Source organism: Macaca fascicularis, chromosome 1 (assembly GCF_037993035.2).
Source record: "Macaca fascicularis isolate 582-1 chromosome 1, T2T-MFA8v1.1".
In the NCBI taxonomy this organism is placed as follows: domain Eukaryota; kingdom Metazoa; phylum Chordata; class Mammalia; order Primates; family Cercopithecidae; genus Macaca; species Macaca fascicularis.
This window is the reverse complement of record NC_088375.1, coordinates 102772445-102843102: the sequence shown is the minus strand read 5'-3', so window position 1 is coordinate 102843102 and position 70658 is coordinate 102772445. Positions and strand designations below refer to the sequence as shown.

At 40.1% G+C, this 70658-nt stretch overlaps 4 protein-coding genes and 1 long non-coding RNA gene across 14 annotated transcripts in view; 2 read left to right on the top strand and 3 right to left on the bottom strand.

Moving 5' to 3' along the window:
* Window positions 1-7886: 7886 nt before the first annotated feature.
* On the bottom strand, window positions 7887-10218 carry LOC141410311 (uncharacterized). The gene is made up of 2 exons (XR_012434920.1): window positions 9700-10218; window positions 7887-9167 (listed from the first exon to the last, which is right to left on the bottom strand). It is a non-coding gene; the product is annotated as an uncharacterized lncRNA (long non-coding RNA).
* A 5399-nt stretch (window positions 10219-15617) lies between these two features.
* Window positions 15618-20588, top strand: CD1C (CD1c molecule). 6 transcript variants are annotated; one of them, XM_065544096.2, is made up of 6 exons: window positions 15618-15964; window positions 17003-17234; window positions 17898-18179; window positions 18406-18684; window positions 19022-19112; window positions 19265-20588. In XM_065544096.2, exons 1-6 carry the CDS (start codon window positions 15956-15958, stop codon window positions 19284-19286), a joined length of 915 nt encoding a protein of 304 aa, XP_065400168.1. In that variant the 5' UTR covers window positions 15618-15955; the 3' UTR covers window positions 19287-20588. The 6 variants fall into 6 exon arrangements, with proteins under 6 accessions (XP_065400168.1, XP_005595603.3, XP_005595602.3 ...); XM_005595546.5 differs by having other exon boundaries at window positions 16971-17234; XM_005595545.5 differs by having other exon boundaries at window positions 16968-17234.
* LOC123566808 (T-cell surface glycoprotein CD1a-like) lies at window positions 18618-62970 on the bottom strand. 3 transcript variants are annotated; one of them, XM_065544106.2, is made up of 7 exons: window positions 62719-62970; window positions 61455-61585; window positions 45809-45974; window positions 44856-45134; window positions 44061-44339; window positions 43615-43705; window positions 42869-43445 (listed from the first exon to the last, which is right to left on the bottom strand). In XM_065544106.2, the coding sequence occupies exons 2-7, from the start codon at window positions 61461-61463 to the stop codon at window positions 43436-43438; spliced, it is 834 nt and encodes a 277-aa protein (XP_065400178.1). In that variant the 5' UTR covers window positions 61464-61585; window positions 62719-62970; the 3' UTR covers window positions 42869-43435. The 3 variants fall into 3 exon arrangements, with proteins under 3 accessions (XP_045255665.2, XP_065400178.1, XP_045255662.2); XM_045399727.3 differs by lacking the exons at window positions 61455-61585; window positions 62719-62970 and adding an exon at window positions 46433-46603 and having other exon boundaries at window positions 45809-46075; XM_045399730.2 differs by lacking the exons at window positions 42869-43445; window positions 43615-43705; window positions 61455-61585; window positions 62719-62970 and adding exons at window positions 18618-18726; window positions 46433-46603 and having other exon boundaries at window positions 45809-46075.
* On the bottom strand, window positions 61474-67305 carry CD1B (CD1b molecule). 3 transcript variants are annotated; one of them, XM_045399683.2, is made up of 6 exons: window positions 67138-67305; window positions 66576-66842; window positions 65751-66029; window positions 65272-65550; window positions 64819-64912; window positions 61474-61585 (listed from the first exon to the last, which is right to left on the bottom strand). In XM_045399683.2, the coding sequence occupies exons 1-6, from the start codon at window positions 67196-67198 to the stop codon at window positions 61543-61545; spliced, it is 1023 nt and encodes a 340-aa protein (XP_045255618.2). In that variant the 5' UTR covers window positions 67199-67305; the 3' UTR covers window positions 61474-61542. The 3 variants fall into 3 exon arrangements, with proteins under 3 accessions (XP_045255618.2, XP_005541398.3, XP_073896079.1); XM_005541341.5 differs by lacking the exon at window positions 61474-61585 and adding an exon at window positions 63959-64134; XM_074039978.1 differs by lacking the exons at window positions 61474-61585; window positions 65272-65550 and adding an exon at window positions 63959-64134.
* Window positions 67306-69016: 1711 nt separating this feature from the next.
* Window positions 69017-70658, top strand: part of LOC102139678 (T-cell surface glycoprotein CD1e, membrane-associated) — a 14218-nt gene continuing 12576 nt past the window's right edge. The window contains exon 1 of the mRNA XM_045399657.3: window positions 69017-69232. The gene's annotated coding sequence lies outside the window, so the exon portion shown is untranslated. The remainder of the gene's footprint in view (window positions 69233-70658) is intronic.

Sequence of the window (70658 nt, the reverse complement as noted above, 5' to 3'; positions counted from 1 at the left end):
CGAGATACCACCTTGCTCCTGCAAGGATGGCCATAATTAAAAAGTAAAAAACCAAAAGATGTTGGCATGGATGTGGTAAAAAGGGAACACTTATCTACTGTGGTTGGGGATGTAAATTAGTACAACCACTATGGAAAACAGTATGGAGATTCATGAAAGAACTCAAAGTAGAACTACCATTCAATCCAGCAATCCCACTACTGGGTATCTACCCAAAGGAAATGAGGTCATTACATGAAAAAGACACATACACATGCATGTTTATAGCAGCACAATTCGCAATTGCAAAGATATGGAACCAACCTAAGTGCCCATTGACCAATGAGTGGATAAAGAAAGTGTGGTATATATTTACCATGGAATACTACTCAGCCACAAAACAGAACAAAATAATGTCTTTTGCAGCAACTTGGGTGGAGCTGGAAGCCATTTGTCTAAGTGAAGTGATTCAAGAATGAAAAATCAAATATCATATGTCTCACTTATAAGTGGGAGCTAAGCTATGAGGACACAAAGGCATAAAAGTGATATAATGGACTTTGGATACTTGTCAGGGAGAAGATTGGGAGGGGGTGAGGGATAAAAGACTACATATTGGATAATGTGTACACTGCTGGGTGACAGGTGTCCTAAAATCTCAGAAATCACCAGTAAATAAGTTATCCATGTAACCAAAAACCACCTGCATCCCAAGAACTATTGGACAACAAATAAAGTTTTGTATTCTACCACTAGATGACAGTAGAGATTAAAATGCCATTTCTGCACGCTTGTTATTAAAAATTTTGTCTTATGGCTCCCCCTAAATCATGCAGCAGCTCAGAAACCTTCCCTTAAATTCACAATAACTTTTTGGCTCTAAAATATTAAAAATACATTGATAACAATACAGGAATAGAATCCAGGGAAATACATGGCACAATAAAATAAGATGAAGCCACGAATGGAGTAAATTTTTAAAAAGTGCCTTGATACCCTATACTCTGGTTAGATGTGGGTCACACATTGTTAGAGGACCATCATGGTTAAGAAAGAATCAGTTACGTACTCGCAGTGCCTAGAAGATAGACAATGGGTTGTTTGGGAGAATTACAGCTATTCCTGGTCCTGAGGCCACAGGGAGATTTGTCCATCAGAGGAGAAACTGCTTAACGCAGTGAACAATGTTCTCAAGAAAGTTCTTTCAGTAAATTTTACAAGGCCCATAGGTCTTTTTGTGATTAATTCTCTTAAAGTAAGATCATTATGTCAGCCTATGACAAAGACTGGGAAAAGTAATTCTACACAGAATAACAGGATCTAGTCCAGACATGCAGTTTTCTGATGTTCTAGCAAACCCAAGGGTAGATTTTATTATCTGTAGAAACGAATAGACTCCACATCTCTCAAAGATACTGTTTATATTGAACAGATTTAAATTATTTTTGAAGCAGCAGCAACTTTTAAATTATGTATTCTAACATATACCAGATGTAAAACTATGTTCTATCATCTGTTAAATACAGAACAGTAGCTTTAACAATAGGTTGACTTACAAGTGGAATTGGAATTGGAAATTTCTTGTGGCTTCTGCAAATCTACTCAAGAACTTCTGCTTGAATCTTAGGCTTGCTCCCAGGAGGCTGATAGCACCCATAGAGAGCATCAAGATTCTTCTTGTGATATAATTTTTTCCCAAATACAAAGGCACTAGTTGACATAACTACAACCCCCTTCATCCCAATGCACAACCAACTCTACTTCATAAGAGAATGCCAGATATGGCTTTATACAGGAAACCATTTGAAACAGACATGAATCTTAATATGGGTATAAAGTGAGAAAAAAGAATAATACGGCTGTGAAGTAAGAAAAGCAGCCATGGGTCGTTGAGCTATTTCCAGATTGCCCATTCAAGTAAAACTTGTTACTAACTATACACCTACATAGCTAAATAAATAAATGGCTTGCCAAATGGGTTATATGGCAGAGAACACTGGTTGTCTCCCAGGATATGTTTGTCACTTCCTCTAGAATAACTGAAACCTGCTGAATTAGCTGGGCAGAATAAAAGCTATGTTTCTTGGCACCCTTTGAGCTGATTGTGGTCATGTGATTACAACCTGACAAATGTTGATGTATAACTTCTGCAGAAAGCAGCTCTGAAATCATGGGAAGTGGATGTGCTCATTTCTTCCCTTCCTTTTATTGGCTGGATGAAAGGTGAATTTGATGGAAAGACCTCTGGCAGTCACCTCAGAGTATGGGATGACCACTGGAATGAGGACTAACTGTGGGTAAAGATCCAAACAAAACAAAAAAATAAAAACTCTCCCACAACAAAAAAGGAAACTGGGAACTGAGTTCCTGACACCATGGAATGTCACATCAACCTTGCATTGCCTTCTCCTGTCTTTTTATAAGAGAGAGAGAGAGAGAGAGAGAGAAATGTGGTTGCATTATTTCATCTTGTTGAGACGGAAGCTTGCACTCTCACCCAGGCTGGAGTGCAATGGCGTGATTTTGGCTCACTGCAACCTCTGCCTCCTGGGTTCAAGCAAGTCTCCTGCCTCAGCCTCCTGAGTAGCTGGGACTATAGCACGTGCCACCATGCCCAGCTAATTTTTGTATTTTTAGTGGAGATGGGGTTTCCCCATATTGGCCAGGCTGGTCTCGAACTCCTGAGCTCAAGTGATCCACCCACCTTGGCCTCCCAAAGTGCTGGGATTAAAGGCATGAACTACTGTGCCTGGCTACATCTTTTAAAAGATACTGTCAGTTTGAATTTTCTGTCACTCACAACCAAACTTAACTGATTCAGGATGTCAGTTGAGTATCAATTAATCATCAATGGCATTGGTCTATGAAATGCTTATTTGAGGCTCTTTATTTTTCTCATTGTGATGACCTATGTGGATTACTTAATTTTTATTAAGGCAAAATCAAATTTTGATAATAGCATCCAAGTTATTTGTATTTACGTTCACTTTCACTTTTGTCTTTATATTTTCTAAAGCAAGGGAGAAAAATGCAACTAGTCATTCCAAAATTTATATGAAAATAAACTTGCTAGAAATCAGAGAGAACTTCTGGGAAAATGATAGAGTGAAATATTTCATAACCCATTTCACTGAGGTAAATCCCAAGTAGAGGAAGAAACATCATCTATATTGAATCTAGTAAAGAACTATAGCTGAAAACAAAAGCCAAGGAGTAACTATTTTTTATGTTTTCACCCTTTCTACTTTGTCAGAAACACTGAATAGAGTTTTGTCTTTTCTAATCCTTGTTAGACTTCTGATTTAAAGAGAGGAAGAGAGAAAAAATGCCAACTTGGTAGACACCTTCAGAATTTAGTTTTATCATAAAAACTGTTTGAATAATTAGACCTTTACATTCCTGAAGATAAAATAAACATGTAATCTTTTATCTTATTTTGTTCAACAAAATTGTTCAGAAAATCAAAGTGGTAAAGACAATGTAAAATTTAACATTTTAATACTGATGTTGTACACTGTTTTACTTAACATTTTGGAGAGTAATTGCCTTGCTCTTCAACTCTGGAAAACACTTTTTTTGTGGCTAATGTAATTGGTTTCTGTAACAACATCAGCAAATAAAATGATGCTTATTATTGAAAAGAAAGTTATAATAAAAGTTGGTATAAATTTTTAGCACACATTTTTCTAATTTTGAGTATGATGAAAGGTTAATATCTACAGTTTAATAGAAAAAGTTCAATTCAAGAGAGCGTAAACAAATCTACTAGGACCTTTGTTAGAAGACGACTATAGGGAATAAAGTATTATGGAAATGGAGAATAAAATTATTTGGGAAGAATCTTTTGGTGGAGCCAATGTAAGTGGCCTTTGGTTTTAGAAAACAAGCTGTGGCCATGAGTCTTTGACCTTGTTGGTATGCAGTGGCCTATGTGGTTGAACATGACTGACTTTTATATGCTGTACGACTGCCTCCTTACTGCTGTGGTCTGAATAGGCAGTTGTAGGACTTTGTTTCTAGGGGCCATTTGAGGTTTTTATCGTGGTAAGTTGTGGCTGTTTAAGATGGGTTTGCTTAAGATGCGTGTTTAGTGGCTCTATGTAGATAAGTGTCTCAGGTCAGTTGCTGAGGAAACACTCAGATGAGCCTTGGCCTGCAGAATGCTTACTGGCGAGAGTTCTATGAAACAGAACTACCAAAAGAGAGACGGAAGCAGGACTGAGCAGAGAGACACGGAACCGTGATGCAGTTGTAACAGAGGATCTAACAACCTCATAGAGAGTTCTGGAGCTAAGGTGGACCTTCAGAGGTTTTCTAAAATGAAGTAACGGGCTCATACCTTTGTACTTCCATATTTGATGTGAGCTTTCCCTAGGGAAAGAATGCCCCCTTAGGCAAAGTGGCTCTCTTCTACATAAAGCAATTTTTAGAAGGACTCATCTGTGAGTGGTCAGCAGCCAACACTCCTTGAAGCTGAGGAATAAGCAAATTTGTCCTGAAGAGGGTGTATTGCTGGCTGACTACAGCACCCACTAGAGCAAGGGTATGTCCTTATGGAAGTAGGGATTTACTTGCTGGACCTTAAATAAATGCCCAGGCCTCATAAACGGTGTCAATATTATAAACAAAGGCCAAGGCCAGAACAAATCTTAGGAAATATGCATGGGATTCTACAAGCAGTAACGTTAACTAGGCTACCTCGGCATGATGACCAAGGCAAAAATTCTATTAATGGAACCAGAGACCTCTTAGACATCAGTTCTTCTTCCTCTTATTCTTCCTCTTTTTTTTTTTTTTTTTTAAACGAAGTCTCGCTCTGTCGCCCAAGCTGGAGTGCAGTGGTGTGACCTCGGCTCACTGCAATCTCCGCCTCCTGGGTTCAAGCGATTCCCCTGCCTCAGCCTCCCGAGTAGCTGGGACTACGGGCACACACCATCATGCCTGGCTAATTTTTTGTATTTTGTAGAGACAGGGTTTCACCTCGTTGACCACGATGGTCTCGATCTCCTGACCTCGTGATCTGCCCACCTCAGCCTCCCAAAGTGCTGGGGTTACAGGTGTGAGCCACCGTGCTCAGCTGACATTGGTTCTTCTAAAACACCAGGCAGCAAAATAATTAGTGCCAACTTTTGCCTTAATTTTCAGTCCAGACTGAAAGGTCTGCAGTCTAGATGAGATACCTCAAATTTGGTTTATCTCCAATATTATTTTAAACTGGTTTCAGGGTCAAGAAGGAGTCCCATGAAAGAACTCACCTTGACTTTATGTGGCTTGTACAGAGGCCCAGGAATCATCCCACACTTCATAGGCTCAATTTGCCTATACCTGTTATTGCTTAGATTTTTGAGACACAAATTGTGGCTTCACACATATAAGGATGGTAAATTCTATTAATAAACAACTAAAAAGGAAACAGAAAGACTCCTTTTTTTAAAAATTATACTTTAAGTTCTAGGGTACATGTGCACAACATGCAGGTTTGTTACGTATGTATACACATGCCGTGTTGGTGTGCTGCACCCATTAACTCATCATTTACATTAGGTATTTCTCCTAATGCTATCCTTCCCTGATCCCTCCACCCCATGACAGGCCCCAGTGTGTGATGTTCCCCGCCCCGTGTCCAGCTGTTCTCATTGTTCAGTTCCCACCTATGAGTGAGAACATGCGTTGCTTGGTTTTCTGTCCTTGTGATAGTTTGCTCAGAATGATGGGGAAACAGAAGGATTTCTGTTTCTAGAAATGTTATACTACGTAATTTAGACCAACTCTCTTATCGAGGATGTCTAGAAAAAAACAATAAAAATATGAAATAAAATCTGCCTCAAGGCATCAAATAACCAACAAAGGGGAGATGAATTACTGGGTCAATATCCAGGAGAAGAGACAAGCTCATAGTGATGAACCCTGTATTTGGGGTTGCTTTTCTCCCCTGAGGCATCTACTGATTCCATGAGAGGCGCCAATGAGACTGAGAAGCTAAGCTTTTAACAGACTTGTAAATCTTCAAATATATAATTGAAGCTCACATTTTAAATTGGGAACTTAAGGGGCTAATTCTAGGAGTAAGTATAAAACAGAAGGAGAATAACCTGTGCAGGGATTACAACACAGTTCCAAATTATCTTAATCTCTGAAATTAATAAGGCAATTTAGATCCAATCCCCTTAAATAAATATAGAGCAAGATAACATCATCCTGTGTCCCAAATTATTTCTACATTTTTAAAGTAAATGAACTATATGAAAATATTGACATATGTGAATGACATATGATATGAGTGATTCAGTTTTTGGCAGGACAAAGTTAGAAATTCAGAGCATCATCTAAGAAAATGTATTACTATTGTCTTCACTTGCAAATATCACAGGAAATTATAACATTATGGTGGAACATTTGTATAGAAGACTAACATTACCACCAAATAATATAGCATATTACTTAGGGTATAAAATACAAAACCAAACAATTAGGATTATGGTAGATATGATGAATCAAATAAATTTAAATAAGGTAAGAAATTCTATATATTATCCACTAAGGTTTGATGACATATCCTCAAATATAAGTTAGGTGAAGCAGATTATTATTATTAATTTGTGTATTTCCAAGTGCTTATAATTCCATATAAAACACTTTTGGTGTGTTGAACAAATTTCTCAGTGTATGGAATTACTAGAAAAATTATATGCGACATTAATAGGCAAGTTACAAAAGTTAAATATAAACAAAATAATTTGAAGATTCAGGATATGACAATGCCACCATGCATGGTAAATATAATTGGCAACATCTAAAAATATGTGAAAAAATTCAATGTCATTCTATATTCTTTGATCTAATAACAGTCTTTTTTTTTTCCTCTCCTAAACAAATGACACGTTTGTAGTATGTTAAAAGGGAAGAAAAATTCAGAAAAAAGCCCCAAGACTTTCATATGGTCTTTATTAGCCTGCTGCAAACATTAAGTGCTTTCTTTTTTCTCTTTTTTAAATTATATTTTAAGTTCTGGAATACATGTGCAGAACGTACAAGTTTGTTACATAGATATACACATGCCATGGTGGTTTGCTGCACCCACCAACTCATCATCTACATTAGGTATTTCTCCTAATGCTATCTGTCCCTTAATCCCTCATCCCCTGACAGGCCCCAGTGTGTGATGTTCTCTGCCCTGTGTCTATGTGTTCTTTTTGTTCAACTCCCATTTATGAGTGAGAACATGTGTGTTTGGTTTTCTGTTCCTGTGTTAATTTGCTGAGAATGATAGTTTCCAGCTTCATCCGTGTCCCTGCAAAGGACATGAACTCATCCTTTTTTATGGCTGCATAATATTCCATGGTGTACATGTGCCACATTTTCTTGATCCAGTCTATCATTGATGGGCATTTGGGTTGGTTCCAAGTGTTTGCTATTGTGAATAGTGCCACAATAAACATACAGGTGCATGTGTCTTTATAGTAGAATGATTTATAATCCTTTGGGTATAAATCCAATAATGGGATCACTGGGCCAAATGGTATTTCTAGTTTTAGATCCTTGAGGAATTGCCACACTGTCTTCCACAATGGTTGAACTAATTTACACTAACTTACCATCAACTAATTTACCATCAACGGTGTAAAAGCATTCCTATTTCTCCACATCCTCTCCAGCATCTGTTGTTTCCTGACTTTTTAATGATCACCATCTTTGTGGTGTTTGCTGTATTTCCCAAATTTGAATGTTGGCCAATCTTGTCAGGTTGGGGAAGTTCTCCTGGATAATATCCCGAAGAGTGTTTTCAAACTTGGTTTCATTTTCCCCGTCACTTTCAAATACACCAATCAAATGTAGGTTTGGTCTTTTCGCATAGACCAATATTTCTTGGAGGCTCTGTTCATTCCTTTTCATTCTTTTTTCTCTAATCTTGTCTTCATGCTTTATTTCATTAAGTTGATCTTCAATCTCTGATATCCTTTTTTCCACTTGATCAATTTGGCTATTGATACTTGTGTGTGCTTCATGAAGTTCTCGTGCCGTGTTTTTCAGCTCCATCATGCCATTTATGTTCTTCTCTAAACTGCTTATTTTAGTTAGCAATTCCTGTAACCTTTTTTCAAGGCTCTTAGCTTCCTTGCTTTGGGTTAGAATATGCTTCTTTAGCTTGGAGGAGTTTGTTATTACCACCTTCTGAAGCCTACTTTTGTCAAATTGTTAAACTCATTCTCCATCCAGTTTTGTTTCCTTGCTGGAGATGAGCTGTGTTCCTTTGGAGGAGAAGAGGCATACTGGTTTTCGGAATTTTCAGCCTTTTTGCTCTGGTTTTTCCTCATCTTCCTGGATTTATCTACCTTTGGTCTTTCATGTTGGTGACCTTTGGATGAGGTTTTTGTGTGGACATCCTTTTTGTTGATGTTGATGCTTTTTCCTTTCTGTTTGTTAGTTTTCCTCCTAATAGTCTGGCCCCTCTGCTGCAGGTCTGCTGGAGTTTGCTGGAGGTCCATTCCAGACCCTGTTTGCCTGCGTATCACCAGCGGAGGCTGCAGAACAGCAAATATTGCTGCCTGTTCCTTCTTCTGGAAGATTTGTCCCAGAGGGGCACCTGCCAGATGCCAGCAGGAGCTCTCCTGTATGAAGTGTCTGTCGACACCTGCTGGGAGGTGTCTCACAGTCAGGAGGCACAGGGCTCAGGGAACCACTTGAGAAGGCAGACTACCCCTTAGAAGAGCTTGAGCACTGTGCTGGGAGATCTGGTGCTCTCTCCAGGGCCAGCAGGAAGGAATGTTTAAGTCTCCCCAAGTTGTGCCCACAGCTTCCGCTTCCCCCAGGTACTCTGTCCCAGGGAGATAGGACTTTTATCTATAAGCCCCTGACTTGGGCTGCTGCCTTTCTTTTGGAGATGCCCTTCCCAGAGAGGAAGAATCTAGATAGGTTCATTCACAGTGTTTTTAAAACTTTTGTACTAAAAGATATAGTAAAAGTTTATCTCTAAATAGTTTAAAAAGATCATACAAGAGTAGTATTATCTTTCAGTCTTGACAAAACATTGGATTGCTTTGCTAATAGAAATAAATATAAAATTATAACCATGGTTGATTATATGATGAGGAAGTTGAGCTGACACCATTGTATTTCTAGGGATTCAATTAGTGGTAGTCTGCAATACTTCTTTAGAAACTTTGAAGGTATTAATGAAATGATGGATTCTAGAAAACAAGCCAAAAGTATAAGTACTTCCAAAAATACTTTGAAATTGATGTGTTTAGTACCAGTTTGGCATGATATTTAAGTAAAATTAACACCATAAGCAGAATGATATTAAAATCCCAATAATTCCTTGCAAACTTCAAAGGATTATGACATTTTTAAATGAAAAAATTAACTGATAGTATTCATAAGAACATATCATCGATACTTAACAAACCTGCAGTTTTTAAACACTTTGACTCCAAATTCTGTAATATAAAGTCAGTCTTTACTTTGCATATTAATGCAGGACTGTAAAAATTGATCATGCAAGCTGAAACCATGTGAAAGGATCTCAATAATCAAGGAAGAGAATTACGATCATCCTGGTACACTGAAACATCTTTGTCAAAATATTCAAAGCCCACTTACTATTGGTTATAAATATATAGGGAAGTGAAAAACAGTACAACTATAATTTACTTAGCACACTATACTTTAAAACTTAAAACATTCAGAATTAAAGTGTTTTTTTCCCTTGTATTAACTTACCAAGAATGTTTTGAACAATGTTTGCCTTCATCTTCTGTAACTTAAAGATATAGAGTATCTTTTTATTCCTTGGTGAATTTTCAAACTCCTTTTAATGTTTGGATCAGCTTCCAATATTTTATACTTAGCACTTTCCCTTTTGGGGAATATCTCTGAGAGTTCCTTTCATGGGAAGTTTTCTGCCAGTGTCACTTCTTTTAAAACACCTTCATTCTTTTCACAACAATCACTTTCCGCACAGGTTAAGTTTGCCTTCTCTCGGTTCCTCTAGCTTCACCTCTATAGTCTCTCAAACAGTAGCATTCTCAGCATTCCCATGGTCAGCTATTTCTTCTACAGCTTCTTTTATATTTAATTCAAATCTCACTTCTGGCTTTGTCCCTTTTCTTCCTTACACATTCATCTCTGTTGTCTAATTTCCTCTTTCTATTATTCACTCATGTCAGATGTCGTATGGGTTTATTACTGAGACACAATGAAACTACAGGACTACACGCCTACACGCTTTGCTGTTTTTGCACAGAACAGAATAATAGTCAAACTGACAAACTTTGACATATGTAAAACAATTGGTCACTGATTATGATGTGGATTTGTTACTTCTACGGCAACTCATGTACTGAAGTCCTAGTGGTAGTTTATGCTTCGTGCAGTTACTAAGAGTAAATATACTGTGGCGACTGAAATTTGTGGCACACATTTCAAATTTGTTGTTGGGGAATTTGTGTTATTTAAGTAAAACCTTGCTGACTGAAATTTGCGCATTTTGAAACAGGGCAAAACAAAGACTGCCTATATCAGAAAAATGAAGAAGACTGTGTTGATTGTGTTGAATATTTTTGTGTTTGCTTTGAAATGATATACTACTAGAAATAAGTTTTGTGTTTGCTTCTGAGTGATATAGTATTACTACAAGCTTGGAACTATTTTGTATTGTTAATTTCTTCGATCAGACATTTTAAGACAAATAGAATACTTTTAATCTCTAAACTCCTGTGAGAGCAAATCTGTGATTAAAAATTTTTGTAAGAACAACAATAACAACAAAAATCTAGCCAGAGCCTAAGGTCACCTCAAGGTTCCTTCTTGTCTTTTGGTTCAGTTGGCCTTTTTTTCCCCTACCAATTTTATTGAGGATACAGTAGAAGATTTCTTGCACTTTTATTTGGTGCTCTCAACATGATCTCGTGACCTATGTGGATACTGTGGGCAAAGCCCTCAGGAACCCACTCTTGTCAATGTCTTGGGAAGCTCAAGCATTAGCTTCTATTTCTTTATTTAGTTTTTAATTTTTAATTTTTTGCAGACTTTCTTATCTTGTGAGTTCAATGCACGCATGTATATGTAATTTTTAAAATTATAGCTTACCCAGTATATCTATGTGTTTTGCAGTTTGTTTCTTGTTTTTTTTTTTTTGGCTGGAGTGCAGTGGTGCAATCTCGGCTCACTGCACCCTCCACCTCTCAGGTTCAAGCGATTCTCCTGCCTCAGCCTCCTGAGTAGCTGGGATTACAGTCACACACCACCACACCTGGCTAATTTTTGTATTTTTAGTAGAGACGGGGTTTCACCATGTTGGTCAGGCTAGTCTCAAACTCCTGACCTCATGATCCACCTGCCTCAGCCTCTGAAAGTGCTGGGATTACAGGCATGAGCCACCACACACACAGAAACCTAAGGACCAAGTGAAAGGCAATACTTTAGGCTTCAAAATTTAGCCAGGGTGGTGCTTAGAATGAATGGGTAGGGAGTTTAGGTAGAATTGGTGATAAGATAGAGAGGATACCCAGGGTATTCAAACAAAGGATAAGTAGAAAGCAATATGAGATCATAGAAAAGTTAGACATTAGGGCAAAGAAGCCCAGAAGAGAAAGAAAATTCTATGTAAACAGAAATGAACAGAAGCACAGGACAAGTCAAAGAATATTAAAGTTGAAATGGAATTAGAAAATATTAAGTTCTTCCAATTCTGTCATTTTACAGTGGGGGATTAGTGCTTCTAGTAAGTGGTCCATCTAGGAGTTTTCATAGCTCTCAGACGAGGACCTTTTTTTTGCTGTTGTAGTGGGGAGAGGGTGGAGGATTTAGGCTAGCCACAGGAACTATGCTTGGAGCCCAGAATGAAGGAGTGAATCACTTCAATAAGAGTTGAGGAGGAAATGAAAGAACTTGTAAGAGTCACGTGGTTGTGGGAGGCTTGCAGGGTTTCTGTAATGGGGAAGTAGGCAGAGGGCAAGGTTTCTGCTGGAGAGGAAGGGGATGACAGAACTGTGTGGGGTGGGAACATGACACCAGAGTTCTGAGGAAACCTCTCTCTCTCTCTGTCTCTCTCTCTTGGGGTGCAAAAGTCACCCACTAGAGTGGTCTTAGGGAAGTGACAGGCAGGAAGAGCCCAGGCAAAGGCAAACACAACAACATCTGTGGTCTAAGCGAAAGGACAAGAAAAGGGAAGTTGGGGAAGGACAGGAAGAGCACAGGGCTCCCTCGGGAGAGCCCAGCCCAGCCCCTCTGCTCAAGTGGGGTTCTAATCATAGGGCGTCCCACCCACTTCAGGTTATTCTTTTAGGGTTTTGTATGTTCAGAGAGCTTAATAACCACTTACTCCTCTCCCCATTGCATTTTATATCAATTTCAGATTCTTGCATGTATATTTACAAGTATTCACCAGTATGAAGAGTCTGCCAGTTTCCCTTCTTACACTACCTCCACCCTTCCTTTTTAGGGATTGATGCACATAAACACTTGTGTATAAAATTGTCATGCCTAGGAGTCTGGATTATGTTTCATGAAAGCAATTGGAATATTTTAGGCTGGTAGACGTTCTCAGGATCACATTTCCCATGGCAGCTCTGGGGCAGAGCGCTGCATGGACATGGAGGGATATGGACTGTGACAGACAGGCAGGGACTGTGGCTGTGATCTCTGTCCCACATGATGAAAGCAGGACTACATAACAGTCAGGTCAGAGAGGAAAAACCAGATGGAGGGAGAGAAATGACATGCGGACTGTGCGAAGCAAAGGAGAGGGAAGTTTCTGGAGAACTCACATTTCTAGGTGTCTATTTGAATGGGTATTGCCATGAAGGGGTGAGGGTGTTACTCACTCTTCTAGGTACCCTGAGGGGGAATTTCCCCTAAATACTTTTTGTTTTTTTTCCTCACCCCTTAACGTTTCCTCTGAAAACAGACTGATTTATCTCACTGATCAATTCAGGAGGAAAACTGGGCAAGTATACATCAGCACCTCCTCCTGCCCTTTACCTCTGTGGGCAAGTTGCTCCCCAGAGGCTCAGTCTCGCTCTCCTCCTCCAGGCCCTAGCTCTCACGGGAATAGCTGCTCAGGTGGGGAGCTTAGGGTTTATCAGCATTGCCTGAACTAAGTGAGTGTATTAGTCTTCTTGGGCTGCCCTAACCCAAGGCAATAAGCTGGGTGGCTTAAACACCAGAAAGTTATCTTCTCACATCTCTAGAAGCTAGAAGCTCAAAATCTCCATCTGGAAGATCTCCATCAGTTTCTAGTGAAGGCTCTCTTCCTGGTTTATACAGACAACTGCCTTCTCACTATGAGCTCATATGGCTTTTCCATGGTGGGTGCACACACACACACACACACACACACACACACAGAGAGAGAGAGAGAGAGAGAGAGAGAGAGAAGGAAAGTGGAAGGGCACTCCAGTGTCTTTTCTTATAAAGACACACTGAGAGTTAGGGCTTCAACATGTGATTTTTTTTTCCCTTGGGAGGGTGCACAAACTTTCAGTCCACAACAATGAGGAGGCCACTCCATTTAGGGTCCAGTATGAGCTAGATCACTTGGATTACACACTTAAAGCAAATTATCTAATGGCACTATCAGAAGTCAAGATTGACCATTAGATCCATCTATCTCATGTTATTTTCAACTTGTTTGCTTCTGAATTCAAGAGGGCAAAAAGGATGATACTTACTGGGTTTTATAATATTATCCAGTATAGCTAGGTTATGTTGTAGTTATAAATAAACTTTAGAAATTGGAGACTCAACACACGAAATTTATTTCTAATGTAGTTAAACTGCATGTAGATCAGGCTGCTTTTCTCCGTCTCATAGCCTTGCCATTTAGAAATTTGACCGCCAAGCTGGTACTGCAGGGTAAGATGATCAGATGTGATATTTTCAGTGGTCAGGACTGGAGCTGGCTAATGCTTCCAGCACCACACATTCCATTGCCCAGAAGTCAGTCCAAGACCTTAACCCAACTATTAGGAAAATATGAGGGTTGCCTCTTTCCTGTAGGACCATGTAAAAAAATGTGAATAAACACATAGTGTGGTATCTGCTATTGTTTTCTAAAACCACAAACCAAGCATTTGCCATTAACAGCACAAGATGGACAAAGATAACACCTGGTGTTTATGAATGATTTGGGTAGGGCTTGAACTGGGTATTGCTCTCAGATATTGTAGCTCATAGAAATTGCCACATATCTGTGGCCATCAGAGGAAGAGCTCATTGAGAATGACTTCCAGCCTCACTGTTAACACTGACAAACCTAAGTAAGAAATAGTGTATATATCAAAGTACCATGTTGTACACAGTAAATATGTAGAATAAAAATAAATTTAAAACAGAAACAATGTTACAAATGGGATTTTTCTTTCTTGACTTTCAGGGCTCAAAAGATCCTCCTGCCTCTGCCTCCCATGTAGCTGGGACTATAGGCATGTGCCGCCACATTTGGCTAACTTTGTTGCCCATGCTAGTCTCAAACTCCTGGGCTCAAGTGATCTTCCCACCTTGGCCTCCCAAAGTGCTGGGATTATAGGCATGAGTCACTGTGCCCAGCACAAATTCATGCCCAGATTTGAAGTGACTGCTCCAATGCGTTCAGTGAATAATTAATACGATTTAAGAAACACTATAATAATAAATGTATTTCTTGGATCTCAAAAAGACTTTATGTTCATGTATTTACATATATTAACCAGCTAGGGTCACTGATAAGTCACTGAATACTTCATATAAACTACTTAAATCAAACATTGACAAATGCTGCCCTTTTTATGCAATGTATTTTGAACAGATCTCAAAACAACTTAAATTTGGATTTTTATGGTCTCCTCATGTATGAGTTCTCCTGAAAAGCTGCGTGTTCTGACTATCACAATCCTATACAATTCCACACTGTACAGAATTTTCAGTCCTTAGCTGAAATGCATGCTGTTCTTCCAGGACTTCAAATTATGGACTTCCCAGGGGGTTAGCCAGTCAAAATGCTTCTCTAGAGAATATAGTTCTAAGTAGATTTGTATTGGGATTCTATACATTGAAATTAAAATCACAATGCATTTTAATTTTTTGTTTAAACATCTTCTGCAGTTTAAAACTCTTTGATAGAAGAGATTACATTGTTAATCTCTGTGTGTTTACATGCCTAGTAAGACACTGGTACCAACCATGTACTGTGTAATTTTTTAGTGAATGACTATACAGATTAAATGCAGTAGAAGGGCTTCTTTATATTTGTTATGGTTTTATTCATTCTGAATGGCTGCAATTTAATCTCTAAGGATACTGTAGAGTAGACTGTAGCTTATACAATTGTGCAGGGAAATCCAGGAAGATGTAAAAAACAAAGTATCCAATTTATAAAAGAATCAGTGAGAATGAGGAAATAAGAAAGATGGATGAAAGGGGTGAAACTGGAAAGAGAAAACTTTGAGGACATTCAAAAGGGGGAAAGAAAGAGTGGAGTGATGAGAAGAGGGGACACTATGGAGAGTGGAGGCAAATTTAAGTGGAGAAACTGGAAGAATTGTGATCTATTAAAACAAGCAGGAACCAGAAAAAATGATGTGGTTTCTCCTTTTTATCTTACAAATGACATGCAAAAATCCAGAAGGACGAAGTGACTTTTCAATGCCGCACACCACTTTGTCTAAGGCAGTTGAGGAAGGGAAGTAGATATGTTGGAGCTCAGCCTAGTGGCAGAGCAGCTGGAATCCTGAGAGAAGAGAGTAACTTTAGATCAGGGCAGGTGGGGAAATGAGAGATTGAGTAGGAGGCCCAAGGTTGAGGGAAGCAGATCTTCTTAGTTGCTATCAGTGGCTGATGGGGAAGATTGTTGGTATAAGGAAGTCAGAATATAGATACAGAAGGATAAGTTTGCTAAGAACAGAGATCAGCAAACAACTTTTCTGAGAGAAAGAAACATCTGCAAATGACATGCTGTTTCTGCAGTTTCTGTTGCTAGCTGTTCTCAGTGGTGGTGACAATGCAGACGGTAAGAACATCACTGTTAGCCACAAGGTTACATGTATCTGGGTAGAGTGTGGTGGGCTTTCCCAAGATGGATCAGTGGAGATGCCAGAATGCTTGCCATCTGAGCGTACCTGTCTCCAGGTCCAGTTTACTCTTTTGGAGGATGGTGGCAGAGCATGGGCTCTGTGTAAGGAAAATGTTATAGTAGTGCTAAAGTAGTCATTAACATTTTTCTGTGGTAACTGGTTCACTTTCCATTTCCTCTCCATTTTCCGTTAAAACAAGCAGGGCCCAGGAAAATGATGTGGTTTCTCCTTTTTATGCTACAAGTAACAAGCAAAGTCTAGAGGGATGAAGCAAGCTTTCAATGCCACACATCACTTTGTCTAAGGCAGTTGACGAAGGGAAGTAGATATGTTGGAGCTTAGTGGGAAAGCAGCTAAAATCCTGAGAGAAGAGAATAACTTTAGTTCAGAGCAGGTGGGGAAATGAGAGATTGAGTAGGAGGCCGAAGGTTGAGCGAAGCAGATCTTCTTAGTTGCTATCAGTGGCTGGTGGGGAAGATTGTCTGTTGGTAGAAGGAAGTCAGAATACAGATACAGAGGATAAGTTTGCTAAGAACAGCAACAACTTTTCTGAGAGAAAGAAACATCTGCAAAGGACATGCTGTTTCTGCAGTTTCCGCTGCTAGCTGTTCTCCCAGGTGGTGACAATGCAGGTAGTATGAACATCTCTGTCAGCTGCAAGGTTACATGTATCTGGGTAGAGTGTGGTGGGCTTTCCCAACATGGATCAATGAAGATGTCAGAATGCTTGCCATCTGAGCATACCTGTCTCCAGGTCTAGTTTACTCTTTCAGAGGATGATGGCAGAGCATGGGGCTCTGTGTAAGGAAAATGTTATAGCTACAGTAGTCATTAACGTTTCTCTGTGGTAACTGGTTTACCTTGCATTTCGTATCCATTTTCCTTGCCTCTCTCTTTTTTTTGTTTTCCTTACACTACTTGCCCTCCTTCCACCAAAAGCAGCCCAGGAACACGTCTCATTCTATACTACCCAGATCTTATCATTTGCCAACCAATCCTGGGCACAAAGTCAGGGTTCAGGATGGCTGGATGAGTTGCAGACTCATGGCTGGGAGAGTGAATCAGGCAGAATAATTTTCCTGCACACCTGGTCCAAGAGCAACTTCAGCAAGGAAGAGTTGTCAGACCTAGAGTTGTTATTTCGTGTCTACTTCTTTGGATTAACTCGGGAGATTCAAGACCATGCCAGTCAAGATTACTCAAAATGTAAGTTCAATCAACTAAATTATGGGAGTTCTTTAGAATGTTCTATTTATAGGAAATATTCTCCACTAATTTCTGGGCCATTTCCCATTATCCCATCCTACCATAAAATTCTGCATACATGAACCTTTTAAAGGATATTTCTGATGTTGACTCCCTCAAATTTCCTAGGCTCTTGCTATTTTTGGAATTTTTTTTTTCTTGTGCTTTGTTATCTTCCCCCTGTGGTCTCCCTCTGTATCCTACAATCCAGAGGCACACAGCTGTCCCACTCTGTGCTTGACTTTTAAAATAAAATCTATTCCCCCATTCAATTTCTTCAAAGATCTATGTCCACAGTTCAACGACCATTATGACCAATTTCATGCATCATGGAATGCTATCCTCCCACCTCCCTCACACAGGCTCCCACTTCACCCTCTATCCTATATTATGTGGCTCACCTATCATTTTTCTACATCTTCCTCAGCCACTTTTTCTTGTTAATTCAAGGCATTTATCTCTTATTGTCCCCCTTCCCTATCCCCAGCAAATTTTCTCTCTTGTTTCTAATTAAATATGTCTTTGGCTTACTCTCACATCCACATAAAGCTTTTTTGCAGGTTTTTATACTGTTGTTTTCACTTTTTTGTTTGAAGTCTTTTTCTCATTCTTCCCTTCCTCCAGATCCCTTTGAAGTACAGGTGAAAGCAGGCTGTGAACTGCATTCTGGAAAGAGCCCAGAAGGCTTCTTTCGGGTAGCTTTCAACGGATTAGATTTACTGAGTTTCCAAAATACAACATGGGTGCCATCTCCAGATGGCGGGAGTTTGGCTCCAGGTGTCTGTCATCTACTCAATCATCAGTATGAAGGCGTCACAGAAACAGTGTATAATCTCATAAGAAGCACTTGCCCCCGATTTCTGTTGGGTCTCCTGGATGCAGGGAAGATGTATCTGCACAGGCAAGGTCAGTAGTTTCAGCCCCTTCCTCTAAGATTTTTCTATTCAAGTCCTGCCCCTTCTGTTCCCACCCTTCAAACTCAGGACAAGAAAGAGGACAAGAAGCAGAGGGGTTGCTGGGTAATCATTTCTTAGAGGCAAGAAAAAGATAACTGTGCATATTCATGTGAATGTGTGCATGTGGATGTAAGCTGTAAGTTTCTTCATCAGAATACTTTTTCTGCTGTCTGCAGTGAGGCCAGAGGCCTGGCTGTCCAGTCGCCGCAGCCTTGGGTCTGGCCGTCTGTTGCTGGTTTGTCATGCCTCCGGCTTCTACCCAAAGCCTGTTTGGGTGACATGGATGCGGAATGAACAGGAGCAACTGGGCACTAAACACGGTGATGTTCTTCCTAATGCTGATGGGACATGGTATCTTCAGGTGATCTTGGAGGTGGCAGCTGAGGAGACTGCTGGCCTGTCTTGTCGAGTGAGACACAGCAGTCTAGGAGGCCAGGACATCATCCTCTACTGGGGTAAGATTGGAGGTTGGAAGTGTAGGTAGGTGATTCTTGAGCCTAGAGGGTAAGGGAGAGGAAATTTTGAGGATGGCAGACCTAGATGAGGGATTGTAGGAAGAAATGTAGAGAGTAATTTAAAGAACAGTGGAGTAAGACCTGAGGGATATATGGATACTAGAGATTTAAGGGGAAATGAGGAATCCTTCCTTGAGTAAGTTTGGGAATAGAGTGACTGAAATAGGAAAACTGATGCAACTCATCCAATGCACATGTTAAGTAAGAAAATCAATAGATGGAGTAGAATCAACGGTGAGTTTAAAATGGCATCCATGTATCTTTCCAATATGTGCAGGACACCACTTTTCCATGAATTGGATTGCCTTGATAGTGCTGGTGTCCTTGGTGATTCTAATAGTCCTTGTGTTACGGTTTAAGAAGCACTGGTGAGTTTTTTGTATTTCCTCCTCTCCTCCCAGTTTCTTATTTCACATTCTATTTTTAACTCTCTTAGCTTTTCTCTGTTGACTACTCCACCTTATCCTCAGTCACCACCTCCAACTTATTCAGGGTTTCTCCCATTCCTGTTCCTTCACAGCTCATATCAAGACATCCTGTGAGACTCTTCCCCCGACTCCACCATTGTAATAAGAACCCAGCAACCCAGGAGCCTAGTACAACATAGTGATGCCATCCTGTCGACTCTCCATTTAAATGGTTTCTCTTTCTGCCTGATAAACATTTTTAAAATATAAATCAAATTATAATTTAGAATGGTTTTCTTGGAATGTCCACTTTTTTAAATAGCACTCAACCTTCAAAGCCCATTTCTAAGGTCATTTCCTCCAGCGATCTTCCTTGACCCATAATGAACCAAGAGAGCCCCTCAACTGCTATGTGCATACAATACTTCCTACCCTGTGTTGCAGCTACTTGGGTCTTTCACTTCACATTTTTAAGCTTTTTGGAGGGCAAGGATCATGATAAATGTGCCTTTCCTGCATATGATGTGCTCAGTGAAACACAAAACAAAACACCACATCTAAGTTGGATTAACTGTCATCTTGGCAATTTTTCTCATTATATTCCTTCCCAATGCTGTTGTAGCATTTGAAATACTTATGCTTCTCTTTTTGTTTAAATGCTTCATACCTAGCAGATAAGTTCCACTCTCCTTTAGCTCCCTCATTTTCTCCTTAAACATTTAAGGAAAAGTGCAGCCTTGTGCCTGGATACACTTATTTTCTAAACACAGACAATTACAAATGCAAATAGAGAGACAGAGAGTGCAAGTTATGTGTGATGATGAGTGGTTTGCAGTTACGTCACAGAATACTTAAGAAAGAGGAACAAGAGCCTTGGTCCTCAGGGTTGGAGTGGGATCAAGGCAACTGTTGTGCTGTATATGCAAGACAAATTTCCTAAAGCACTGTGCTATCGGAGATAGCCTTGGCTAAACTTTAGTCTCTTTACGTTTCATTCACTAATTCAACAAATATTTTTTGGGTACTGAGTTGAGACAGGCACATACAGCTTCTAAACTGGTGGCAGATAAAACAAATGAGATTGTGTCCACTCTCCTGAAGTTGCAATGTTTGCTTCCTCAATCTGTCCATGTTTCTTTTTTATTGTTTTCATTTTTTTATTTCTTTCAAGAATTTTAAATATATTTTATTGATGCATAATTTATAGTAAAATTTGAGTCTTTAAGTATACAGTTCCATTTATTTTGATAATTACATAAGCCCATGTAAACAAAATCACAATTAAGATATTAAATGTCATAACCCCTCATACCTGTTTGTAGTCAAGCATACCACCAACCTGGCATTCTTGCAACTACTGATACACTTTATGTCACTTAAGCTTAAACTTGTATTTTCTATGATTTTATTAAGATAGAAATAAACATACCTACTTGGTATTGGCTTTTTTTCTTCAATTTAGCATATGGTTGTAAGTAATCCATGCTGCTCAGTGTATTAGTAACCATTCTTTCTATTGCTGCATAGAATTCCACGTATGGATATTTTTGGAGGAGGAAGTGCCTTCCCAGATCTGGCAGGGCCTTTGTCTCCTTGTGCCCACTCACCCAGCTTGGGTCCTGCTTCCATTGCTCATTTCCTTGGCTCCAGGAGACCCTAGGTGACTCTGCTGCACCCTTAGTCACCTTGTGACCTACAGGTACTGAGAGATCAATAGAGAGGATGCTAGGACACCCAGGAAACTGGGATATAAAGCCAAAAGTATATAAAATTAAACTTAGTTTTGAGAGAAGAGACAAGATGGATGACTAGATGCAGCCAGGAAGAGCTTCTCCCACCAAGAGACAAGATCATCAAGAAGAACAGTATACTCTGAGAAGATCATTGGAAAGAAGGCATTGAGAGTGGATAGAGGGAGAATGCAGACCCTGGGCTGAAGAGGGGAAGAAGCTGCGAACCCTATACAGGGTTGCCAAACACTAGGACTTGTTCCTGGTCCTCAGTGGCTTCTAGGGAAGGGGTTAGTTAAATAGGCATGAAGTGGTCCACTCTAACCATGAACCTCTGGATTCCTAACTGCAGGAGACCCCCACGACCCACACAGACACTTGAGTTGGCAGGGAGAGCTACTTGCAGAGTTGGCAGGGACAGGACTCCAGCTTCTGTGGAACCCAGAGGGTTTGGTGTGAGAACAGCTACAGTGGAGCATGGTTAGGGATGTCCATTCCCCAAGGCTTGCCATACTCCTCTAGGTGGCTTTGACCCCTTTGTTGACCATCAGACCTGGACAGAACGGGGCTACCATGCTATTTGGATGGGGCTAGACTGATCTAAGTCCCCTAAAACCCCCATGTCTGCTGGCCTCTCCCAGTATCCCTGCCTGTCTGTACCTGCTTGCAGCACAGCCTCAGATGCTCAACTGAGGCAGTTCTCAGAGACCACTGCCATAGGTCTTTCACTGGCTGACTCTGCCAGACCACCAGAGAGCTTCTGCCACCGGCCTCTCATCAGCATGCACCTGCTTTCAGCACCCGCAACTGCTTTGCTGGCATGCACACATAGACATCACTGCCTTGCTACCACTTCTGTGCACACATACATGGAGATCTCATCACTGCTGCCCTGTCCCCACTAGCCCACATGCGCGCATGTACCCTGCCACACTACCATCCCTGGTGTATATGTGCATGGACCTTGCCACCTTGCTGCCTCACCACCACCAGCATGTGCGTGAGTGTGGACCCCAACATGCCACTGCCCCACTGCTGCCAGTACATGCATGTGAGAACAGATCCCCACTGCCACTGCTCTTATGAAATACTTTTGCTGGGACCTCCCTGCCCCGTTCCGCCATAGGAGTGTTGTTGCTAGTGGACTGGGAACACCTTGGACCCTCCAGTGAAGCAGGTGCTCAGTCTCAAGGGGCCAAAGAACAAGGTTCTGGGCCTGGTCCCAGGCCCTCAGGCTTAGAGCACATAGCCCAGGAGTGCTGAGCTGAGCCATGGTCCCCTGAAATTGTCAAGAAATGAAGCTAGCTCACTGAACCAAACTTATACCATAGTCAAACCCTCAAGTGCATCAAAGAATATAAAAGCCTAAAGCCCCATTAAAAGGACAGCAACTGTAAAAGTTAAAGGAACATCAGCCCACATAGATGAGAAAGAACCAGTGGAAGAACTCAGACAGCTCTAAAAGTCAGAGTGTCTTCTTACTTCCAAATGAACACACTAGCTCCCCAACAATCATTCCTAACCAGACTGAAATGGCTGAGATAATAAACATATATTTTAGAATCTCGATGGCAATGAAAATCATGAGATTCGGGAGAAAGTTGAAATGGAATCTAAAGAATTAAAGGAATCTGGTAAAATAATACAATAACTGAAAGACAAAATAGCCACTTTAAGAAAGAACTAAACTGATTTGATGGAGCTAAAATTTCGCTAAATAATTTTATAATACAATTGGAAGTACTAAAGGCAGAATAGACCACACTGAAGGAAGAATCTCAGAACTTAAAGACCAGTTCTTCTAATTAACTCAGTCACACAAATAAAGAAAAAATAATACAGAAGGATAAACAAAATTTCAGAAAAATATGACATTATGTAAAGAGACCAAACATATACTCACTGATGTCCCTGAAAGACAGAGAGAGAGAGTGTGTGCAAACAATTGAAAACATATTTGAGGATATTGTCCATGACAATGTTCTCAACTTCACGATAGAGGTCAACATTCAAATTCAAGAAATTCAGAGAACTCCTTAGAGATACTATACTAGACAACCATCCCCAATTACACATAATAATCAGATTATCCAAGGTCAATGTGAAAGAAAAAAATACTAAAGGCAAGCAAAGAGGAGGAGTAGGTCACCTACAAAGGGACCCCAATCAAGCTAACAGCATATCTTTCAGCAGAAACCTTAGAAGCCAGAAGACATTGAAGGCCTATATTCAGCATCCTTAAAGAAAGAAATTCTGACCCAAAATTTAATATCCAGCCCAAATAAGATTTCTATGTGAAAGAGAAATAAAATTCTTTTCAGCCAAGCAAATGCTAAGGAAATTTATTACCACCAGACCTGCCTTACAAGAAATCATTAAGGGAGTGCTAAATATGGAAATAAAAAGACCCTTACCAGTCACCACATAAATGCACTTAAGTAAACAGACCAGTGACACTATAAAGGAACTGCACAATCAAGTCTACACAGCAACTAGCTAACAACGATGACAAAATCAACTTCTCACTTATCAATATTTACCTTGAAGGTAAATGAGCTAAACACCCCACTTACAAGGCACAGAGTGGCAAGTTGGATAAAGAAACAAGACCTGGCCTCATGCCTGTAACCCTAACACTTTGAGGCTAAGGCAGGCAGATTGCTTGATCCTGTGAGTTTGAGACCAACCTAGGCAACATGGCAAAACCCTATCTCTACACACACACACACACAAATACAAGAAAATTAGCTAAGAATGGTGGCACATGCCTGTAGTCCCAGCTACTTAGGAGGCTGAGGTAGGAGGATCACCTGAGCCTGGGGAAGTGGAGGCTGCAGTAAGTTGTGATCATCCCATTGCACTTCAGCCTAAGTGACAGAGCAAGATCCTGTCTCAAAAAAAAAAAAAAAAAAAAAAAAAAAAAAAAAAAAAATTGGCCGAGCGCGGTGGCTCAGGCCTGTAATCTCAGCACTTTGGAAGGCCGAGATGGGCGGATCACGAGGTCTGGAGATCCAGACCATCCTGGCTAACATGGTGAAACCCCGCCTCTACTAAAAATACAAAAAACAAAACAAAACAAAACAAACAAACAAAAAAACCTAGCCGGGCGTAGTGGCGGGCGCCTGTAGTCCCAGCTACTCGGGAGGCTGAGGCAGGAGAATGGCGTGAACCCGGCAGGCGGAGCTTGCAGTGAGCCGAGATCGCCCCACCGCACTCCAGCCTGGATGACAGAAGGAGACTCCATCTCAAAAAAGAAAAAAAAGAAAAGAAATAAAAAAAGAAAAAAAGAAAAGAAAAGATAAAAGAAACAAGATCTACCTGTTGTCTTCAAGAGACCCATCTCACATGCAAGAACATCCATAGGCCAAAACTAAAGGGATGGTGAAAAATCTGTCAAGCATACAGGAAAGAAAAAACAGCAGGGGTTGCTATTTTTATTTCAGACAAAATAAACTTTAAACCAGCAACTATCAAAAAGGACAAAGAAAAACTATTTAATGATAGAGGGTTGAATTTAATAAGACTTAGCTATCCTCAATGTATATGCACCCAACACAGGAGCACACAGGTTCATAAGACAAGTACTTAGAGACCTAAAAAGAAGCTTTGGTTACCATAGAATAATGGTGGTAGACTTCAACACCCAGCTGACAGCATTAGATAGATCATCAAGGCAGAACACTGATAAAGGTATTTGGAACTTAAACTTGACACTTGACCAAAAGGACCTAATAAACATTGACAGAACACTCCACCCAAAACCAAAAGAATATACATTCTTCCCTTCTGCATATGTTGCATACTATAAGATTGGCCACATGCGGAGCCATAAAGTAATTTTTAAAAATTATACTTTAAGTTCTAGGGTACATGTGCACAATGTGCAGGTTTGTTCCATAGGTATACATGTACCACGTTGGTTTGCTGTGCCCATCAACTCATCATTTACATTAGGTATTTCTCCTAATGCTATCCCTCACCCAGCCCTCCAGCCCCTGAGAGGCCCTGGTGGGTGACGTTCCCTGCCCTGTGTCCAAGTGTTCTCATTGTTCAATTCCCACCTATGAGTAAGAACATGCAGTGTTTGGTTTTCTGTCCTTGTGATAGTTTGCTCAGAATGATGGTTTCCAGATTCATCCATGTCCTTGCAAAGGCATGAACTCATCCTTTTTTTATGACTGCATAGTATTTCATGGTGTATAGATGCCACATTTTCTTAATCCAGTCTATCATTGATGGACATTTGGGTTAGTTCCAATCTTTGCTATTGTGAATAGTGCCGCAATAAACATATGTGTGCATGTGTATTTATAGTAGGATGATTTATAATCCTTTGGGTATATACCCAATAATAGGATCACTGGGTCAAATGGTATTTCTAGTTTTAGATCCTTAAGGAATTGCCACACTGTCTTCCACAATGGTTGAACTAATTTACACTCCAACCAACAGTGTAAAAGTGTTCCTATTTCTTCACATCCTCTCCAGCATTTGTTTTTTCCTGACTTTTCAATGATCACCATTCTAACTGGTGTGAGATAGTATCTCATTGTGATTTTGATTTGCATTTCTCTGATGACCAGTGATTATGAGCATTTTTTCATGTGTCTATTGGCTGCATAGATGTCTTCTTTTGAGAAGTGTCTGTTCATATCGTTTTCCCACTTTTTGATGGGTTTTTTTTTTCTTGTAAATTTGTTTGAGTTCTGTATACATTCTGGATATTAGCCCTTTGTCAGATGGGTAGATTACAAAAATCTCCTCCCATTCTGTAGGTTGCCTGTTCACTCTTGTGGTAGTTTCTTTTGCCATGCAAAAGCTCTTTAGCTTAATTAGATCCCATTTGTCAATTTTGGCTTTTGTTGCCATTGCTATTGGTGTTTCAGACATGAAGTCCTTGCCCATGCCTATGTCCTGAATGGTATTGCCTAGGTTTTCTTCTACAGTTTTTATGGTTATAGGTCTAACATTTAAGTCTTTAATCCATCTTGAATTAATTTTTGTATAAGGAGTAAGGAAAGGATCCAGTTTCAGCTTTCCACATATAGCTAGCCAATTTTCCCAGCACCATTTATTAAATAGGGAGTCCTTTCCCTATTTCTTGTTTTTGTCAGGTTTGTCAAAGATCAGATGGCTGTAGATGTGTGGTGTTATTTCTGAGGACTGTTCTTTTCCACTGGTCTATAAATCTGTTTTGGTACCAGTACCATGCTCTTCTGGTTACTGTAGTTTCATAGTATAGTTTGAAGTCAGGTAGCATGATGCCTCCAGCTTTGTTCTTTATGCTTAGGATTGTCTTGGCTATGCGGGCTCTTTTTTGGTTCCATATGAACTTTAAAGTAGTTTTTTCCAATTCTGTGAAGAAAGTCATTGGTAGCTTAATGGGGATGGCATTGAATCAGTAAATTACCTTGGGCAGTATGGCCATTTTCACGATATTGATTCTTCCTATCCATGTGCATGGAATGTTCTTCCATTTGTTTGTGTCCTCTTTTACTTCATTGAGCAGTGGTTTGTAGTTCTCCTGGAAGATGTCCTTCACATCCCTCATAAAGTGGATTTCTTTTATTCTCTTTGTAGCAATTGTGAATGTGAGTTCACTCACAATTTGACTGTTTATCTGTTACTGGTGTATAGGAATGCTTGTGTTTTTGTACATTGATTTTGTATCCTGAGACTTTGCTGAAGTTGCTTATCAGCTTAAGGAGATTTTGGGCTGAGATGATGGGGTTCTCTAAATATACAGTCACATCATCTGTAAACAGGGACAATTTGACTTCCTCTTTTCCTAATTGAATACCCTTTATTTCTTTCTCTTGCCTGATTTCCCTGGCCAGAACTTCCAGCTCTATGTTGAATAGGAGTGGTGAAAAAGCGCATCCTTGTCTTGTGCCGGCTTTCAAAGAGAATGCTTCCAGTTTTGCCCATTAAGTATTATATTGGCTGTGTGTTTGTCATAAATAGCTCTTAGTATTTTGAGATACGTTCCATCAATACGCAGTGTATTGGGAGTTTTTAGCATGAAGGGCTGTTGAATTTTGTCGAAGGCCTTTTCTGCATCTATTGAGATAATCATTTTTTTTGTTGTTGTTGTTAGTTTTGTTTTTGTGATGAATTACGTTTATTAATTTGCATATGTTGAACCAGCCTTACATCTCAGGGATGAAGCCGACTTGATCATGGTGGATAAGATTTTTGCTGTGCTGCTAGATTTGGTTTGCCAGTATTTTACTGAAGATTTTTGCATCAATGTTCATCAGGGACATTGGTCTAAAATTCTCTTTCTTTGTGTGTGTCTCTCTGCCAGGCTTTTATCAGGATTATGCTGGCCTTAAAAAATGAGTTAGGGAGGATTCCCTCTTTTTCTCTTGATTGAAATTGTTTCAGAAGGAATGGTACCAGTTCCTCTTTGTACCTCTGGTTAGAATTCTGCTGTGAATCCGTCTGGTCCTGGACTGTTTTTGGTTGGTAGACTATTAATTATTGCCTCAATTTCAGAACCTCTTATTGGTCTATTCAGAGATTCAACTTCTTCCTGGTTTAGTCTTGGGAGGGTGTATGTGTCCAGAAATTTATCCATTTCTTCTAGATTTTCTAGTTCCTTTGTGTAGAGATGTTTATAATAATCTCTGATGGTAGTTTGCATTTTTGTGGGATTGGTGGTGATATCCCCTTTATTATTTTTTATTGCATCTATTTGATTCTTCTCTCTTTTCTTCTTTATTAGTCTTGCTAGCAGTCTATGAATTTTGATGATCTTTTCAAAAAACCAACTCCTGGATTCATTGATTTTTTGAAGGTCTTTTTGTGTGTGTGTGTCTCTATCTCATTCAGGTCTGCTCTGATTTCAGTTATTTCTTGCGTTCTGCTGGGTTTTGAATGTGTTTGCTCTTGCTTCTCTAGTTCTTTTAGTTGTGAGGTTAGGGTGTCGATTTTAGATCTTTCCTGCTTTATCTCGTGAGCATTCCGTGCTATACATTTCCCCCTACACACTGCTTTAAGTGTGTCCTGAAGATTCTGGTACATTGTTTCTTTGTTCTCGTTGGTTTCAAAGAATATCTTTATTTCTGCCTTCATTTTATTATTTACCCAGTAGTCATTCAGGAGCAGGTTGTTCAGTTTCCATGTAGTTGTGTGGCTTTGATTGAATTTCTTTTTTTAAAAATTTTTTTATTATACTTTAAGTTCTAGGGTACATGTGCATAACGTGCAGGTTTGTTACATATGTACACTTGTGCCATGTTGGGGTGCTGCACCCATCAACTCGTCAGCACCCATCCACTCGTCATTTACATCAAGTATAACTCCCAATGCAATCTCTCCCCCCTCCCCCCTCCCCATGATAGGCCCCGGTGTATGATGTTCCCCTTCCCGAGTCCAAGTGATCTCATTGTTCAGTTCCCACCTATGAGTGAGAACATGCGGTGTTTGGTTTTCTGTTCTTGTGATAGTTTGCTGAGAATGATGGTTTCCAGCTGCATCCATGTCCCTACAAAGGACACAAACTCATCCTTTTTTATGGCTGCATATATTCCATGGTGTATACGTGCCACGTTTTCTTAATCCAGTCTGTCACTGATGGACATTTGGGTTGATTCCAAGTCTTTGCTATTGTGAATAGTGCCACAATAAACATACATGTGCATGTGTCTCTATAGCAGCATGATTCATAATCCTTTGAGTATATACCTAATAATGGGATGGCTGGGTCATATGGTACTTCTAGTTCTAGATCCTTGAGGAATCGCCATACTGTTTTCCATAATGGTTGAACTAGTTTACAATCCCACCAACAGTGTAAAAGTGTTCGTATTTCTCCACATCCTCTCCAGCACCTGTTGTTTCCTGACTTTTTAATGATCGCCATTCTAACTGGTGTGAGATGGTATCTCATTGTGGTTTTGATTTGCATTTCTCTGATGGCCAGTGATGATGAGCATTTTTTCATGTGTCTGTTGGCTGTATAAATGTCTTCTTTTGAGAAATGTCTGTTCATATCCTTTGCCCACTTGTTGATGGGGTTGTTTGTTTTTTTCTTGTAAATTTGTTTGAGTTCTTTGTAGGTTCTTGATATTAGCCCTTTGTCAGATGAGTAGATTGCAAAAATGTTCTCCCATTCTGTAGGTTGCCTGTTCACTCTAATGGAAGTTTCTCTTGCTGTGCAGAAGCTCTTTAGTTTAATTAGATCCCATTTGTCAATTTTGGCATTTGTTGCCATTGCTTTTGGTGTTTTAGACATGAAGTCCTTGCCCATGCCTATGTTCTGAATGGTATTACCTAGGTTTTGTTCTAGGGCTTTTATGGTATTAGGTCTAACATTTAAGTCTCTAATCCATCTTGAATTAATTTTCATCTAAGGAGTAAGGAGAGGATCCAGTTTCAGCTTTCTACTTATGGCTAGCCAATTTTCCCAGCACCATTTATTAAATAGGGAATCCTTTCCCCATTTCTTGTTTCTCTCAGGTTTGTCAAAGATCAAATGGCTGTAGATGTGTGGTATTATTTCTGAGGACTCTGTTCTTTTCCATTGGTCTATACCTCTGTTTTGGTACCAGTACCATGCTGTTTTGGTTACTGTAGCCTTGTAGTATAGTTTGAAGTCAGGTAGCGTGATGCCTCCAGCTTTGTTCTTTTGACTTAGGATTGTCTTGGAGATGCAGGCTCTTTTTTGGTTCCATATGAACTTTAAATCAGTTTTTTCCAATTCTGTGAAGAAACTCATTGGTAGCTTGATGGTGATGGCATTGAATCTATAAATTACCCTGGGCAGTATGGCCATTTTCACGATATTGATTCTTCCTATCCATGAGCATGGTATGTTCTTCCATTTGTTTGTGTCCTCTTTTATTTCACTGAGCAGTGGTTTGTAGTTCTCCTTGAAGAGGTCCTTTACATCCCTTGTAAGTTGGATTCCTAGGTATTTTATTCTCTTTGAAGCAATTGTGAATGGAAGTTCATTCCTGATTTGGCTCTCTGTTTGTCTGTTACTGGTGTATAAGAATGCTTGTGATTTTTGCACATTAATTTTGTATGCTGAGATTTTGCTGAAGTTTCTTATCAGCTTAAGGAGATTTTGGGCTGAGACAATGGGGTTTTCTAAATATACAATCATGTCATCTGCAAACAGGGACAATTTGACTTCTTCTTTTCCTGACTGAATACCCTTGATTTCTTTCTCTTGCCTGATTGCCCTAGCCAGAACTTCCAACACTATGTTGAATAGGAGTGGTGAGAGAGGGCATCCCTGTCTTGTGCCAGTTTTAAAAGGGAATTTTTCCAGTTTTTGCCCATTCAGTATGATATTGGCTGTGGGTTTGTCATAAATAGCTCTTATTATTTTGAGGTACGTTCCATCAATACCGAATTTATTGAGCGTTTTTAGCATGAAGCGCTGTTGAATTTTGTCAAAGGGCTTTTCTGCATCTATTGAGATAATCATGTGGTTTTTGTCTTTGGTTCTGTTTATATGCTGGATTACTTTTATTGATTTGCATATGTTGAACCAGCCTTGCATCCCAAGGATGAAGCCCACTTGATCATGGTGAATAAGCTTTTTGATGTGTTGCTGAATCCGGTTTGCCAGTATTTTATCGAGGATTTTTGCATCGATGTTCATCAGCGATATTGGTCTAAAATTCTCTTTTTTTGTTGTGTCTCTGCCAGGGTTTGGTGTCAGGATGATGTTGGCCTCATAAAATGAGTTAGGGAGGATTCCTGCTTTTTCTATTGATTGGAATAATTTCAGAAGGAATGGTACCAGCTCCTCCTTGTACCTCTGGTAGAATTCAGCTGTGAATCCATCTGGTCCTGGACTTTTTTTGGTTGGTAGACTATTAATTATTGCCTCAATTTCAGAGGCTGCTATTGGTCTATTCAGGGATTCAGCTTCTTCCTGGTTTAGTCTTGGGAGAATGGAAGTGTCCAGGAAATTATCCATTTCTTCTAGATTTTCTAGTTTATTTGCATAGAGGTGTTTATAGTATTCTCTGATGGTAGTTTGTATTTCTGTGGGGTCGGTGGTGATATCCCCTTTATCATTTTTTATTGCATCTACTTAATTCTTGTCTCTTTTCTTCTTTATTAGTCTTGCTAGCAGTCTATCAATTTTGTTGATCTTTTCAAAAAACCAACTCCTGGATTCATTGGTTTTTTGGAGGGTTTTTGTGTCTCTATCTCCTTCAGTTCTGCTCTGATCTTAGTTATTTCTTGCCTTCTGCTAGCTTTTGAATGTGTTTGCTCTTGCTTCTCTAGTTCTTTTACTTGTGATGTTAGAGTGTCAATTTTAGATCTTTCCAGCTTTCTCTTGTGGGCATTTAGTGCTATAAATTTCCCTCTACACACTGCTTTAAATGTGTCCCAGAGATTCTGGTATGTTGTATCTTTGTTCTCATTGGTTTCAAAGAACATCTTTATTTCTGCCTTCATTTCGTTGCATACCCAGTAGTCATTAAGGAGCAGGTTATTCAGTTTCCATGTAGTTGAGTGGTTTTGATTGAGTTTCTTAGTCCTGAGTTCTAGTTTGATTGCACTGTGGTCTGAGAGACAGTTTGTTATAATTTCTGTTCTTGTACATTTGCTGAGGAGTGCTTTACTTGCAATTATGTGGTCAATTTTGGAATAAGTGTGATGTGGCGCTGAGAAGAATGTATATTCTGTTGATTTGGGGTGGAGAGTTCTGTAGATGTCTATTAGGTCTGCTTACTTCAGAGATGAGTTCAATTCCTGGATATCCTTGTTAACTTTCTGTCTCGTTGATCTGTCTAATGTTGACAGTGGGGTGTGGAAGTCTCCCATTATTATTGTATGGGAGTCTAAGTCTCTTTGTAAGTCTCTAAGGACTTGTTTTATGAATCTGGGTGTTCCTGTATTGGGTGCATATATATTTAGGACAGTTAGCTCTTCCTGTTGAATTGATCCCTTTACCATTATGTAATGGCCTTCTTTGTCTCTTTTGATCTTTGATGGTTTAAAGTCTGTTTTATCAGAGACTAATATTACAATCCCTGCTTTTTTTTGTTCTCCATTTGCTTGGTAAATCTTCCTCCATCCCTTTATTTTGAGTCTATGTATGTCTCTGCATGTGAGATGGGTCTCCTGAATACAGCAGACTGATGGGTCTTGACTCTGTATCCAGTTGCCAGTCTGTGTCTTTTAATTGGAGCATTTAGTCCATTTACATTTAAGGTTAATATTGTTATGTGTGAACTTGATCCTGCCATTATGATATTAACTGGTTATTTTGCTCGTTAGTTGATGCAGTTTCTTCCTAGCCTCAATGGTCTTTACATTTTGGCATGTTTTTGCAATGGCTGGTACCGGTTGTTCCTTTCCATGTTTAGTGCTTCCTCAGGGTCTCTTGTAAGGCAGGCCTAGTGGTGACAAAATCTCTAAGCATTTGCTTATCTGTAAAGGATTTTATTTCTCCTTCACTTATGAAACTTAGTTTGGCTGGATATGAAATTCTGGGTTTAAAATTCTTTTCTTTAAGAATGTTGAATATTGGCCCCCACTCTCTTCTGGCTTGTAGAGTTTCTGCCGAGAGATCTGCTGTTAGTCTGATGGGCTTCCCTTTGTGGGTAACCCGACCTTTCTCTCTGGCTGCCCTTAACATATTTACCTTAATTTCAACTTTGGTGAATCTGATAATTATGTGTTTTGGGGTTGCTCTACTTGAGTAGTATCTTTGTGGTGTTCTCTGTATTTCTTGAATTTGAATATTGGTCTGCCGTGCTAGGTTGGATAAGTTCTCCTGGATAATATCCTGAAGAGTGTTTTCTCACTTGGTTCCATTCTCCCCATCACTTTCAGGTACACAAATCAAACATAGATTTGGTTTTTTCACATAGTCCCATATATGCAGAATTCACCCATCTTCTGCGTCAGTCATGCTGGGAGCTGCAGACTGGAGCTGTTCCTATTAAGCCATCTTGGGGGATGTCGCAATTTTCAACACATTAAAAAAACCAAAATCATACCAACCACAATCTTGCATCACAGCACAACAAAAATAGAAATCAAGATCAAGAAGAGCTCTCAAAAACTACTATTAAATAGCAATTAAACAATTTCTGGTCCTGAAAGACTTTTGGATAAACAATGAAGTCAGAAATCAAGAAATTGTTCTAACAAATGAAAACAAAGATACTGCATGCCAGAATCTCTGAGACAAAACTAAAACAGAGTTAAGAAGTTAAGAGGAAAGTTTATAGCACTAAATGCCCACATCAAAAAGTTAGAAAGATCTCGAATCAGTAATGTAATCTCACATCTAAAGGAACTAGAAAAATAAGGAAAAAAAAAAACCCCAAAGCTAGTAGAAGATAAGAAATAACCAAATTCAGAGGTGAACTAAATAAAACTGAGACACAAAAACTATATAGAAGATAAACAAAACAAAAAATTGGTTATTTGAAGGAATAAATAAAATTGGTAGACCACACGCTAGAATAATACCACCCTGTGAGGTGTGGGGTGTCAGACTGCCCCTAGTGGGGGATGTCTCCCAGTTAGGCTACTCAGGGGTCACGGACCCACTTGAGCAGGGAGTCTGTCCCTTCTCAGATCTCAATCTCCGTGTTGGGAGATCCACTGCTCTCTTCAAAGCTGTCAGACAGAGTCGTTTGTGTCTGCAGAGGTTTCGGCTGTGTTTGTTATTGCCCTGTCCCCAGAGGTGGAGTCTACAGAGGCAGGCAGGTTTCCTTGAGCTGCTGTGAGCTCCACCCAGTTCGAGCTTCCCAGCAGCTTTGTTTACCTACTTAAGCCTCAGCAATGGCGGGCGCCCCTCCCCCAGCCTCGCTGCTGCCTTGCCGGTAGATCACAGACTGCTGTGCTAGCAATGAGGGAGGCTCCGTGGGTGTGGGACCCTCCCGGCCAGGTGTGGGATATGATCTCCTGGTGTGCCTGTTTGCTTAAAGCGCTGTATTGGGGTGGGAGTTACCCGATTTTCCAGGTGTTGTGTGTCTCAGTTCCCCTGGCTAGGAAAAGGGATTCCCTTCCCCCTTGCGCTTCCCAGGTGAGGCAATGCCTCGCCCTGCTTCAGCTCTCGCTGGTCGGGCTGCAGCAGCTGACCAGCACCGATCGTCCGGCACTCCCCAGTGAGATGAACCCAGTACCTCAGTTGAAAATGCAGAAATCACCGGTCTTCTGTGTTGCTCGCGCTGGGAGTTGGAGACTGGAGCTGTTCCTATTTGGCCATCTTGCTCCGCCCCCCCTCGTCTGTAGTTTTTCTTATTTTATTTTATTTTTTTGAGAAAGGGTTTCACTCTGTCCCCCAGGCTGGAGTGCAGTTGCACAATCACATCTCACCACAGCCTCAACCCCTGGGCTTGGGTGATCCTCCAACCTCAGCCTCCTGAGTAGCTAGGACTACAGGTGCCCACCATCATGTTTCATTAATATTTGTACTTTTTTTAGAGACAAGGTTTCATCAGGTTGACAGGCTGGTCTTGAACTCCTGGGCTCAAGTGATCCACCCTCCTTGGCCTCCCAAAGTGCTAGGATGACAGGCATGAGCCACCACTTCTGTCCTGTAGTTTTCTTTTTTGTTTTTGGTGTCAGGTTTATGTTTTTGGTGTCAGGTTTATGTCAGGTTAATGAATGAATGTTATTGTTAGTCTCAAATAATAAGTCTGGACAAATTTACCCTTATCCACTTTTTGGGGGATAGTTTGAGAAGAATAGGCATTAGTTATCTGTAAAATATTTGGTAGAATTCAGCATCAAGGTCGTCAGCTCCTGTGCTTTCTTTAATGGGAGACTTTAAACTATTGTTTCAATCTTGTTACTCATTATTGGCCTGTTCGAATTTTCTGTTTCTTCATGATTTAATCTTGTGGTTGTATGAGTCCAGGCATTTATCTATTTCTTCTAAGTTTTACAATTTGCTTTCATGTAGTTGTTCATAATGGTCTCTTATGATCCTTTGTATTTATATTGTATTATTTGTAATGTCTCCTTTTACATCTCTGATTTCATTTTTTTGATTCCTCTCTTTTTTCTTAATTTGTCTAGTTAAAAGTTTGTCAGGTTTTGTGTTTGTTTTTGTTTTTGATTTTTGAGACAGAGTCTAGCTCCGTTGCCCAGGATGGAGTGCAGTGGCACAATCTTGGCTCACTGCAACCTCTGCCTCCCAGGCTCAAGTGATTCTCCTGATTCAGCCTCCCTAGTAGCTGGGATTACAGGTCCCTGCCACCACACTCAACTAATTTTTGTATTTTTAGAAGAGATGGGGTTTCACCATATTGGTCAGGCTGGTCTCGAACCCTAATAAGTGATCCACCCTCCTTGGCCTCCCAAAGTGCTGGGATTACAGTTGTGAGCCACTGTGCCTGGACAAGTTTTTTATCTTTTGAAAAAGTCAACTCTTCTTTTGTTATTCTTTCGTGTTGTTTTTTAAGGCTCTATTTCATTTATTTCTGTTTATACATTTATCGTTGCTTCTCTTCTACTAGTTTTGGCTTGATGTTGTTTTTCTAGTTCCTTAAGGTGCAACATGAGGTTATCTGAAATCTTTCTACTTTTTAAATGTAAGCCTTTATTGCTCTATGCTTCCCTCTTAGAAATGCTTTTGTTATATTCCATAGGTTTTTGTGTGTTGTGTTCCCATTTCCATTTTTCTCAAGAAATATTAAAATTTTCTTTTTGAATCTTTTTTTTACTGAACCACTGGTTGTTCAGGTGTATGTTGTCTAATTTCGATGTGTTTGTACAGTTTCCAAAGTTCCTGCTCCTATTGATTTCTAGTTCTATACCACTATTGTTGGAAAAACATTTTTTGATTTTTAATTTTTGAATTTGTTAAGACTTTTACTGTGGCTTAACATAAGATATATCCTGGAGAATGTTCCATGTACTGTGGAGAAGAATGTGTATTCTGCAACTGCTGGATAGAATGTTCTTTAAACATCTATTAGATTCATTCAGTCAGGAGTTCAGTTTAACTCTTATTTTTATTGATATTCTGTCTGGATGATCTGTTTATCACTGAAGATAGGACGTTCAAGTCTTACACCATTATTGTATTTTACTCTATCTCTCCCTGTAGGCCTATTAGCATTTGCTTTATATATTTGTATGTCCAATTGTTGGGTACATATATATTTATAATTGTTATATTCTCTTTCTGTATTGACCCCTGTATCAGTATGCAATTAGCATAGTTGTCTCTTTTTACAGTTTTTTATTTGGCTTAAAGCCTATTATGTCTGATATGAGTACAGCTACTTCTGCTCCATTTTGCCTTCCATTTGCATGGAATATCTTTTTTTATCCCTTCACTTTCAGTCTATTTGTGTTCTTCTGGGTGAAGTGAGGCTCTTATAGGGAGCATATAGTTGAGTCTTTTAAAAAAATCAATTTGGCTACTGTATGTTGTTTAATAGGAAAATTTAATCCATTTACATTCAAGGTAACTACCAATAGGTAAGGACGTACTACTGACATTTTATTACTTCTTTCCTAGTTATTTTGTAGATCCTTTTTTTTTTGTTTTGGAGATGGAGTCTCGCTCTGTCGCCCAGGCTGGAGTGCAGTGGCCGGATCTCAGCTCACTGCAAGCTCCGCCTCCCGGGTTTACGCCATTCTCCTGCCTCAGCCTCCCGAGTAGCTGGGACTACAGGCGCCCGCCACCTCGCCTGGCTAGTTTTTTTTGTATTTTTTAGTAGAGACGGGGTTTCAACGGGTTAGCCAGGATGGTCTCGATCTCCTGACCTTGTGATCCGCCCGTCTCGGCCTCCCAAAGTGCTGGGATTACAGGCTTGAGCCACCGTGCCTGGCCCTTCCTTCTTTTCTACCACTCTTGCTATATCCTTTTGTGGGTAAGTGACATTCTCCAGTATTATGTTTTGATTCCCTGCTTTTTATCTTTAGTATATGTATCATAGGTTTTACTTTGTGGTTATCACATGGCTTTGAAATACATATTTTGTTTATACCGAGTTGTTTTATTTTATTTTAAAGTTTCCTACTTTTATTTTAAGTCCAGGGGTACATGTCCAGGATGTATAGTCTTATTGCATAGGAAAACGTGTGCCATGGTGGTTTACTGCACAGATCATTCCATCACCCAGGTATTAACCCCAGCATCCATTAGCTATTCTTCCTGATCTTCTCCCTCCTCTCATCCACCACACTCAGGCCCCAGTGTGTGTTGCTCCCCACTATGTGTCCATGTGTAACAAGTTATTTTAAGCTAATAAGAACTTAACTTTGATCAGAAAAGAAAGGAAACAGAAGATGGCCAAATAAGAACAGCTCCAGTCTCCAGCTCCCAGCCCGAGTGACACAGAAGATGGGTGATTTCTGCATTTTCAACTGAGGTACTGGGTTCATCTCACTAGGGAGTGCTGGACAATTGGTGCTGGTCAGCTGCTGCAGCCTGACCAGCCAGAGCTGAAGCAGGGTGAGGCATGGCCTCACCTGGGAAGCACAAGGGGGAAGGGAATCCCTTTTCCTAAACAGGGGAATTGAGACACACAACACCTAGAAAATTGGGTAACTCCCACCCCAATACTGTGCTTTACCAAGGGTCTTAGCAAACGGCACACCAGGAGATTATATTCCACACCTGGTCGGGAGGGTCCCACACCCAGGGAGCCTCCTCATAGCTAGCACAGCAGTCTGTGATCTAATTGCAAGGCAGCAGTGGGGCTGGGGGATGGGCGCCCACCATTGCTGAGGCTTAAGTAGGTAAACAAAGCCGCTGGGAAGCTCGAACTGGTTGGAGCCCACCACAGCTCAAGGAGGCCTGCCTGTCTCTGTAGACTCCACCTCTGGGGACAGGGCATAGCTAAACAAACAAACAAAAAAAGCAGCAGAAACCTCTGCAGACACAAAAAACCCTGTCTGACAGCTTTGAAGAGAGCAGTGGATCTCCCAACACGGAGGTTGAGATCTGAGAATGGACAGACTGCTGGCTCAAGTGGGTCCTTGACCCCTAAGTAGCCTAACTGGGAGACATCCCCCACTAGGGGCAGACCGACACCACACACCTCACACGGTGGGGTACACCCCTGAGACGAAGCTTCCAAAGCAAGAATCAGACAGGTACACTTGCTGTTCAGAAATATTCTATCTTCGGCAGCCTCTGCTGCTGATACCCAGGCAAACAGCGTCTGGAGCAGACATCAAGCAATCTCCAACAGACCTACAGCTGAGGGTCCTGACTGTTAGAGGGAAAACTAACAAAGAGGAAGGACACCCACACCAAAACCCGATCAGTACATCACCATCATCAAAGATCAGAGGCAGATAAAACCACAAAGATGGGGAAAAAGCAGGGCAGAAAACCTGGAAATTCAAAAAATAAGAGCGCATCTCCCCCTCCAAAGGAATGCAGCTCATCGCCAGCAATGGATCAAAAGCTGGACGGAGAATGACTTTGACAAGTTGAGAGAAGGCAGCTTCAGTCCATCAAACCTCTCAGAGCTAAAGGAGGAATTATGTACCCAGCGCAAAGAAACTAAAAATCTTGAAAAAAAGAATGGAAGAATGGATAGCTAGAATAATCAATGCAGAGAAGGCCATAAACAATCTGACAGAGATAAAAACCAAGACACAAGAAATCCGTGACAAATGCACAAGCTTCAATAACCGACTCGATCAACTGGAAGAAAGAGTATCAGCGATTGAGGATCAAATGAATGAAATGAAGCGAGAAGAGAAGTCTAAAGAAAAAAGAGGAAAAAGATATGAACAAAGCCTTCAAGAAGGCTTATTTGCCTTCATTGAGGCAATAATTAATAGCCTGCCAACCAAAAAGAGTCCAGGACCAGATGGATTCACAGCCGAATTCTACCAGAGGAGAATTTGGTAGAACTCCTCCTACAAGGAGTAGCTGGAACCATTCCTTCTGAAACTATTCCAATCAATAGAAAAAGAGGGAATAATCCCTAACTCATTTTACGAGGCCAACATCATCCTGATACCAAAGCCTGGCAGAGACACAACAAAAAAAGAGAATTTTAGACCAATATCCCTGATGAACATCGATGAAAAAATCCTCAATAAAATACTGGCAAACTCAATCCAGCAGCACATCGAAAAGCTTATCCTCCATGTTCAAGTGGGCTTCATCCCTGGGATGCGAGACTGGTTCAACATACGCAAATCAATAAACATAATCCAGCATATAAACAGAACCAAAGACAAAAATCACATGATTATCTTAATAGATGCAGAAAAGGCCTTTGATAAAATTCAACAGCGCTTCATGCTAAAAACTATCAATAAATTCAGTACTGATGGAACATATCTCAAAATAATAAGAGCTATTTATGACAAACCCACAGCCAATATCATACTGAATGGGCCAAAACTGGAAGCATTCCCTTTGAAAACTGGCACAAGACAGGGATGCCCTCTCTCACCACACCTATTCAACATAGTGTTGGAAGTTCCGGCTAGGACAATCAGGAAAGAGAAAGAAATCAAGGGTATTCAGTTAGGAAAAGAAGAAGTCAAATTGTCCCTGTTTGCAGATGACATGATTGTATATTTAGAAAACCCCATCATCTCAGCCCAAAATCTCCTTAAGCTGATAAGCAACTTCAGCAAAGTCTCAGCATACAAAATTAATGTGCAAAAATCACAAGCATTCTTATACACCAGTAACAGACAAACAGAGAGCCAAATCATGAATGAACCCTCATTCACAATAGCTTCAAGGAGAATGAAATACCTAGGAATCCAACTTACAAGAGATGTAAAGGACCTCTTCAAGGAGAACTACAAACCACTGCTCAGTGAAATAAAAGAGGACACAAACAAATGGAAAAACATACCATGGTCATGGATAGGAAGAATGAATATTGTGAAAATGGCCATACTGCCCAAGGTAATTTATAGATTCAATGCCATCCCCATTACGCTACCAATGAGTTTCTTCACAGAATTGGAAAAAACTGATTTAAAGTTCATATGGAACCAAAAAAGACCAAGACAATCCTAAGCCAAAAGAACAAAGCTGGAAGCATCACGCTACCTGACTTCAAACTATACTACAAGGCTACAGTAATCAAAACAGCATGGTACTGGTACCAAAACAGAGGTATAGACCAATGGAAAAGAACAGAGTCCTCAGAAATAATACCACACCTACAGCCATCTGATCTTTGACAAACCTGACAAAAACAAGAAATGGGGAAGGATTCCCTATTTAGTAAATAGTGCTGGGAAAATTGGCTAGCCATAAGTAGAAAGCTGAAACTGGATCCTTTCCTTACTCCTTATACGAAAATTAATTCAAGTTGGATTAGAGACTTAAATGTTAGACCAAAAACCATAAAAACCATAGAAGAAAACCTACGTAATACCATTCAGAACATAGGCCTGGGCAAGGACTTCATGTCTAAAACACCAAAAGCAATGGCAACAAATGCCAAAATTGACAAATGGGATCTAATTAAACTAAAGAGCTTCTGCACAGCAAGAGAAACTTCCATCAGAGTGAACAGGCAACCTACAGAATGGGAGAAAATTTTTGAAATCTACTCATCTGACAAAGGGCTAATATCCAGAACCTATAAAGAACTCAAACAAATTTACAAGAAAAAAGCAAACAACCCCATTAAAATGTGGGCAAAGGATATGAACAGACATTTCTCAAAAGAAGACATTCATACAGCCAACAGACACATGAAAAAATGCTCATCACTGGCCATCAGAGAAATGCAAATCAAAACCACAATGAGATACCATCTCACACCAGTTAGAATGTTAATCATTAAAAAATCAGGAAACAACAGGTGCTGGAGAGGATGTGGAGAAATTGGAACACTTTTACACTGTGAGGGGGACTGTAAACTAGTTCAACCATTGTGGAAAACAGTGTGGCGATTCCTCAAGGATCTAGAACTAGAAATACCATTTGAGCCAGCCATCCCATTACTGAGTATATACCCAAAGGATTATAAGTCATGCTGCTATATAGACACATGCACGTGTATGTTTATTGCAGCACTATTCACAATAGCAAAGACTTGGAATCAACCCAAATGTCCATCAATGACAGACTGGATTAAGAAAATGTGGCACATATACACCATGGAATACTATGCAGCCATAAAAAAGGATGAGTTTGTGTCCTTTGTAGGGACATGAATGCAGCTGGAAACCATCATTCTCAGCAAACTATCGCAAGAACAGAAAAGCAAATACCGTATGTTGTCACTCATAGGTGGGAATTGAAAAATGAGATCACTTGGAGACAGGAAGAGGAACATCACACACCGGGTCCTATTGTGGGGGGGGGTAGTGGGGAGGGATAGCATTAGGAGACATACCTAATGTAAATGACGAGTTAATGGGTGCAGCACACCAACATGGTACATGTATACATATGTAACAAACATGCATGTTGTGCACATGTACCCTAGAAGTGAAAGTATAATTAAAAAAAAAAATAAATAAAAGAGCCCTTACCTGCCGGGGAAAGGGCAGAAAGCCCTGCTGCCTTAAGGCACAGGTGAAAACTCTGAAGTAATTGAAGTCTTGCTATGGATATCTTGATAAATACTACCATCTGGTATCAATAGTCAATCCTAATTATCGAAAAATGTTACATTTGCTAATTTGTCTACTTGCCAAATTTTATGTGTAGCCCCTAGATATATATTCATAGCACTTTCACAATCATTCATGAATATGTGCAGAGAGGTACAAAATTTGAGTCCCTCAAAGAACATGTTTCTAAGGTAGAAAAAGGTGGTGCTCTGTCTTCATGTTCCAGCTCTCACACAGTAAACAAGCGTCCTTTTTGTAGTCTATATAGTGCCAACTTTTTCACATTTTTGTGTTTTTGGTTGGTGATTTCACAATCTTAAATGTCTCCCAAGTGTAATGCTTAAGTGTTGTCTCATTTTCCTAAGCATAAGAAGGCTGTGACATGCCTTACAGAGAAAAATGTGTGTGTTACATAAGCTTTGTTATAGTTACATGGCTGTTGACAATGAATTCAATGTTAATAAATCAACAGTGGAGTACATGCAGGAAAAGGGGGAGGAAATTCACCCATCTGTAGGTGAAGTTGCTTGGGAAAGTAACATTTATAATGCTATGCTGAACATATGGGAAAATAGCTACATTTGTGGATTTATGAAATGACAACCATTTTTTTTAAGTATAGTGGACAGCAGTGTTGTGAGGCTGAAAACCAAAGAAATTTATGATCATGTTAACCAAGGTAAGGAATACACTAAACACTTCTTAGATAGTGTTTATTATATGGAAATACTGCATATAATGAATTAATTATAAATATATACATATATAAAATAAGATGTTTTTAAACAGAAACACACATAAAACAAGCTTATGTATTCATCAGCTAACAAAAATGTTGTGAAAAAGCTCACAAGAACCTAACACCTGTATTTCCCTGGGAACAACGGCTAAGTGCTCACGAATCCAGTGTTTCCAGCAACTGCAGAGAATATAACTGTCGTGAATAACAAGAATGTGCAGTACGATATTACTTGCCTTGATCTCACTTCAATCTTGAGGAGCAACACTCTTGTTCCCTTTTTTGATCATTTTCTCTTCAGTGACACACTTGTACTACATCTCAGGCATCACTAGCATCAGTGCCTCACAAATTTTAGTGGACTTGTGAGTATCCTGCTGATTTTCCAAAATACAAATTATAATTCAGTAAATCTAAGGTGAGGCCCAAATTCTACCTTTCTAACAAGCTCCAATGTGAGAACTCTGCTGCTTGTCCCTGAACCGCTGAATAGTAAAGATATACATCCTGCCTTGCATACCTGCAACACTAATTTAACTCAAATAACTCTCCATAGTTGAATGATAGGAGTAGTAAGAGACAAAATTGTGTTTCTCCTCTGGAGCTCAGAGAACAAACTATAGAACTAGGAATGTGTAAAATTTCCTCCAACCAAGAAGGCTTTTAACCAGAAGAGTATCAAATGTCTCAAGTACTTCAAAAGCACCAGGAAGGAAAAGAATAAGAAAAGACTACAAATTTGGCATAAATTCAACACAGAGTTTTATTGAGAACATGTTTCATGAAAGCAAGATCCTTTACCAGGTATGCATATATTAAAAACACACATACTTTGCACTGAAGGAGTAGAAAAATTAGAAGGAAAAGGGGGACCTAAATAGCTGCAACGAAGGAGAGGAAGTGAGGAGTACAGTTAGCAAAGTATGGCTGAAATGTGGTGGGAGTTCAGACCAGGAAGAGTCCGTTTCCCACCTGTGAGTCAGGGAAGGCCCTCGGGAATAAGGACATCTATAACAAGCCTGATGATCCATTAATAGTTGAACATGTGAATATTGCTAGGATCCCATTGCATTTGGAGATAAAATTTGAATTTTAAAGTCCCAGAACCCAGGTCAGAACAACAAATCCTGCAAAACTAAATTGAGCTTATATTGACAAATGATCTTTAATCAGAAACAAGCAAAACTGACAAAAGTTTTACAAGGAGAGTTGAGAGGACGTCATCACCATGATGTGTTCAGGTGTATCCTGAGCTGTTGAACTGCTGGTCTCTCACCCCAAAAGGAGAAGGGTGACAAGGAGGATCATGGTGTGTCTTAACGGAAACTGGATGAAAACAGAGATAGAAGTCACTCTGAATAAAGTGGAGCTAAGAATTGAGGAGTAAGAGGGAAGGGGACTGGGGAGAGAAGAACTGAGGAGAGAGAAACAAAAACCATGGGAAGACAAGTGGGGTAGGAAATAAGAGTAGGAAAGACACATGCCAAGAACTCACAAGCGTTTCCTGAACCAAAGCACAAGACCTATCAGAAGAAACAAAGGCACTATCACCGCCAAGATGATCAAGCCCATGGAACTGTGATGTTCTGTGAATTTGGGGAGACACCAAGGATGTTATAATCCACCCCATTTTACCTCACCACTCCCTGTTTCACTGCATTCCCTTGGCTTCTTTTTTTCATTTGAGTATCCAACTTACCAATCTCTTTTCTTTTTTTGTTTTTCTCTCATCCCTGCTCAGAGATGGATTCTTCATCTTATCCTCAGCATCCTCCTGCATCTACAGTGCCCTCATTTTCAACACTTCCATTTCTTAGCTTACCTATTTTTATTCATGTTGGGGCTATAATCCCTAAAATCCTAAAATTTTCAGCTTGCCCTCCCTCTATGTCTGAAGACCACCTCTTGGCCTTTCCAGCCTGGGCCCCAGCTCTTTCTCACCCCAGTAGAGGATGATGTCCTGGCCCTCTAGACTGCTGTGCTTCACCCGACAGGACAGGTCAGCTGCCTCCCCAGCGGCCACCTCCTGGGTTGCTCGGAGATACCATGTCCCGTCAGCATTGGGCAGGATGTCCCCTCGCTGAGTGCCCTGCTGCTCCTGCTCACCCCGCATCCACATCACCCACACAGGTTTTGGGTAGAATCCTGAGACATGGCACAGAAGCTGCAGACGGCCAGGGCCAGGACTGAGGCCACGGGACAGCCAGGCCTCGGGCTTCACTGCAAAGGACAGAAAAGATATTCAAATACAGACTTGGAGTTTCATATCTCCACAGTAGTTTAGAAGTTTAGATAGACACATCGTTCCCATTTCTCTCTTTTTTTCTTTTTTTTTTTTTTTTTTGAGACAGGGTCTCACTCTGTCACTATGCTGCAGTGCAGTGGCATAATTATAATCATAGCACACTGTAACCTCAAACTCTTGGGCTCAAGCAATCCTCCTGCCTCAGCCTCTTAAGTAACTGGGACTACAGGTGTGTGCTACCATGACTGGATAACTTATTTTTATTTTTTAGAGACAGGGGTCTCACTATGTTGCTCAGGCTGGTCTGGGACTCCTGCCCTTAAGCAGTCCTCCAGCCTCAGCTTCCCAAAGCACTGGGATTAGAGATGTGAGCCACTGCACCCAGCCTTTCCCACTTCTGGGTGGCTCTTCCTTATTCCAAATTGGAAGGGGGTGGTGGAAGGGTATGATTTTCAAATCAAAAGTTCTTGGAGGGAGGGTGCAGGACTGACCTTGCCTCTGGAGATGTGCCTTTCCTGCATCAAGAAGACCCAAGATGAAACGTGGGCAGGTGTCACTGAGGAGACTGTGTATTATGTCATTTTCATGCTGATTCTGATTGAGCACTTTGCAGAGACGCTTGGCCATATTCCCAGCCACTGGAGATGGCAACCATGAATTGTTCTGGAAGCTCACGAAATCTGATCCTTGATAAGCCAACCTATGGAAGCTTCCTGAGAACTTTCCAGAGTGCAGTTCACAGCCTCCTGTCCACTGTATCTCAAAAGGATCTGGGGTTATGAAATACGGGAAAGAGGGAGAAAAAAAGATAAAATGAAATGAGTAGAAGAAAAGATTGTAGGAGTAGAACCAAAGATTGCAGAAGCAGAAGGCGGAAGTTTGCAGGGTTTGACATAATGGAATAAAATTTGGTTTGGGCAGGGATTCAGAGAAAGAGAAATTGGTGGAAGCTGTAGGTGGAGGAAAAGATTAGTAACGTATGGAAGAGGGCAGATTGGTCAAAGAAAGTGATGTGAATGCTGTGGGTGAGGAAGGACTTGGTGTAAGAGAACTGGGATTACAACAACTTAAGTTGAATGGAATGCAATGGGTTACAATTGAGTATATATAGAGAGACTGCTGAAGAGAATGAATGAGAAAGTGAGAAAGCTGAAGGTATCTGGTTGTAGGGCAGGAAAAAGGGTGGCCATAGGATACCTGTAAGAAAAGGTAATAATGCATAACCCTGTAGTCAATAAGAGAGGAGTTCATAAGTAGCAGAAGTGTTTGAAGAGTTAGGGTCTGGATAATAGCCCTTGCCCAAAAGTATGCAATTGCAGTTTTATGATGGAAAGAATAGAATAAGATAAAGAAGAGAGTCAGGCTGTTTCCTACAGGAATAAGAAACATTGAGACATCCCCTGTCTCCCGCCTCCCTACTCCCCATGGAGGAAACTGAACTCACACTCAATCTGTAATTCACGAGAGTATCTATGCATTTCCTCAAGGAACCGATCGCAGCGTATATGAAATAACATTTCCAGTTCCTTCCACTCCTCGTTGCCGAAGTTTCCCCTGGACCAGGGCCACAGGAAAATGATGGTGCTGGAATTTCTGCCCAAGGTGTGGGTCTGCAAATCACCCAGACAACCTGAGATCAGATTTCGTTTCCAGGAATGGTTAGAAAAGGATGTGATCTGGATGACATGGAAGGAGACAGGCTCCTTGAGCCCTGTGGCAAAAGAACAAATAGAATGGGGAGAAAGAAATTGAGAAAGAGAATGGAGAGAGGCCAGAGTGGGGGAACTCAGAATCTGGAGAAAAGGGGATCCATCATGGTCTTAGCAGACGTTTGCTTGCCACAGAGCCCCATGACTTATCAACCACCTTTGTAAGAGCTCGGGGACTTGGAGTCATGGACAATCAGAATGGAAACATCCTGGCACTCTCACTTTCCAGGTATATGCTAGGGAAAGCACACACACATACACACATACACACACACACATACACACATGTGCACACACACAAACACACACACACACACAGACCTTCATCTACCCAACTGGGCAGTTGTCAGAGTTCTTACCGTCTGCATTGTCACCACCTGGGAGAACAGCTAGCAATGGAAGTAGCAAAAACAGCATGTCATTTGCAGATGTTATTTCCTTCTCTCAGAAAAAATGGTCTTTGATTTCTGTTCCAAACAAACCTACCCCCACGATATCTCTATTCTGACTTCTTTCTGCAACCAACAGACAAACCTCCCATGACTGCAACAAAGAAAATTCACTCCAAAAACCCTGAGACGCCTATTCAGTCTCTCATTTCCCTCTGGTTCTGACTCTCCTCTCTAGTTTCCAACTTCTCTCCTTGTCACCAACTTCCTACTTACTCACCTTCCCCTAATTCAACTGCTATGGAACAAGTCTGTCGTGGTATTGAAAAGCCACTTAACCACTAAGGATCTTTTTTTCCTCAATCATACAATAAGAGCATAAAACTAAATGGCTCCCAGAGTGCCACCCAATGTTCCCATGTCCCTGCTGTTTTTGATCACTCTGTCCTTTTCAATATTTTCCCATGTATTTTCTTCCCGTCTCTTCACCCCCTTACTACGTTCTCATTTCTGATTTAACATTGATTGATTTGCTTTGTCAGAGTCTCCTATGACTGCCCTGTGTGACAGTATAAACTAACACCTTTTCTCCATTATTCTTAGAGAAGAGCCAGTAACCATCACACACACCCAAAAAAAACAAGAACACTAAAATATATAAAGAAAATTTCCTCTGTTTGATTTTCATTGATATACATTCACTCACCCAACAGACTCTCTTAGCACCTGCCTGGAGTCAAGCATCTTGGTACTTAAGAATATGCAGTGGTTGACAACACAATCACTTTATTGAAGGAGATTTTACTCTACTTAGGGAGAAAAACACAAGAACTATAAATCTTGGTGTGCTGAGTTTTATTATACTGTATACACTCTCTGGATAAAAAGGAGGCCTGCTTGAAATAATATTTTCTAAAATGGGGACTCCTAACTAAAGTTTGCCAGCCCAGAATTTTGACTTCAATGGTTGACTTGGATATTAGTTCCATGCCGTTATCACACTGTATCCCCACCTAACACAGTACCTCGCAAGTGGTAGGTGCTTAGTGAATATTTGTCAAATGAATGAATGAATTCAGCCAATACATCCATTTTTTAATTATGGAGGAGATATTCTACATGAAACTTTTTAAAGGAATCATAAATGTTACTTGTAACCCTACATAGTGAGATGAGAATCTCATACACTTTTATTAAGGATAGAAGTACAAGTTACTGCCATGAGGTTTACATAAAGGATCCTGCTATAAATTTCCTATTACTTATAAGAAACTAGTCATGTAATCCCAGCACTTGAGAGCAGTGAAGTTAATGGAATATTCCAAAGTCTGTATCCCAGGATCCCTTTTTATTAGTCCTACTTGGATGTTTCAGGGTTGTTTTTTCATAAATGAGTCTTTGCTGGACAGATTTACATTCTTTTATGCTGCTTGTTATTGTTCAAGGAGTTCTAAATATATGTTTATGCTTTGTAGGTATCATCCATATAAATGTGTTTGGGCTATTTACTATATTGTTTGGTTTTCAAAAAAATTATCTGAAGCTAATTTAGGGGAAAAATTTTTTTTTCTCGAGATAGGGTTTCACTCTGTTATTCAGGCTGGAGTGCAGTGGAATGATCATAGCTCACTATAACCTCAAACTCCTCAAGCAATCCTCCTGTGTCAGCCTCCGAAAGTGCTGGGATTATTGGTACGAGCCACCAGGCATGGCCTGCAAATGATTTTTGTTTGTTTGTTTGTTTTTTGTTTTGTTTTGTTTTGAGACAGAGTCTCACTCTGTCACCCAGGCTGGAGTGCAGTGGCGTGATCTCAGCTCACTGCAATGTCTGCCTCCCAGGTTCAAGCAATTGTCCTGCCTCAGCCTCCCAAGAAGCTGGGATTACAGATGTGTGCCACCATGCCTGGCTAACTTTGATATTATTAATAGAGATGGGGTCTCACCATCTTGGTCTTGAACTCCTGACCTCAGGTGATCCACCTGCCTCAGCCTCCCAAAGTGCTGGGATTACAGATAATTTTTTAAAGTTAAGATTAGCATGCAAAAAGCTGTAAAGAGCTTCATTTTCATATTTACAATTTTTTGAAGCTGGACCATCAAAATCACAACTTGAATTTATCAAAGAACTGAAATATCAGGGCAACCAGTTAACCCAAAACATAAAGAAAGACAGACTCCTCCAAGGACAGAAGGAATGCAAACCCTTGTTTACTTGGGACAGATGCCAGACACTGTACAAGCCAATAAGAAGAAAAATTCAGCTAAAATTGTAAACAAATTAGTAAAGGCTAGCATGAGTATATAGAAGCTCTGAGAATCATAGAAACAGGGAATTTCACATCAGTCTCTAAGCCCTTTTTTGTAAACCTCACTAGGGTCTTCTGAAAGATTAGGATCAGAGATGTAGACCACATAAATCCTCTCTCATGATGCGGGCCTGAGGAATGAGAACAGCTACTGCATGGGAAAGGTAGTAAGTCCCAACTAGACCTGTCTCCTCTATTGCAAGAAAGAAAAAAAAAAACAAAAGCCTGGCCAGTAGTGATGGGCCACACCTGTAATCCCAGCACTTTGGGAGGCCAAGGCAGGCAGATCACAAGTTCAGGAGTTTGAGACCAACCTGGTCAACATGGTGAAACCCCGTCTGTACTAATATTACAAAAAATTAGGCAGGTGTGGTGGTGCACACCTGTAGTCTCAGCTACTTGAATCCAGGAGGCAGAGGTTGCAGTGAGCTGAGATCATGCCACTGCACTCCAGCCTGGGCAACAGAGCAAGATTTGGCCCAAGATGGCCAAATAGGAACAGCTCCAGTCTCCAGCTCCCGGTGTGAGTGGCACAGAAGATGGGTGATTTCTGTATTTTCAAATGAGGTGCCAGGTTCATCTCACTGGGTCATGTCGGACAGGTGGCGCTGGTCAGCAGGTGCAGCCCTACCAGCGAGAGCTGAAGCAGGGCGAGGCATTGCCTTGCCTGGGAGGTGCAAGGGAGAAGGGAATTCCTTTTCCTAGCCAAAGGAAATTGAGACACACAACACCTGGAACATCGGGTAACTCCCACCCCAATACTGCGCTTTACCAAGGGTCTTAGCAAATGGCACACCAGGAGATTATATCCCACACCTGGCCCAGAGGGTCCCATACACAGGGAGCCTCCCTCATTGCTAGCACAGCAGTCTGAGATCTAACTGCAAGGCAGCAGCGAGGATGGGGGAGGGGCGCCCACCATTGCTGAGGCTTAAGTAGGTAAACAAAGCCACCAGGAAGCTCGAATTGGGTGGAGCCCACCACAGCTCAAGGAGGCCGGGCTGTCTCTGTAGACTCCTCCTCTCAGACAGGTCATAGCTAAACAAAAAGCAGCAGAAACCTCGGCAGAGTTAAATGCCCCCATACGGCAGCTTTGAAGAGAGCAGTGGATCTCCCAGTATGGAGGTTAAGATCTGAGAATGGACAGACTGCCTGCTCAAGTAAGTCCCTGACCCCTGAGTAGCCTAATTGGGAGACATCCCCCACTAGGTGCAGACCAACACCTCACACCTCACACAGTGGGGTACACCCCTGAGACGAAGCTTCCAGAGCAAGAATCAGACAGCAACACTCGCTGTTCAGCAATATTCTATCTTCTGCAGCCTCTGCTGCTGATACCCAGGCAAACAGGGTCTGGAGTGGACCTCAAGCAAACTCCAACAGACCTACAGCTGAGGGTCTTGACTGTTGGAAGGAAAACTAACAAACAGAAAGGACACCCAGAACAAAACCTCATCAGTACATCACCATCAACAAGGACCAACGGCAGATAAAACCACAAAGATAGGGAAAAAGCAGTGCAGAAAAGCTGGAAATTGAAAAAATCAGAGCGTATCTCCCACTCCAAAGGAACGCAGCTTATCGCCAGCAACAGAACAAAGCTGGACGGAGAATGACTCTGACGAGTCGAGAGAAGAAGGCTTCAGTCGATTAAACTTCTCAGAGCTAAAGGAGGAACTATGTAACCAGCGCAAAGAAACTAAAAACCTTGAAAAAAGACTTGACAAATGACTAACTAGAATAACCAAAGTAGAGCAGTCCTTAAAAGAACTGATAGAGATGAAAACCATAACACGACAACTACATGACAAATGCACAAGCTTCAGTAACCCACTCGATCATCTGGAAGACAGAGTATCAGTGATTGAAGATCAGATGAATGAAATGAAGTGAGAAAAGAGGTGTAGAGAAAAAGAGTAAAAAGAAATGAACAAAGCCTCCAAGAAATATGGGATTATGCGGAAAGACCAAATCTACGTCTGATTGGGGTGCCTGAAACTGATGGGGAAAATGAAACCAACTTGGAAAACCCTCTGCAGGATATCATCCAGGAGAACTTCCCTAACCTAGTAAGGCAGGCCAACATTCAAATTCAGGAAATACAGAGAACGCCACAAAGATACTCCTCGAGAAGAGCAACTCCAAGACATGTAATTGTCAGATTCACCAAAGTTGAAATGAAGGAAAAAATCTTAAGGGCAGCCAGAGAGAAAGGTCGGGTTACCCACAAAGGAAAGGCCATCAGACTAACAGTGGATCTCTCGGCAGAAACTCTACAAGCCAGAAGAGAGTGGGGGACAATATTCAACATTCTTAAAGAAAAGAATTTTAAACCCAGAATTTCATATCCAGCCAAACTAAGTTTCATAAGTGAAGGAGAAATAAAATCCTTTACAGACAAGGAAATGCTTAGAGATTTTGTCACCACCAGGCCTGCCCTACAAGAGATCCTGAAGGAAGTACTAAACATGGAAAGGAACAACAGGTACCAGACATTGCAAAAACATGTCAAAATGTAAAGTCCATTGATGCTAGGAAGAAACTGCATCAACTAGCGAGCAAAATTACCACCTAATATCATAATGACAGGATCAAGTTCACACATAACAATATTAACCTTAAATGTAAATGGACTAAATAGTCCAACTAAAAGACACAGACTGGCAAATTGGATAAAGGTTCAAGACCACCAGTTTGCTGTATTCAGGAGACTGATCTCACATGCAGAGACACACATAGTCACAAAATAAAGGGATGGAGAAAGATCTACGAAGCAAATGGAAAACAAAAAAAAAGCAGGGGTTGCAATCCTAGTCTCTGATAAAACAGACTTTAAACCATCAAAGATCAAAAGAGACAAAGAAGGCCACTGCATAGTGGTAAAGCGATCAATTCATCAAAAAGAGGTAACTATCCTAAATATATATGCACCCAATACAGGAGCACCCAGCTTCATAAAGCAAGTCATTAGAGACTTACAAAGAGACTTAGACTCCCATACAATAATAATGGGAGACTTTAACACCCCACTGTCAACATTAGATAGATCAATGAGGCAGAAAGTCAACAAGGATATCCAGGAATTGAACTCAACTCTGCACCAAGAGGACCTAATAGACATCTACAGAACTCTCCATCCCAAATCAACAGAATATACATTCTTCTCAGCACCACACCACACTTATTCCAAAATTGACCACATAGTTAGAAGTAAAGCACTCCTCACAAAACGTAAAAGAACAGAAATTATAACAAACTGTTTCTCAGACCACAGTGCAATCAAACTAGAACTCAGGACTAAGAAAATCAAAACCACTCAACTACATGGAAACTGAACAACCTGCTCCTGAATGACTACTGGGTACATAACGAACTGAAGGCAGAAATAAAGATGTTCTATGAAACCAATGAGAACAAAGGTACAACATACCAGAATCTCTGGGACACGTTTAAAGCAGTGTGTAGAGGGAAATTTATAGCACTAAATGCCCACAAGAGAAAGCTGGAAAGATCTAAAATTGACACTCTAACATCACAATTAAAAGAACTAGAAAAGCAAGAGCAAACACATTCAAAAACTAGCAAAAGGCAAAAAGTAACTAAGATCAGAGCAGAACTGAAGGAGATAGAGACACAAAAATCCCTCCAAAAAAATCAATGAATCCGGGAGCTGGTCTTTTGAAAAGATCAACAAAATTGATAGATCACTAGCAAGACTAATAAAGAAGAAAACAGAGAAGAATCAAGTAGATGCAATAAAAATTGATAGAGGGGATATCACCACCATCCCCACAGAAATACAAACTACCATCAGAGAATACGATAAACACCTCTATGCAAAAAAACTAGAAAACCTGAAGAAATGGATAATTTCCTGGACACTTCCACTCTCCCAAGACTAAACCAGGAAGAAGTTGAATCCCTGATTAGACCAATAGCAGTCTCTGAATTGAGGCAATAATTAATAGCCTACCAACCAAAAAAAGTCCAGGACCAGAGAGCTTCACAGCCGAATTCTACGAGAGTTACAAGGAGGAGTTGGTACCATTTCTTCTGAAACTTTTCCAATCAATAGAAAAAGAGGGACTCCTCCCAAACTCATTTTACGAGGCCAATATCATCCTGATACCAAAGCCTGACAGAGATATAACAAAAAAAGAGAATTTTAGACCAATATCCCTGATGAACATTGATGCAAAAATCCTCAATACTGGCAAACCAAATCCAGCAGCACATCAACAAGCTTATCCACCATGATCAAGTGGGCTTCATCCCTGAGTTGCAAGGCTGGTTCAACATATGCAAATCAATAAACATAATCCAGCATATAAACAGAACCAAAGACAAAAACCACATGATTATCTCAATAGATACAGAAAAGGCCTTGAAAAAATTCAACAGCCCTTCATGTTAAAAACTCTCAATAAATTCGGTATTGATGGAACATATCTCAAAATAAAAAGAGCTACTGATGACAGACCCACATCCAATATCATACTGAATGGGCAAAAACTGGAAGCATTGTCTTTGAAAACTGGCACAGGACAGGGATGCCCTCTCTCACCTCTCCTATTCAACATAGTGTTGGAAGTTCTGGCTAGGGCAATCAGGCAAGAAAAAGAAATAAAAGGTATTCAGTTAGGAAAAGAAGTCAAATTGTCCCTGTTTGCAGATGACATGATTGTTTATTTAGAAAACCCCATCATGTCAGCCCAAAATCTCCTTAAGCTGATAAGAAACTTCAGCAAAGTCTCAGGATACAAAATTAATGTGCAAAAATCACAAGCATTCTTATACACCAGTAACAGACAAACAGACAGTCAAATCATGAATGAACTTCCATTCACAATAGCTTCAAAGAGAATAAAATACCTAGGAATCTGACTTACAAGGGATATAAAGGACCTCTTCAAGGAGAACTACAAACCACTGCTCAGTGAAATAAAAGAGGACACAAACAAATGGAAGAACATTCCATGCTCATGGATAGGAAGAATCAATATGGTGAAAATGGCCATACTGCCCAAGGTACTTTATAGATTCAATGCCATCCCCATCAAGCTACCAATGAGTTTCTTCACAGAATTGGAAAAAACTGCTTTAAAGTTCATATGGAACCAAAAAAGAGCCCACATCTCCAAGACAATCCTAAGTCAAAAGAACAAAGCTGGAGTCATCATGCTACCTGACTTCAAACTATACTACAAGGCTACAGTAACCAAAACAGCATGGTACTGGTACCAAAACAGAGATATAGACCAATGGAACAGAACAGAGTCCCAGAAATAATACCACACATCTACAGCCATCTGATCTTTGACAAACCTGACAAAAACAAGAAATGGGGAAAGGATTCCCTATTTAATAAATGGTGCTGGGAAAATTGGCTAGCCATAAGTAGAAAGCTGAAACTGGATCCTTTCCTTACTCCTTATACGAAAATTAATTCAAGATGGATTAGAGACTTAAATGTTAGACCTAATACCATAAAAACCCTAGAAGAAAACCTAGGGAATACCATTCAGGACATAGGCCTGGGCAAGGACTTCATGTCTAAAACACCAAAAGCAATGGCAACAAAAGCCAAAATTGACAAATGGGATCTAATTAAACTAAAGAGCTTCTGCACAGCAAAAGAAACTACCCTCAGAGTGAACAGGCAACTTACAGAATAGGAGAAAATTTTTGCAATCTTGCTATCTACTTATCTCACAAAGGGCTAATATCCAGAGTCCTCAAAGAACTCAAACAAATTTACAAGAAAAAAACAAGCAACCCCATCAAAAAGTGGGCAAAGGATATGAACAGACATTTCTCAAAAGAAGAAATGCATACAGCCAACAGACACATGAAAAATGCTCATCATCACTGGCCATCAGAGAAATGCAAATCAAAACCACAATGAGATACCATCTCACACCAGTTAGAATGGTAATCATTAAAAAGTCAGGAAACAGCAAGTGCTGGAGAGGATGTGGAGAAATAGGAGTACTTTTACACTGTTGGTTGGTGGGATTGTAAACTAGTTCAACCATTATGGAAAATAGTATGGCGATTCCTCAAGGATCTAGAACTAGAAGTACCATATGACCCAGCCATCCCATTACTGGGTATATACCCAAAGGATTATAAATCATGCTGCTATAAAGACACATGCACACGTAAGTTTATTGCGGCACTATTCACAATAGCAAAGACTTGGAATCAACCCAAATGTCCATCAGTGACAGACTAGATTAAGAAAATGTGGCACATATACACCATGGAAAACTATGCAGCCATAAAAAAGGATGAGTTTGTGTCCTTTGTAGGGACATGGATGCAGCTGGAAACCATCATTCTCAACAAACTATCACAAGAACAGAAAACCAAACACCGCATATTCTCACTCATAGGTGGGAACTGAACAATGAGATCACTTGGGCTCGGGAAGGGGAACATCACACATCGAAGCCTATCACGGGGAGGGGGAGGGGGGAGGGATTGTATTGGGAGTTATACCTGATGTAAATGACGAGTTGATGGGTGCTGATGAGTTGATGGGTGGAGCACACCGACATGGCACAAGTATACATATGAAACAGACCTGCAGGTTATGCACATGTACCCTAGAACTTAAAGTATAATAATACAAAATAAAATAAAATAAAATAAAATAAAATACCTAAAAATAAAAAAAAACAAGAAAGGAAACAATAATATTGTACACTCTAACTCCTTTCTTCTCATGTATTTTGATTTTTCATGTACCAATTTACATCTTTTATATGGTTTATCTTTTAGTAAATTATTTTAGTTATCATTTTAAGAGCTTTGCATTTTAGTCTTCATACTAAAGTTATAAGTGGTTTACATACCATAATTACAATATTAGATATCCCAAATTTATCTGTATCCCTACATTTACTTATTTATTCAAAGGCAGGGTCTTACTCTGTCACTCAGGCTGGAGTGCAATGACTGAGTCTTGGCTCGCTGCAACCTCTGTCTCCTAGGCTCAAGGAATTATCCTATTTCAGCTTCTTGAATAGCTAGGACTACAGGCACAAGCCACCATGGCTGACTATTTTTTTTTTTCCGTAAGATGGGGTTTTGCCATGTTGCCCAGGCTGGTCTCAAATCCCTGAGTTTAGTCAATCCACCTGCCTCAGCTTTCTGAAGTGCTGGGATTACAGCCATGAGCCACAATGCCTGGCCTATATACTTACTTTTATCCGTGAGTTCTATACCTTTTGATATTTTCTTGTCACACATTAGCATTTGTTTCTTTCAAGTTGAAGAACTTCCTTTGTTATTTCTTGTAAGACAGATCAGGTGGTGTTGCATTTAGTTGGCTTTTGTTTGTCTGGAAAAGTCTTTATCTCTCCTTCATTTATGAAGGATATATTTGCCAGTTACTTTATTCTTGGTTGGCAATCTTTTTCTTTCAGCATTCTGAATACATTGCCTGCAAGGTTTCTGCTGAAAAGTCTGTTGCCAGGCATATCAACATTCCCTTACATGTTATTTGCTTCTTTTCTATTACTGTTTTTAGAATGCTCTGTTTCTGAGAGTCAAAGGGTATGTCTTGAGGTAGTTCCATTTGTGTTCAATCTGATTGATGGCGTTTGATCTTCCTCTACAGCATTTACATCTTTTTCCAGGATTGTAAAATTTTCTATTATGATTTCTGTGAATAAGCCTTCTATCTCTTTGTCTTTTTCTGCACCCTCTTGAACTCCAATGACCCAAGTACTTGCTCTTTCAATACCATCCCATAGACTCCATGAACTTCACTTGTTTCTTTTTTTCTTTTATTCTTTGTTCTCCTTTGGCAATATTTCAAATAGTCTATCTTTTATTTCACTGATTTTTTTTCTTCTGCTTGATTAATTCTGCTGTTAATGCTCTGTATTGCATCTTTTAGCTCTAGGATTTGTTAGATTTTTCATTATTTTACTCCCTGTTAAACTTCTCTGATAAATTTCTGAATTGTTTTTCTCTGTGTTTTACTGAAATTCACTAAGCCTCCTTAACAAGCTATTCTGAATTCCTTGGGAGATAATACTTCTCCATCACTTTAGGGCTTGTCACTGGCATCTTGTTATGTCTGCTTGGTGAGGTCATAATTCCCTGGTTGTTCATGATGCTTGTGGATGTACATTGATATATTTGCTTTGAATAAAGGTATTTATTTTAGTCTTCACAGTCTGGCTTTGTTTGTGCCTGTTTTTCTTCACTGGGACTGTCCAGAATTTAAGCAAACCTAATGTCAGAGTCCATGACTGCAGCAGCCATTTCAGCAGTAGAGGGAAGCTAAGCCCAGGTTCACTGTCTCATGAGGGCTGTCAGGTTGGCATGGAGCCCTTATGTAGAAGGACATGAGGAAGATGCAAGGAGGGTACCCAAGCTGTGTGAGGAAGCTGACCAGGGACCTAAGTCCAGAAGCCTGTCTCATTGGCTCAGATAGGTGCACATTTCCTGGTAGATCCCTGCACATTTAGGACAATTCCCCAATTGAATTAAAAGGTGATAGTTCTGAGACTGTCCCTGCTCAGGATCTGCTGTGGGAGGGTGGCTGACAGACTTACCTCAGTCTTACATCATTTCCAGATGCGTGCACTTCCCAGCAGTTTGCTGCATGGGCAGAGGAATTCCCTGACTACAATGGGAGGAGCTGGAGCTAAGACTGTGCATCCTCAGGATCCATTGTGGGATGGATGCTGGCAACTCTCCCTGGTAGCTCAGGTGGGCACACAATCTCCAGTTGTCACATGTATGTGCAAGAGAATTTCCCAACTGCAGTGAGAGGAGCTGGAGCTGAGACTGGGTCCCTTCAGGATCTATTTTGGGACAAAGGTTGGTGTTCCCATCAAGGAGGTTCAGAAAAATGGGTAATTTCCTGGCTATGAGATAAGGGTAAGTCTTTCTCTAGGTATCCTTGTGTGAACAGTAACAAACTAAGATCACAGCTGAGTGGGTCTGGAGCCAAATTACAGGGTAAGTTTCAGATTCACTGCCAAAAATGTAATGGGCAGAAGAGCTTTTCTGCCAAGGCACTAGTGTACGTGATTCCTCCTAGACACATTGGCAGATGTATTTGGTTCAAGACTCAAGACAAAATTGGGATGTAGCCAAGCCTTTGGTTAATGGGGATGTTCCAAGTTTGAAACCTGGAGTAGCATTGGTGGATCTGCTATCCAGGTGCTGGTCTGCAAACCCAAAGCTGCCTACCTAGGGCTTAGGTTCCATTGAATTTTCACAGATTCCTTCCTGTTTCCTGAGGCTTCCTCAGAGAGACTTTTGTCTGTGGATGAGTAGACAATTCTTGGAGTGGGGGGATATGAGTGGGTTACCACCTATTCCACCATCTTTCTGACATAGTGTTTGTATTTCTATTCTGACTGTAACGTATATAGAGGGATTAGGTGAATACATAATTACATTGATTCATTGGAAACCAAGATTTTCCGTGTGGGAGAAAAGAGAAGTATAAGTGAGACTGATGAGTTAAACATGTAGTTTTGAATTTGAAGTGAAAGTATAAATCTGAGCTTGTGATGATATTTATCCTTAAAAAAACTCCCAGTCTAATTTTTTTTTTAGGTTTTCCCCCTTAGAAGGCCTAGACACCAGGATTAACCCAGTAATTTCCATATCACATGTTTTCCACTAACAAGGACCAGAGATCCTTCCTAATTTCCAGTGGAGGGCAAGAAATTTCGGCAAGAACCTTGAGCAACTTTGCCACATCAGAAAGCAATAGAGTCTTGATGACAGAGGTGTATTGATGGAGTTCAGGAAGAACTGACTTGAAAAGAGTCTCATTGTCACAGATAGGACAATTTGAGCTTCAATAAAACAACTACTAAGAGAGATCCAAGCATTTTAAATACGCTGAAATTCATGAGTATACAATTATGCAAAAAAATATTGATCGCTTGTGGAGAATGCCATATAAAGCATTCATCCTCTTGAGAACTGGCAAATAAATAGAAAGAATAAATAATTTATTCTTTGATTCCCTCAAGGTAATAAAATAGTTACTGAGGGTAGTGTCTCTTTAGGAATATTCTAACTAATAAGTGAAGAATGTTTAACATATTTTTCTTTCACCCCTAGGCCATTCGTTCACAAGATGTGACCCACGGCACCTTGAGGTCCCTGACTCCTTTTCTGTGGGTTCATAGTTCACAATAAATCTTAACAATACTAACAGGTTAAATTTTTAATTCTGTTCTTCTCATGATTGCATGTTGTTCTCCAGAGACTACATGGAATATGATATTGCATCAGATTGGATGCCAAAGCAGATATGAAAATGTAGCTGTTTTCTTATTAAGCCAGACATTAAAGAGAATTGCCAAAATACTAAATAAATAAATAGATGCAGCTGTAAAACCACGCTTCTCACTACATTTTTGAAAAACTTTTAAAAGTAAAGATATAATTTTTGTTGATATGTAATCCATGTTTAATTGTAGAGAAGTTTATACATATTTTAATTATTAGTTTATTAGTTTTTACTTCTAAGATATATCTAGCTATCTGTCTGGACATACATTTTATATACACACACACACACACACACTCTCCATCACACAAAGAAAAGTTTTTCTGGTGATCTCAATCTTTTTTTATTGTGGTAAAATACACATACATAAGATTTACCATCTTTGCCATTTTTAAGTGTACAATTCTGTGTTATTAAGTACACTCACACTATTGTGGCACCCTCAATAACTTCTACATGTGTAAAATGTGTAAGAGTTGAGACCTATTAATCTAGTAATGAATGAAGACCATCAAGCATTATATGCCTCTTATGAGATATACATAGTATAATAAAACCTGAATCTGATCACATCACAAATCTATTTATATATAGTAAATAAAGAGAACAAAGGAGCATGTTAAATGACATTATAGCTATGTCATCAGCAAAATCCAGACTGTGGATGATTTTACAAGAATGATGAAATTTCTTAAAAAAAAATTCTAGGATAAAAATGAGAGAAGAAACCTACAGATTAAAAAAGATTTATGAAACATATCAACTAATTTTGATGCATGAATCTTATTTTTATTCCAATTTAAAGAATAAACTGTAAAAAACAATTCATGAGACAGTTGGAAAAAATTTGCTGACCAACTATATATTTAATGATATTAAGAAATCTTTTATTTGGGGATGTCATAATGTAATTTTGGCTATATGTTAAAAAAGTCTATGTGTTACAGAAAGACATGTTGAAATAGTTAAGGAGGAAATGATACAATATCTGAAATTTATTTTAATCACAAGTTGATAATTTTTTCAAAACTGTCTAATGAGCAAAGGGTGATTTTTATACTGCTTTATCTTTGCATTTATAAAATTATTATTATTATTACTATTATCGTTATTATTATTATTTTTGGAGGCAGGGTCTTGCTCTGTCACCTAGGCTGGAGTGCGGTGGCACAATCTCGGCTCACTGCAACCTCCACCTCCTGGGTTCAAGTGATTCTCCTGCCTCAGCCTCCCAAGTAGCCGGGACTACAGCCACTCACCACCATGCCCAGCTAATTTTTGTATTTTTAGTAGAGACAGGGTTTCACCATGTTGGTCAGGCTAGTCTCAAACTCCTGACCTCAGGTGATCCACTTGCCTCAGCCTCCTAAAGTGCTGGGATTATAGGCGTGAGCCATCACGCTTGGCTCCTATAAAATTATTAATTAAAAAGTTGAAAAGAAGTCATTCTTTACCTCATGGTTTTAAGTCACTTAGTAGCTGGTTTGGTTATCAGATTGACTGCTGTAGTATCACAGTGCTTGTAGAGTTACTACAAGCACAGTTCAAGTAACTCTTATTTTACTTATTAATGGCTCCAAAGTACAGAAGCAGTGATGCTAGCAATTTTGATATGTGAAAGAGAAGCTGTCAAGTGCTTCCCTTTAGTGAAAAGGTGAAAAATAAGCAAAGAAAAAAATTGTATGCTGAGGTTGCTAAAATCTTCAGTAAGAATGAATTTTCTATCCATGAAATTGTGAAGAAGAAAAAAGAAATTTGTGCTAATTTTGCTGTTACACCTCACACTGCAAAAGCTATGACAGAGTGCATGCATGATAAGTGCTTAGTTAAGATAATTAAGGCATTAAATTTGCGGGTGGAAAACATAAACAGAAATGTGTTCCAACTGATGGCAATTAGGTTTGGCACTATCTGCAGGCTTTAGGCATCACTGGGGGTATTGGAACGCGTCTGCTGTCGATAAGGGGTAATGACTGTATTTTAATATTTTGGCCAAAATATCACAAACACATACACACGCACACACTCTCTAATAAATAAAAACAGTCAAGAAGGCCTTATAATTTGAGGCGGAAGATCTACTTCCGAAAGTCGTTCATTCAGAGGTCATAGTTAAAATCACGAGTAAATTAAGATTTACCAAGGTAAGGACCCTTAGAGGAAAATCTCACGTCCAAACAAAACAAAACAACAACAATCCCCCCACCCCACACACAAAACAACAACAAAAACAAACCACTGTTGAGGGCTGGTAATTTGGAAAGAAAAAAAATAAGAGTAAAGAAAACAGAGAAAAAATAAGAAAAATATGAAAAAGCTGGTTTAAGACATCAGAGATCACAGTAATGTCAGCATTTTCAGCCCAACTGAAAATTCAATCTCTATTGGCTTAAAAGGAAAAAATGAGACTTACTAGGTTCATATACTAAATTGTCCAGAGGTAGTTTAGTTTCCAGATATAGTCTGATCTGGGCTTTGGCCCTGTTATCTCATTTGCTCCTTTATCTTTTTTGTTTGTGAGCTTCAATTCTAGGCCAGGTTTTTCTATGGAATAAAATTTTACAGCAATTTTAGGCTTTGCACACATTACACCATCCAGACAGAATTCCTCTTTCCTCAACCAACAAACATTAACCCAAGGCTTCAGTTGGATTTGGCCAATCGGGTCACATATAAACTATGAACCAATTATTCTGGTTAAGCAGGGGCATACCATTCTGAGTATTATCTTAGATCTTGGTTCTCATCTGGTGTCAATTTTGCCGCCTAGGAGATATTTGGCAATGTCTGAAGATATGTTTGGTTGTCATAGCTGACGAGATACTATTGGCATCCAGTGAGCAGATGCTGCTAAACATCCTACAGTGCACCGAAGAGCCTTCCACAGCAAAGAATTAAATGGGCCAAAATGTCAATAGTGGAATAGTGGTCAATAGTGGCTAAAATAGTCAATAGTCAACAGTAAGAGAAACGATTAGACCAAGGGTTCTTAAACTTGAGTGTGCATCAGAATCACTGGAAGTCTTTAAAACAGATCACTGGCTCTCATTCTCAGATTTTCTGATTCAGCAGGTCAGGGAGGTAGGAAGGCTAAATATTGCTTTTTCTAACAAGGTGCCAAGTGCTATTGCTGCAGATAGTTCATAGTTTATATTCCAAGAACCACAGACTAACTAGGGCCCAAGACTGTACTTAAGGTGCAGTCAAGCATACAACAAAAGCATGGCTATGCTACAAGATGGGGTCAAGTTGAATGCATTCTGGAGAAGCAACCAGCTGTCTTAGTAGAGGAGACAGCTGTGTTTTCACCCATTTCCTACACTTCTCAAGTTCCAAATGCCACATTGTCCTAAAATTTCTAGGTGGGAAAATTGCTTCTAGTATTCCGGGCTTCTCCAAAACTTCGGTTTGCCCTGACCTATCTTTCTAAGTTCTACAGAAAATACATACTCAAATTGCCCCTGGTCTTCATTGTTTTAATAAAAATGAATTTAGATGTTTTAAAATGGGTTGTTTTAGAAAACTATGGAATAAACAAAAAATGAATAAAGGTAAATGCAAATCAAAGGTACAACTAAATTGATACAACACAGATATCAAAGACTCTGTGGGAAGAAACAGTGCTCTTTTTTCCTTGAATATATTGTAGTCTATCTAAACCATTACTCCTCACTCACCTTGCCTCTCTCACTCATTCTCACTGGAAAAATGAGTAGAATACCATTTCTGTTGTGTCTGGAGTTGGTTCCTTCTGGTGGGTTCGTGGTCTCCCTGACTTCAAGAATGGAGCCAGGGACCTTCCGACCTTCGTGATGAGTGTTACAGCTCTTAAAAGATGGCAGAGACCCAAAGAGTGAGCAGTAGCAAGATTTATTGTGAAGAGCAAAAGAACAAGGCTTCCACAGCCTGGAAGGGGACCAAAGTGGGTTGTCCTGCTGGCTGGGGTGGCCAACTTTTATTTCCTTATTTGTCCCCGCTTATGTCCTTCTGTCCTATCAGAATGCCCTTTTCTCAATCCTCCCTGCAATTGGTTACTTTTAGAATCTTGCTGATTGGTCCATTTTACAGAGCACTGATTGGTCCATTTTACAGAGCGCTGATTGGCCCATTTTACAGAGTGCTGATTGGTGCATGGGAAAGTTCTCCAAGTCCCCACTCAACCCAGGAAGTCTAGCTGGCTTCATCTCTCACTATGACCCTTTAAAGCTAGACTATAGCTGTAGTAAGCCAAAGGAAGTTTTCTCCAAAGGAGTTTGGAACAGAAATAAAGCAAGCATAATATTTTTTGGCTAAGTGGAAACAATTTTAGTAAGAAGAGGAGGATCTACAATATCTAATAAAGAGAAAAAAAGAAAGAAAGTAGATGACTCTGAAAGAAAACACTTAACTTGGCAGTTACAGCAACTCAGATTGTTTTTACCGAGAAAATGAATTTGCAGCTGAGAGATCTTTCCAGAGTTCTACAAATAGGGAACACTGTCCTCAAGGAACTTACAAATAGAAGGCGAGGAAAAACAAAAATAACTCCAACGCTGTGGGTACAGTGTAAAGTGGATCTCTGCATAGTTCCTTTTATTACAGCACTAGAAAAGGCTTCCTGAGGAAGAAACATCTCAGCTGAGCCTTCAGGGCTAGAAAGTCATCCAGGCAGACAGAGAAGAAATTGCATCAAAAAGGCTTGGCATCTCTGCAAATACGGTGATCCTGGTGTAATTATATTTGCTTCACTTTGACAGATGATATTTAACCAGAAGCAGAAAAAGAAAAGTTTTAAAATAGGAAGCCAAAGGGAGTCACCATTAAGTCATATGTATTATATTTCATTTATTCTGAGACACATTCTTTCTAACATTTTAACTTGTGTAAAATCTGGGTGAATCATATACAGTCTCATAATAAATTTACAGTTTTAAGTACTTTTTTGCTGATGTTTAATTTATTTTAAAATACATGAAAACTCTGATTTCATCAAATTTGATAGTCATTTGAAATATGGTAAGGTTGACTTTTGGGTGGATAACTTGGGCTTCTTGGTACTTATTGCGAATGGGGGAGCAGACATGATGAGGGCTCATGGGATATTCTGATATGACCTGTTAAAAACAGAAGAACAAAAGAGCTCCACATAAGAGATATTTGTACACCCATGTTCATAGTAATATTATTCATGAAAGTTAAAAGTGAAAGCAACCCAAGTGTCCATAGATAGATGAATGGATGAACAAAATGTGTTATACACATATGCTGGAATATTGCTCAGTTTCAAAAAAGGAAGGAAACCCTGTCACATGCTACAACGAGGATATTATGCTAAATGAAATAAGTCACAAAAAGACAAATACTTTATAATTCCACTTATATTACCTAGAGTAGTTGAATTCATAGAGACAGAAAGTAGAACTGTCCTAACCAGGGCCTGGAGAAGAGGGGAAATGGGACCTTGCAGTATGCTAGGAATAGAGTTTCAGTCTTGCAAGACAGGAGAGTTTTGAAGATGGCTTGTGCAACAATGTGAATACACTTAACACCACTGTACACTGAAAAATGGTACAGATGGTAAATCTTATGTGTGTTTTAACAGAATTTTTTTTTTTAAGTCCACATAAAAGGGATGGGAGTTTGGGGAAAGGATATGGTGAAAGGATTGAGGATAAACAATTTTTAAATAGATAAAATGGTAAAAAAGAGTGGAAGGGTGAACAGAAGAGACATATTAAACACACACACACACACACACACACACACACACACACACACACACGACACCCACAACTCACCGGCGCCTCATATACCACAATGCAAGGCATAGCAAGAGGAGCAAGGAAGGCACCATTATTGCCAAAACAATCGAGCCAGTGGAGGTGGGGTTTCCTGGCAAATGAGAGAGGACAAAAGGATGTCACTTCAGATCCTATACACAGAATTCCTTGGCCTTCCTTTGCCCACCTACTTCCAATGTACGGTCATCTCCAACTTCCTCTCTCATATTCCTGCCCACCATCTGTCTATCCTTTGATCTCCTCTACCCAGTTTACAGGTCCTTAATTCCTACCTTTTTGATAACTTGGATTATCTATTTTTACTCCCGTTGGGATTGGGGTCCTGGAAATCAATCAATCAATTTCTCTCTGCCTCTTTCATTTCTCAAGCTCTATCCTTTCCCAGTGCCTCCCTCTATGCCTGAAGATCACTTCCTGGCATTTCCAGCCTGGGGCCCTGCTATTTCTTACTCCAGTAGAGGACGATGTCCTGGCCCTCTAAACTGCTGTGCTTCACTCGACAGGATAGGCCAGCTGCCTCCCCAGCTGCCACATCCAGGGTTGCTCGGAGATACCATGTCCAGTTAGCATTGGGCAGGATGTCCCCTAGCTGAGTGCCCCGCTGCTCCTGCTCATCCTGCATCCACATCACCCACACAGGCTTTGGGTAGAATCCTGAGACATGGCACACAAGCTGCAGACGGCCAGGTCCAGGACTGGGGCCACTGGACAGCCAGGCCTCAGGCTTCACTAAGGCAGGAAGGGGAAGAAAAAGTGTCATGTTATAACTCAAGTTCAGAGGTTATGAACTCAGAAACCTACAAGCTTGGACAGTGACCCCATTCACTTTGGGAACCAAATAACTTGTTAATTAAGCTCCTATCCTTGGGTATCTTCCTACTCTTGATCTTACAGGAGGTAGTGGGAAGTGAAATAACAGCAGGACTAACCTTGTCTTTGCAGATCTGCTTTTCCTGCATTGAGGACGCCCAAGAGATATCGGGGGCAGGTTTCATAGAGGAGAATTCTCACAGTTTCCATGATACCTTGATATTGCATGATTAGTGCACAGACCTTCTGTGCCTTGCTGCCACCTTCTGGGGAAGGCACACATGAAGCATTCTTGACACTTAGGAAATCCAGTCCTCTTAGAGCTCCCCTCAGGAAGCTTACTATGGCACCTCCAGAATGTAGCTCACAGCCTGCTATTCCCTGGATCTCAAAGGGGTCTATGTAGAAGGAAAACAGAGAGCAAATATTTGTGGTTATTAAACACAAATAAGAAAAAAAGGCATGAGAAAAGAACCTAGGATTTTAGATTTTGGTGGGCATAAAGTTCTTGGGTGTAAAATGATGATGAGCTAAAAACTAATGATAACATTTAGACATTTTCAGAAACAAGAGTGAGCTGGAGGTTCTCAGCAGAAGGAGGGTGCAGGGAAGAGATGATTGAAAAGATGGATTAAGGGAGAAAGCCACACGTTAGATCACTCAGGCATGGGGTAGGAGAAGTAAGGGCCCTTGAGGAGAGGTTTCACACAAGACAAACCAGCAGCCTTAGTCTGAGGGTAAGAGAAGAGTGCAGAGGCAGCAAGAATCTAAAATATGAGGTGTGAAGGTGTGAAGCTGGAGTGAGAGACTACTCTAGAAAAGCGTGTGCATGCAGTTGAGTAAAATAGAAAGGAAGGGAGAAGAATCAGAGAGAGCAACGCCTTGCAAAAAAGAGAGAAAAGAGAGCCCTTGAGAATCTTCCCAGTTCAGTGGACTGGACTCACATTGTATCTGGAAATCACCGGCAAAGTCTTGTACTTCTTGAGCGAATCCAAAGATGTAGACTCGGAATATCTCCTCTAACTCGGCAAACTCCTTATCACTAAAGTTACCTTTAGACCAAGGCTTCAGGAGTATGGCAGTGCCTGAGTCACTATCCCAGCCGTGAATCTGCAAATCATCCAACCAGCCTGAGCCTTGAGTTTGTGCCCAGGTACTGTTGGTAAAGGATGAGGTCTGGATGACATGAAAGGAGGTCGGCCCCTGGAAGGCTGTGAAGAGTGGAAAAGCAAGATGGTGACGATAAAGAGAGCAGTAGACAATTAAGAAGAATGGGAATGAAAATGATTTAGGAAACAAGAACCTACAGTCTAAAGAACACAGAAAGTCTGACACATTTGACTGCCTAGGGCTTCACGCTGTAGTCCCAAACACCAGAATGGTTGAAGAGGGCTGGAGACAGAAAGACCCAGACCCTTAGTGTCCAATTGCACCTAGGAAAGCGCTGCATGCTTTTTAAAATCCAAACCCTGCATCAGTGTTGGGAGCTTCCAGAGTGACTCTCACCTCGTTCACTGTCACCACCGGGAAAGAGAACAGCTAATAGCTGAAATGGCAGCAGCAGCATTTCACCGGGAGATGCAACTTCTTACTGGCAGAGCTGGTATTTGATCTCCAATTTCAGCAAACCTTTTCCTCAGTACCCTGCAGTGACTTCTTCTCTTTTCAACTGACAAATCTCTTCCTCATCCAAATTGCTTTTCAGAGAAAAATGTGCCTCCCACAGCCCTGAGCCTCTTACCTCACCTCTTATTTCCCTCAAGCCCTGACTTTTAGACTTTGTCTTACCCCCTGACTTCCAGCTGCTCTCCCTGTCCTCAACTTCCTTCATACCTCCTTGGGAAAGCCCCCGTATGATTTTGCATTTTCATTTCACCTTCCTAAGTCTTTATTCCCACGTCTATAGGATAGGATGATGATATTAAACAATTGCTAAGCTTTTAGTCCGCTTTAACCCAGAAGGATGCTTTTGGTTTATCCACCTCACTTAGTCTTTCCCCCTCCTAGCTGCCTTATCTTCTCTGGCACTCTGTTACTGCCTCTTCCCAATGTTTTCAATGTCTTCTCTTTCTTATATTGCCCTCTTTGTCTGGTGTTCCTTACTCCACATTCTAAACTGGCTGTGCGTGTGTGTGTGTCTATGTCTGTGTGTGTGTGTGTGCATGTGTGTGTGCCGATATTCACCTACATAAAGGTAAAGCATTTAAAACATTGCCGGTACTATAGCACTACAAGCCAAAATGCCAGAATCAAATATAATAAAGACTGAAGTTTATAATTCAAACAAAATTATACTATAGCAAAATTTGAGGGAAAAAATGACAATTGCTACTAGCATATGACCTTCTCTTCAGGAGCTCTTGGCCTATGGAGTTTTGAATAACAAATATTTATGAGATAAACAGAACTCTAGGAGCTATGCTATGTGCACCTCCAGTCTAAGTCAAAGATAACTTTTTGGATAAGGTTCTATAAGCAGCAGAGCTATCTTCTCCTCTTGTAATATCTCATAACTGCTGTCTACATTTGGGCCTTCATAACACCACATGAGGTATTAATAATAGAGCAAAGAGGCCGCTATTTTTTTATAAAGAAAGTTCAGAGATACTTGTTTTAAAATGTCACCTCCTATCTTCTTGTATGCCCATGAAAAATTTTAAGAATTTTTGGATTTTCTCCATTTGGGAAAAAGTCACGTATTTGCATAGATCTATGTGTCATGCAGAAATGTAGCAGCAAACAATTCCAAGTGTAGAGGGTTACCACTAACTAATTCTATTACGTGGATAAGAAAATGCAAAGTGAATAGTGTAGTGTTCTCTATTCCTGGGAACAACTGGTTCACAACATCAATAAGACTAGCCTTCATCCAAGATTATCACTGCCTAATTGATAAATACAGAGCACCTCTCCAAATTTCAATGTATGTATCTCTTAACAATATTCCCAGACTCCAATACATGACAGAATTGAATCTACTTTTTGGATAACAGCCATAGACAACAGCAGAGACTTAACATTGGCCGTCACAGACATGAACATTATTGTTTTTGTGTTTATAAGCTTTTTATTTTGGGTAGAACCCCCAAAACAGAGTTCAGGAAAAGCTGGTAGACAACCTGAGCTATTTTCCATTAAAATGAGAGAGTTCTTCCAAGACTCCCAAAGTTGAATTGATACAAACTAAATCTGAAATGTTCCTGATTTTAAAAAAAATCCAAAAGAGTTGGTAGGGCACAAGAGACTATCACAACACTAACCCCAGAAACATCCAACTTTTTTTTTTTTTTTTTTTTTTTTGAGACAGAGTCTTGCTCTGTTGCCCAGGCTGGAGTGCAGTGGCGTGATCTCGGCTCACTGCAGCCTCCGCCTCCTAGGTTCAAGTGATTCTCCTGCCTCAGCCTCCTGAGTAGCTGGGACTGCGGTGCCTGCCACCATGCCTGGCTAATTTTTGTATTTTTAGTAGAGACGTGTTTTCATCATGTTGGCCAGGATGGTCTCGATCTCCTGATCTCGTGATCCACCCACCTCAGCCTCCCAAAGTGCTGGGATTACACGCATGAGCTACCACACTCGGCTACTCATCAAATTTTTAAACAAGGTAAGCCTAAAACATGAGAACAGTAATCCAGTCAAAATTATGTTACCAGAAAGGAATATTAGTGTTGCCAAAGACCACGTTAGAAATTGAGTTGTGCCTGAGAGAAGGAAGATAGAGGAAGAGGCCTTGGTTTCAGTTTCAACAGCGTGTAAGTTTTTGCCAAATACGTGCAGAATGTCTACCTAAATAACAAACAGAAAAAGGGGCTCTCTAAAAGAAAAATATATTTATTTGGGAATAGAGCATTGCAATGGAAATATATATGCCATAGTAAACTATGAGCATATTCAGGGAGGTAAAGGAAGGCAAAATTTTTAAAGAAAAAAAATGAAGAGATTACATATTTGTTTTGAAATAATTATCCTTGCTTACAAATACCAGTAACAAGGGTGACACCAGTCAGAGGTTAAACAGACAGTTGCTGGCAAGGCAGGTGTCTTTGAGGCGTTTTTCGTGTAAGGTTGTGATGGCCTTTTCAAGGTTGTGGTTTTTGCAAAGTCTTTCATGGTATTTGTTCTTATTAGGTATACAAGTGTGAGAATCCTCTCTGCATAGTCTTCCCTAGCTCTGCCAGGTTTTTTTTTTTTTTTTTTTTTTTTTTTTTTTTTTTTTTTTTTTACCTTAGTGATTCCGTCTTGTTTCTGGCAACATTTGCAAGAAGATGACTGTAAATTTAAAATTAGTTAAGAAAATCGCCAGACAAAATGAAAATTTTGGAATTCTTCAAATGTCATATTTGAGGGAAAAATTTACTTTATACACTGTCTTTTCCATGAAAAGTGGAGCAATTGAGATTGTTTGAAAGGTCTAGAAATTAACCAGGTTTTCAAGTTACATTCTTTCCCACATATCATATCCAGTATTTCATATTTCCTTTCTGTTTCAAAAGTACAGAAACGGACATGGCAGTGTCCACATGGCAGAGTCTCACATTTCCATACTATGCTGTGACTGTGCTCGTTCAGTGCTATGGCATAGTTTGTATTTCCACTCTGCATTAGTACCATTGTTACTTGACATATGAAACCTGTCTTCCAGGGAAAGATTATCCCTAGTTCCAGTGTTGGTTTCAAATTAAAAAATCAACATATGCACACTTCTAAAACAAAACTTTAATTGATGCTTCTGACCCATATTCTCCGATGGGCCTAAAGACAATGCACACTTCCAATAAGCTCCTCAGGACACAGGTTTTCTCAGATATTGATTGCATAATCTCACTTATATGTGGAATCTTAAAAGAGTTGAGTACACAGAAATAGAGAATAAAACACTGATTACCAGGGGCAGGAAGCAGGTGGTGGTGGGAGGAAATGAGGAGATGTAGGTCAATGAACACAAAGTAGCAGATGACCCTGGGTGGATGCCCAAAACCACAAATAGTGTTGAACCTGATTGCTGCCAATTGGAGCCCCTTTCTGCTCAT

What these genes read in the sequence shown, in the direction of transcription:
- CD1C (XM_005595545.5), top strand. Translation starts at nt 15,907, where the DNA reads ATGCTGTTTCTGCAGTTTCTGTTGCTAGCTGTTCTCAGTGGTGGTGAC. An exon ending in GATGTATCTGCACAGGCAAG is followed by an intron (nt 18,180 to 18,405) that starts GTCAGTAGTTTC and finishes TGCTGTCTGCAG; the next exon opens with TGAGGCCAGAGGCCTGGCTG. An exon ending in TTACGGTTTAAGAAGCACTG is followed by an intron (nt 19,113 to 19,264) that starts GTGAGTTTTTTG and finishes GTTCCTTCACAG; the next exon opens with CTCATATCAAGACATCCTGT.
- CD1B (XM_045399683.2), bottom strand. Translation starts at nt 67,198, where the DNA reads ATGCTGCTGCTGCCATTTCAGCTATTAGCTGTTCTCTTTCCCGGTGGT. An exon ending in GGACATCGTCCTCTACTGGA is followed by an intron (nt 64,913 to 65,271) that starts GTAAGAAATAGC and finishes CTCATTTGCCAG; the next exon opens with GAAACCCCACCTCCACTGGC. An exon ending in TTGTGGTATATGAGGCGCCG is followed by an intron (nt 61,586 to 64,818) that starts GTGAGTTGTGGG and finishes TTTATTCCATAG; the next exon opens with AAAAACCTGGCCTAGAATTG.
- LOC123566808 (XM_045399727.3), bottom strand. Translation starts at nt 46,490, where the DNA reads ATGCTGTTTTTGCTACTTCCATTGCTAGCTGTTCTCCCAGGTGGTGAC. An exon ending in AGGTGGTGACAATGCAGACG is followed by an intron (nt 46,076 to 46,432) that starts GTAAGAACTCTG and finishes CTTTTGCCACAG; the next exon opens with GGCTCAAGGAGCCTGTCTCC. An exon ending in TCGTGAATTACAGATTGAGT is followed by an intron (nt 45,135 to 45,808) that starts GTGAGTTCAGTT and finishes TCATAACCCCAG; the next exon opens with ATCCTTTTGAGATACAGTGG.